Here is a 60,948-nt window from a genome sequence, read left to right as displayed (position 1 = left end):
CGACACGTCTCGGCCACTGGAAAACATATAAGTACCATTTTGTATACCACTTTGCCTGGGTTTTCTGCAGACAACAGAGAAAAACGTCTGTATCACCTCTAAGAAGCGCCCCCCCCCCTCTCTCTCTCTCTCTCTCTCTCTCTGTGTCACACAAATGTGCATGGGCAAAGTGCATGTTACACAGTTAAGATAAAGGTGAGATTAAGTTGAACTTGGACAATGGACTTAAAGATAAACTGGAGGTGGCATCTTTACAATTAACTGATCTATGTTTGATAAAATCAATAGAAGTAGCTTGGTGATATCAATCTGTCAGGAAAAAGGAAAGAATGCATGTAGTTTTTGATTGATTGTGAGCTGTTCAATTAATGAGTATAAACATGTGAAAACTGATTTTCAGTCCCATACATGGGCCATGAAAATAGAGCCATCATGAGAGTCTTAAAAGTGCAAAATGAATTTGCATTTATAACATTAAGATGCATTTTCAAAACTCAAATTGTGTCCTCTTCACCCACCAAAGGGCAAAAGGAATGATTTGGTCATCAACTGATCAAGAAGTACAAGATATTTACTTTGTGATTTTTCCCCCTTTGTATTCAATATTACTTGGATAAGGCATTGCATGATAAAATGCATTTGAGCCATTATGGCTTTTATCAAACATATGGCCCTCTTGAAGCAACCAAGATGCTGGATGTTGTGTTAAATTTCTAACTGCTCCCACTCTCTCTCTCTGGAATATTCTCATATCCTCCTCCCTACCTCTTTAAATAAGGGCCAGCATCACCAAGGGAGTTGGGTATTTAAGTCTTGTTCAATGATCTGCTCACCTCTTTGCTGTCGAGCCACTAGTGAGATGAAAACAATGTCCTGTGCCGTATTCGCTCCATCTGGCATTGCCCAGATATCATTGCTTTTCTGTGCGCTCTTGTTGACTGTTGCTCGTTTCCATCCTGATGGCTCCAACGGGACTCACACCCACAGGCTGCTGATCGGCTTCCAAGCTCCCTGGAACGTGTCCTTCCCCTTCAGTGCCCTGCGGTTGGGATCAGCCATACAGATAGCTGTGGAGAAAATCAACAGCAATCCCTCCTTCCTGGGAAACTACAGTCTGGATTTTGTCTATACGGATTCAGACTGCGATCCCAAGGCTTCTCTGGGTGGGTTCATCCACCAGGTCTGGAAGGAGAATGTGTCTGCACTCTTTGGTCCAGTCTGCCCTGAAGAAGCTGAGGTTAGGCCACTGTATTGATGACGTTGATGTGATGTACTGTAATGTGATATACTGTTAAACTGTGATTTCTTAAAAGAGTATTTGTGACATCTGTTGAGATGGCACTGAAGCTCTGACCTTTGCATTCTTCGCTGTGGCTGTTTTTTGTGATGTTAGCAATTTGAGAATTTAAGTTAATTCTACAGTCACTCATTGTAAGTCACTTTGGATGAAAGTGAAAGGCAAAGCTAAACTCCTAAAATATTAAACTGTAAAGTAAAATTCAGTTTCAATGTCGGTGCTGCCTGTGACAAACTATATTGCAAGTGAAATGTTTGTAGTAGTCTTGTGTTGAGGTTATTGCTTGGTTTGCAGGTCACTGGTCTCATTGCCTCCACTTGGAACATCCCCATGTTTGGCTTTGTAGGTCAGTCCTCCAAAATGGACAACAGCGCAATTTATGATTCTTATATCAAAGTTGTGCCCCCTCTTAAAAGAAGTGCAGAGGTCCTCGTCAAGACCCTTGAATTTTTTGGATGGAGTCATGTAGCCATGATTGGGGGAGGACTCGACACCAATACTTGGGACAAAGTTGACGCGCTGTGGAAAACCGTCGAGGATCTGCTCCGAGCCAAACTCACATTGATTGCGACTGTCAAGTTTGACACCACCAATCATGCACTTATTCGTCAAAACGTGAAGTACATCTCAACGGTTGCCAGAGGTAGGACAAGTCTCTGCAGTGTAGAAATCTTACAGAAATTTGTTGTCCAACATCTAATATCTCTTGTATCTAACATAGGATGGGAGAAAAACATTTGTAACATGAACAACCATCTTTTGTCTCTAGTTTAATTTTCCTCCAATGCTTTTTCACTGTACTGTCTGTTTACATACCACTCGGCTGTCCCCTCCATAGTGATTGTGATGCTGGCTAACACAGAGGACTCCATGGCTCTGTTAATGGAAGCTGAGCAACAGGGTTTGATAAATGGAGACTATGTTTTCTTCCTTGTGCGGCATTTTGAGGTCAGTGGCAATGTGGTGAGTAAGAATTTTGCAACCAACACCACAGATGACAAAATAAATTTACTTTAGCAGCCCCAGTGACTCATGGCATCATGTCATCATTTCACCTATAATAAGGCGCAGTGCACAAACAATTTCATAATGGTTTGAGTAAATCAGATATCAATACAACCATAGCTGGATTTATGTCAAGTTTTGATGTTGAAACTAAGCAGCTGTGAAGAAACCTGATTGTATTTTAAAGCAGAGAAAGCCGTCACCTATTCTCAACTTCCTTTATTTTCATTCAACTTCATGAGTGTGCTTGTTGTTGTCCTTCCTCTGTCGTTGTTCATAAATGGCAAGAGCATTATTCCAAGTAGTCCTTCTTAAATTTGAATCCAAACTGAAGTTTATGACTTCAATCTCTATTCCTGAGCAGGACAACCTGTGGAAATACACCTTTAACGACAAGATTAACCAGGCCGCCATACGTGCCTTTGACATGACCTTTGTCATTGGCCAGAAGTCTTATGAGGGCTACGAGTACTATGACTTCTTTGAGCAGGTTTTGGAGAGGCTGAAGAGAAGCCCCTTTTATAGCAACCTGACATCTGAAAGAGAGGTGACCACCCGCAAAGGGAACATGAAACCACAAATTAAAAGAACAAACTAGCCAAGATTTTTCATGCAAAAGTTCAAATTAAAATATTCTCAATCAAATTTGTGGTAAAAGAGGCTTTACCTAATAAAGTATTACTTTGTTTGTGCTGTTTCAGGTTAGTCCTTACGCTGCCTATCTGCATGATGCAGTGCTTCTCTACGCAATGGGACTGAAGGAGGTCCTCAAAGATGGAAAAGACCCTCGTGATGGACAGCAGCTGCTACTGAGATTGAAAAATAAAAACAACATTCGATTTTATGGTAAATTCAACTGTTAGATTGCCATCACAGCACTGTGAGGCCCAGCCACTAATGCCCAAATATGCAAACCGCTCACACCATCTGAATCAAGGTTGGATTTTCAGAGACAATCGTTGTGAAAATGTAAGTAGCAATTGCTTGTCATTGCAGGTGCCTCCGGACTAGTCCATTATGATGAGGAGGGGGAGAGGAATTTGGATTATTCGATTTATGACCTACAGAATACTGAAGACTCTACTAAGCTTGTGCCTATCCTCAATTTCGACAGTCAAACAAAAACCATCCGGTAAAAACTATACTATCCGTTATATTTTAGTAATATTTTCAATTTTTTCAGTAATATTTCCAGTCATTTAACTAGTTATACCATCAAAAATAATCACGTAAGAAGGCAGACACTGTCATGAAATCTCTGTACCTGAACAACACTATCTCGGCAAGTCTTTTATCACTGAATGTTGATTAACTGTATGCTGATGAAACTCGAATCTCTCACACACACACACACACACAAAATCCATTTCAGGCCAACTTCCAAGTTTGCATCTGTGGTCTGGCCCCAAGGAAGACCTCCATCAGATAATCCAGAATGTGGTTTCAACAATGAACTCTGTGAATGGCTAACCAATGGTGAGTAAAGTGTCAGTAGAAACAAATTCACTCATAAATATGAGCTGGCATGCTCTCTTTTCAGTTAGTGAGGACGTAAGTGGATGCAACTGAAAATTAAATGTGTTTTTCACTTATGAACACAGTGAAAAGGAATTTCTCCAAAATATATTCTGCAGAGCGGTTCTCAGAATGGTGCTACAGTGCAATAGCTACATTTCTTGATAAGGACAAGAGTTTATGTGTCCAGGAAAACAAATGCTTTAAACGTCAGATTTCTTTTGGGCCTGATTATTGGTTACGTTTCTGACACAAGAGTCAGGTAGACAACCTTCCTAATCAACGCATTGTCTCGATTTGACACAGACATCGCCCTGGTGCTCTTGCTTGTGAGCTCCCCTCTAGTTGGTGTGCTGGCGCTTTTGAGCATCGCGTTTCTCATGCTGCAGAAACTTCGACTCCAGACCCGACTTGAAGACTCTTGTTGGTGGCTCATCAACTACAATGACATTGCTATCATCAAAGAGCCCAAAGTAGGTGTCCTCGGTTTGGAGGTCCAAGAGAGATGTTCCTTTCTATTGGTTCTGTTTTAGTAGAAGTGACCTCGAGCACACTCCCATTTGTTGACATGAGTTCAGTTCATGAGTACCTAGAGACAAGGGGTTTCTCTGTGTGTGTGTGTGTTTGTTTGCATGTTGCTTCCTGCATCTCCAGGGAGTGCAGACAGTATCTCTAAGCACCACGGCCACCAAGAGCGGAAGTGGCTGCTCCCAATCCATTAACTCCTCCAACAGCTACGGCCTGAAGGACAAGATGGGCAAGGAGCACATCTACTCCACAATAGGTCTTTACCAGGTACCTGATTTTAATAATACTTTAAAATACAGCTCACTGTTTGATGTTTAGTCCATTCCTCAATAGACGCTTGTTACAAGAATGTGATCGAAACCTAACAATAGCATCTCCAATTGAGACCTGTGAGTGCAGTTAACTGTGAATTGCTTGCATTAAGCCCATCTATTATTTTTGAATGAGATATAAAATAATGATTTTATGCATGCTCAATAATCCAGGTAAGGAAATCACACAAAGTTGAATCAGTTCATCTGGACACAACATTTAGTGGGAGAAACATTTCATCATTCATCCAAGTAACATACTGATCAGTACTTAAGGTTTGACTCTCGTCATCCACTAGAACACAAACTAGGAGTCATCAGGGCGCTGTACCACTGACAACGTCCCCACCGACAGCGGCCAGGGGGAGAAATCCCATATTAAACAGGCCCAGGTTAAGTGTGGTTATCCTGAGTGTTTGTGAAAACAAGGAAGACGCCCAAACAGTGCACCAGCCGATTGAAGAGAAGAAAAGGACAACAGCTACCTAAGTGTAAACCAGTGGTGATTCCGTATGTGGCAGGAATTTCAGAAAAGTTGAGACACATATTTTCCAAACACCGCATCTCATTTGCGTTCAAACCCCAAAACACGCTGCGCCGGGAATTGATCCACCCCAAGGGTCGGGTCCCCCAGCACAAACAGAGCAATATAGTGTATGCTGTTACGTGCCGGAAGGATTGCCGTGACTTGTACATCCGGGAAACCAAACAGACACTGGTGAAGAGAATAGCACAACACAGAAGAGCTAACACAGCAGGCCAGGACTCTGCAGTCTACACCCATCTATAGGCCAGTGGCCACTCTTTCATCTTGTGCACATCCTCATCGCTGGTTTGAACGGGGAGTCAAAGAGGCCATCTATGTGAAGAGGGAACGACCATCCCTGAACCAATGGGGGCTAAGAGTACATCTGTTGCCATCTTACAATGCTGTGAATGCAACTATTCCCCAAATCCTCTGTGAATAGTGCACATGGCCATTGTAACTCATGCAATTTGCATATGAAACCAATCGTTGGTTTTGGTCACTATGCAACTGTGCTTTTTAAGGTTGGGGGATACCTGCAGTCAGTTGAGACTGAAGAAGTCACTTGGATGAGTGATGAAACGTTTCTCCCACTAAACATTGTGTCCAGATGAACTGATTCAATTATCTGTGATCAAATATTGACTTTCAACTGTGCTCCAAGTTACTCTACATTCACAATTTATACTATCCAATACCCACCTGGCTGTGTTTTTTGTAATGTTGTATTCTGAACAGGGAAATCAAGTGGCTATCCAATACTTAGAGAACCAGGTCATCCGTGATATTCGAAAACCCTCCATCCTTGCAGAATTCAAAATGGTAAAGTTTCCCATGTTTCTTTTATGCTAACCATAATTCATCTTTTGTTGTTAAATTTGTTTTCTGTCATACAAACAAAATTAAAATGTAACCACAGCAAATGCTTAAAATAGCAGTCATATATGATGTTGATGTGCAGCCAATTAAAAAACATTGTTTTGTGAATAGCTAACTTGGGCATGTGATAGATTTCAATCATGTGTTCCAGGGCTCCACGCAAAAAAAAAAAGAAAGAAAGAAAGAAAGAAAGAAAAAGAGAATGAATATCTAGGAGCCATAAACCCAAAATATTTAGGAGCCAAATCAAATTTTCAGGAGCCAAAATATAGTGATGTTATATGCTACATGGTAAAGGGCTGCCTCACACTGCATTTTCTTTCCCTTCTGTACTGTCTACCTTTGTTTGCTCTACCGTCCACCAGCATTTCCCAAACCTCTCCTAGAGGACCACTTATCCTGCATGTTTTAGATCTCTCCCTGCTCCAACAGCTGATTTAAATGATCAGTTTGTTATTATGCAGCTTCAGGAGTTCATAATGAGTTGATCATTTGAATCAGCTGTGTTGGAGCAGAGAGAGCTCTCAAACATGCAGGACAAGTGGTCTACACAACGTGTTCTTTACATACACAATATGTGCAATGTTTAATATACTGCAATCATATAACCATAAATACATACTAAATGTCCGGTCTTCTTTTATTTATTTATTTATTCACTTATGTACAGAGAGGTGAAGAAGAGAGTGCAGGCAGGGTGGAGTGGGTGGTGAAGAGTGTCAGGAGTAATTTGCGACAGAAGGGTACCAGCAAGAGTTAAAGAGAAGTTTTACAAGATGGTTGTGAGACCAGCTATGTTGTATGGTTTGGAGACAGTGGCACTGACGAAAAGACAGGAGGCGGAGCTGGAGGTAGCAGAGTTGAAGATGCTATGATTTTCATTGGGAGTGACGAACAATTATATTAGAGGGACCGCTCAGGTTGGACAGTTTGGAGACAAAGCAAGAGAGGCAAGATTGAGATGGCTTGGACATGTGTGGAGGAGAGATGCTGGGTATATTGGGAGAAGGATGCTGAATATGGAGCTGCCAGGGAAGAGAAAAAGATGAAGGCCAAAGAGGAGGGTCATGGATGTGGTGAGGGAGGACATGCATGTGGCTGGTGTAACAGAGGAAGATGCACAGGACAGGAAGAAATGGAAACGGCTGTTCCACTGTGGCAACCCCTAACCAGAGCAGCTGAAAGTAGTAGTAGTAGTAGCACTGGCGTAACATATTTATTATGAGCCCTGGTGCAAGCAACCCTCATAGACCCCCCCCCCACCCCGTCTCTCTCTCACTCGCTCACACACACACACCACCACCACCATAGGTGGGTTTAGTAAGTAATTTTAGTAATTTAATTGTATAGCACCTTTCACAGATATACAATCACAAAGTGCTTTACAGCATAAAATATAACAAATAAAATAGAAATATCAAAGTGACAGCCAAAGTTTACACAGATTAGTTATTGTAAAGGTCAGTACGTCAAAGATTGGCTACATTTCAGAACCACGGAGAGCGGACGCACCACGGACAGAGTTCGGAAACCTAAACAGACGGTCTCTAAATCAAATCAGTCGACAAGGCAATGAAACAAGTCAACAAAGCAACTAGGCTGTAATATAGCTAATAGCCTTGTCATTCCACAGTAACAGGGGAGCACACATCCGACTCAAAACCTGCTAGATTGCATGGTTTGGCACGCACGCAGCACACATTGCAGCTTTCCTTTTTTCCTTGCTCTCCTTCCTCTTTTTACATCCACTTTTATGTGTGTAACTCATGCTTGCTTGCTTGATTTTATTTTTCTAACGTTACTTAGGTAGGCTAAATAAGTAAATGATATTGCGCGCGCTAAACAAGCTATCATCACATGCTCAAAACAGACACGTAACATTGGACTCGAACAATGCATGCAGAAATATTGACGGGCCCCCCCTAGCGACGGGCCCTGGTGCCACTGCACCGGCTGCATCACCTATATTTACACCAATGAGTAGTAGTATTCAGCTATATACAATTAGTTGTTTCCTGCTTATTCAGGCTCAGAGTCCATATCTCCCACCACCATGTCAGTGTCACTTGCCCAGCCAGTGTAGTCAGGTCTGCGCCTTCTTTTGCTTGTAGACAATCAATGCTTCACACTGGGCTCTTTGTGAATGGTATTTCTTCTACTTCAATCATGTAGGCTGCGCTGAATTTTATTTTCAATTCCTTCACTCTTTTTCTGCGGCTTTATCACTAGCACGTTGCGCTCCTTTCACTATTGGGGTGACACGAGGGGCAGACCGAGCAATGACAATCCCTGGCGTTCTTATGTTTTTTACTGTCACCATGCTTCCTCACGGTTTCTTTTTTTAAAATGACTCGAACTGGTAAATGAACACTGTTTTACCAGCAATCTCTTGTCCTACTTGAGCACAAAATGTTCAGTGTATTTCCCTTGTCACAACGTAACCAGGCGAACTCTTGTAGCAAACTGATTTAAACTGTCTTGTAGCGATGGGAGCCGCAGGAACGGGAGAGGAAGACTCCACTCGCTGCGCTTAGTCATCATCATCTGTAAAGGACCACACGCTGATTGAATCAGGCTGGGATGACTCAAATGTCACTTGAGAACTTTCACCGGAGTGCAGAGAAATTTATGTATTGGAAATCGTGCAGGACTTCACGCGATAGGTCAGGTAGTAGCGCAAGAGGATATGAGAGTTCAGTACACAAACAAAACGTATGACCGTTTCTTTCTTTCTTCTTTTTTTTTTGCTTGTGGGTAATTTTGGCCACTGGCAGAAAAAAATGGTCGCAAAATTAAAAAGTTAGTCGCATTGGCGACCATTTTAGTCGCCATCTGGAATCCTGTGTTCATTTCAGTGCACCAAGATGACGTTTACTGATTTACGGTTTAACCTAGACAGCATTGTTACCAGCACAACATAATTGTTTTTGGTTTTTTAAATTCTCCTCAATGAACACATTAATCGCAATACGTTTGTATTTGACTTGTTGCATTTGTCTGATTTATAGCAACTTGACTAGAAATTGCAAAACTTGTCATAATGGCCAATAAAAATTAATTTCGTGCCACCAGTGGCTGAAATCTGCTGATTTGAGTGGTTACCGGAAAGTCAAATCACATTATAAGTCTTCGCTTGGTGCCCAGAACGAAGAACCATTTCAATGTCATACGAAAAAAGAATGTCATTCATTAAAACTTTCAGTGAAAGTTGTGCTGTGTGCCTAACCCTCTAAAATTGTTGAGTGCAGATGAAAGAGATGAAGCATGAAAACTTGGTGCAGTTCTTTGGGGTGTGCACTGAGCCACCAAACATCTGTCTGATCACACAGTACTGCAAGAAAGGGAGTCTGAAGGTTAGTGTTTCAGACAGCACCACACTTCTTCCCTTATGTTTTCCTTATTCTTCAAAGGCCAATGTAAAACACCAGCTTTGATAGTTGCTCCACTCCCAGGAATTTGTTTTTTGTGGAAAATCCTGTAATACTTGTGAAAAATAGATACATGGTGGTTTTGTGTTTTGATCTGACTTCACGATGTTAATTCTTTTTTGGTGTTTTGATTGCAGGATATTCAGAGGGCTTCAGATATTGAGCTGGATTGGCTGTTTAAACTATCCTTTGCATATGACATTGTCAATGTGAGTCAGATATTTCATGAAAGGTGGACAAACAATTCATCTATGGATTTATTACTCATCCTGATTCCAATGACTATTTAATAGTTTGGATATTGTCATGGTTTAAATGCAGCCATTCACTTGCAGGGGATGGAGTTTATTCACAAGAGTAACATGAAGTCCCATGGAAACCTGAAGCCCAGCACATGTCTTGTGGACAGCAGACTACAGATAAAACTGTCTGGCTTTGGACTGTGGGAATTCAAACATGGGACCAAAAACAGACTCATCCTGCTGGAAAACCCCGAATATGAAGGTCAGTGGGTGGAGCTGCTAGTTATGGACAGTCTTTTCATCTAAAGAAGTCATGCTGCTTTGCATGTTGATTTTATCTTGTGTCCAAGATATTCAAATATACAATACTTAACATAGCATTATGTAAGACCCACGCAATTTCAGGTAACATGAACCTTGAGTGAATTCTAAATGGTAAGAATTTGCTCTATTAATTCACCTGTTCCTCACGTTATCATATCAATGTGAAAACTGTAGATTTTAAAAGAATTCCAGGATTTCATTAAGATGGCACTTTAAATGACTTTGTTATAGAACTGTACTGGACTGCCCCAGAGCTTCTCAGACAAGTCAGTCTCCCATTCAATGGCACATCCAAGGGGGATATCTACAGCTTTGCCATCATCATGCGGGAACTCATGTACAGTTCTGAGGGTGGCCCTTACAATGACTTTAACCTGGAGCCAAAAGGTCAGCATGGTACCTTTATATAGTCTGAGTCATTCAGTGTTTCCTCTACATTAATTCAGAGAGTGAACTACCAAAACAGAATGGGATGGTATTATTTCATTCAACTCTCTCCAAGATGCATAAAGGAAAATATTTAATAAGATTCATCTAACAACACCTAAGTACTGTGTTTATGAATCGTAAAATATTGTTTAGTATAGACCGTATTGTTTAGCACCTCCTGCTTCTCACCATGTACGTACCATGTACCTTAAGTCCACGATGGAGCCATTAGCTTTCCACTTCTATCCGTCATGTCTCAGTCTGTTCTATTTTTATTTTATTTTGTCTTCAGAGATTATCAAGCAGCTGCGCACACCTCTCCTGGGCGAACCCATCCGGCCGATGCTGTCTGACCAGCTATGTGACGAGAGCATCAATGTGCTGCTGAGGGCCTGCTGGAGCGAGAACCCTGACCACAGACCTCCTTTTGGATCCATACGAAGACAGCTGAGAGAGATCAGCCCAGACAGGTCAGGCTCTTTTTCAGTGTGGTCTTTGTGCTTTAGTAAATACAAAGCAGAGAGCTAAGATAAAAAAAAGAGAGAAAATGACATCAAAAACAATGAAGGTCATGAGCCAGACTCCAGCCTGAGTAACTACATGGCAAGCCTTCCCAGACTGGTGACAATGTGAAGAAGATACCTCATGGTTTTTAAATGGAGTTTGATGTTAGCAAGCAGACTTCATATTAAAATTAAGCAAAAATGAAAATGATAGATGGTGGTAGCTGTACTTGATAACTAACAACCAATAGTGATGGATTAATTGCCTCTGATATTCAGCTCCAGTTGTGTTGTGGAACATTTACATTTCTAGATTTGGAAATATATCCAAACATATACCCAAGAGGTATCCACTCTATAAGTGGCAGAAAAAAAAGATCATAATCATCATCTGAGCTATTACCAGGTGGTTGCAGAGCTAAATATACACTAATATTTCAACCTATGTACCAGATATTTTCTGTGGATTTTCAAAGGTGATATGTCCCGTGCTTATACAGCTTTAGTTTTATACAATAATAATATCCCCAAAACAGCTTATTGTTCCTCTTACATCTTCAAAATTTGAAAAATGAAATCAAAGTGGAAAAGATAATAAAACTTTACTGTACTTAGTACTTGCTGTAGACTTAAGTACAGCACAAGTATGTCACCATACACTCATTTACATTCTTTAAACATATATGTAAGCAAGCCTGTTACAATAAATAACAAAAGCTACTGTAATTGCAACATAAAAGCATTTGCTCAGAACAAATCTCTTAATCAGGCTTTAAACCAGAGTAACCCATTCTACTTCTCTTTATTAGCTGTTAATCTGTCACTCTAATCAATTTTGTTTTCATTCGCATGATTTTGTTTTACTATTTGTAATTTTTTGTTTTTTTCACTGTCTTCTTTTTCAGTTACTTTATCTGTGCACTTTCATTTAATGCACATTGCACTTTAATGAATGAAATGTGCTATGCAAATAAAGTTTGATTGACTGAGATGATCTGTTTCTGTTCTAGTCATTCTAACTTACTGGACAATATGGTAGAGAAATTAGAGAAATATGCAAATCACCTGGAGGAAGTGGTTGGGGAGAGAACCAACCAGCTCATTGTGGAGAAGACCCGAGCAGACAAACTTCTCTCCAGTATGTTACCCAAGTAAGAAATGCATTACAATGAATCTATTTTCAAGGTCTTCTTAGGCTTATGTTGTATGCACTATGAATAGTCGGCCTTCAATATGTGATGTTAGACCACAATATACACTGAATGGACAAAAGTATTGGGACAGACCTCTTAATCATTGAATTCAGGTGTTTCATTCAGACCCATTGCCACCGGTGTATAAAATTAAGCAGCTAGCCATGCAGTCTGCATTTGCAAATGTTTGTGAAAGAATGGGTCATTCTGAAGAGCTCAGTGAATTCAAGCGTGGTACTGTCATAGGATGCCACCTTTGCAATAAGTCAGTTTGTGAAATTTCTTCCCTGCTAGATATTCCATGGTCAACTGTAAGTAGTATTATTGAAAAGTGGAAGCGTTTAGGAACAAGAACAACTCAGCCACAAAGTGGCAGACTACGTGAAGTCACACAGCAGGGTCAATGAGTACTGAGGCGCAGTATGCGTAAAAGTCGCCAACGCTCTTGTTGACTCAATAACTGCAGAGCTCCAAACTTCCTCTGGCATTAACATCAGCACAAAAACTGTGCGCCAGGAGCTTCATGGAATGGGTTTCCATGGCCGAGCAGCTGCATGCAAGCCTTACATCACCAAGCACAATGCCAAGCGTTGGATGGAGTGGTGTAAAGCACGCTGCCACTGGACTCTGGAGCAGTGGAAACGTGTTCTGTGGAGTGACGAATCACGCTTCTCTGTCTGGCAGTCTGATGGACGAATCTGGGTTTGGCGGATGCCAGGAGAACATTACCTGCCTAACTGACTGCATTGTGCCAACTGTAAAGTTTGGTGGAGGAGGGATAATGGTATGGGGTTGTTTTTCAGGGGTTAGGCTCGGCCCCTTAGTTCCAGTGAAGGGAAATCTTAATGCTTCAGCATACCAAGACATTTTGGACAATTCTATGCTTCCAACTTTGTGGGAACAGTTTGGGGAGGGCCCTTTTCTGTTCCAGCACGACTGTGCCCCAGTGCACAAAGCAAGGTCCATTAAGACATGGTTGGGTGAGTTTGGTGTGGAAGAACTTGACTGGCCCGCACACAGCGCTGACCTCACCCCCATCAAACACCTTTGGGATGAACTAGAACGGAGATTGCGAGCCAGGTCTTCTTGTCCAAATTCAGTGCCTGGCCTCACAAATGCTCTTCTGGATGAATGGGCAAAAATTCCCTCAGGCACTCTCCAAAATCTTGTGGAAAGCCTTCCCAGAAGAGTGGAAGCTGTTATAGCTGAAAAAGGGTAGGACCAACTCCATATTAATGCCTATGGATTTAGAATGGGATGATATAAAAGCTCCTGTAGGTGTAACGGCCAGGTGTCCCGATACTTTTGTACATAAAGTGTACTTTCAAACAACTCGATGTGTCACTAGCTGGATGGCCTTTCGTGAAATTCATTTGTAAGCAGATACACCTTAATGCTGTGATACCTGACACCTGACAGCACTGTTCCTCTATTGGCCGTAGGTACATTGCAGATCAGCTGATGGCAGGGAAGTCGGTGGAGCCACAAGGCTATGATGTGGTGACCATCTTCTTCTCTGACATCGTGGGCTTCACCTCCATGTGCTCCATCAGCTCTGCAATGGAGGTGGTGAATCTCCTCAACGACCTCTACAGCCTTTTTGACGACATCATCAAGCTATACGATGTCTACAAAGTACGTTACACGTGGCACAGTGTTTTAAAATGAAAACAATCACAAAAAACTCTATTGGCTCACAGGTAGGGAAAAAGACTTAAACCTAGAAGAAAATGAAAAACTATACTTCTTGTTCTTCTTAACATGTACAAGCAGTTCAAATTCAGGCACAACTGTGAGTTTTGAATTTAAAATGCCTTTATATGAAGGACAACAATGATACCAATACATTTCGGCATTGTCACCTTCATCATGGTGTTATAACCTGATGCATTCCACGTTAAAGGCATTTTATATATACACACACACACACACACACACACACACACACACACACACACACACACGGATCAGCCAAAACATTAAAACCGCCTGCCTAATATTGTGTAGATCCCCCTCCTGCTGCCAAAACAGCTCTGACCATCGAGGCATGGACTCCACAAGACCTCTGAAGGTGTCCTCTGGTATCTGGCATCAAGATGTTAGCAGCAGATCGTTTAAGTCCTGTAAGTTGGGAGATGGTGCCTCCATGGATTGGACTTGTTTTTCCAGCACAGCCCACAGATGCTCAATCGGATTGAGATCTGGGGAATTTCGAGGCCAAGGCAACACTTTGAGAACTCTTTGTCATGTTCCTAAAACCATTCCCAAACAATTTTTACAGTGCAGGACACATTATCCTGCTGAAAGAGGCCACTGCCATCAGGGAATACTATTAACATTAAGGGGTGTACCTGGTCTGCAACTATGTTTAGGTAGGTGGCATGTGTCAAAGTAACATCCACAAGGGGCGCCCCGGTGGCTCACCTGGTAAAGCACATACCACATAAGGCTGAGTCCTTACTGCAGCGGCCTAGGTTCGAATATGGCTCGGGTCCTTTGCTGCATGTCATCCTCTCTCTCGCCCTTGCCTTTCCTGTCTATCTCGACTATCGCTATCTAATAAAAGCGGAAATTGCCGAAAAAAAATCTTAAAAAAAAAAAAAAACATCCACATGAATGCCAGGACCCAAGGTTTCCCAGCAGAACATTGCCCAGAGCATCACACTGCCTCCACTGGCTTGCCTTATTCCCATAGTGCATCCTGGTGCCTTCTCTTCCCAGGGTAAACGATGTACATGCACCTGGCCGTGTTAAACAAAACGTGATTTATCAGACCAAACCACTTCTTCCATTGCTCAGTGGTCCAGTTCTGATGCTTACATGCCCATGGTAGCCGCTTTCAGCGGTGGACAGGGGTCATCATGGTCAGTCTGACTGGTCTGCGACTACGCAGCCCCATAAGCAGTAAGCTGTGATACACTGTGTGTTCTGACACCTGTCTATCATAGCCAGCATTAACTTTTTCAGCAATTTGAACTACAGCAGTTCTTCTGTGGGATCAGACCAGACAGGTTAGCCTTCGCTTATCATGTGCGCCGGTGAGCCTTGGGCACCCATGACCCTGTCGCCGGTTCACCGGTTGACCTTCGTTGAACCACTTTTGGTAGATACTGACCACTGCATACCGGTAACAAGACCTGGCGTTTTGGAGATGGCTTTGACCGAGTTGTCGAGCCATCACAATTTGGCTCTTGTCAAAGTCGGTCAGATCCTTAGGATTGCTCATTTTTTTGCTTACAAAACATCAACTTCACGAAATGACAGTTCACTTGTTGCCTAATATGCCACTGTAAGGAGATAATCAATGTTATTCACTTACCTGTCAGTGGTTTTAATGTTTTGGCTGATTGTGTGTGTGTGTGTATTTATATATATATGTGTGTGTGTGTGTGTGTGTGTGTGTGTGTGTGTGTGTGTGTGTCTGTGTGTGTGTGTGTCTGTGTGTATTTAACACACATGTATATATATATACGTATAGAAACACACACAAAGTAAAGCAGTTGTACCAGGAGTCAGATTGTTGCTTATTAGAAAGGAGGATGATGTGCTACCAATGTGAAAACCTGTGATATTCTCTGTTATAGTCTACTTGTGAATTTGGTTATGCATTTTGGCACAAAAGGGTGATAATGACCAAAATCTTAAACTGCAAATATGATCAATCTTTTTTTTTTATTATTTGAATTTTGCCCTCATGGCCTTTTGTACAGATTGTTACTTTACACATTCTTGTTTTTTGAAATTCAAATGGCTTTATTGGCATGACCTAACACTGTACATATTGCCAAATATGATAGCTGATACCATATGATAATATGATACCTGATAGCTTGACATTTCTTGTCAAGCTATCAGGTTATTTCCCATGTTTCCTTGTCTAATGCATAGCAAAAGAAGACTGACGCTATTATATCAAAAGGCAGTAAAAATATGATCCTATTGATCTATGAATTTTATCAGGTGGAAACAATTGGAGATGCATATATGGTGGCCAGTGGTGTACCTATCAGCAATGGCAATTTGCATGCTGTGGAGACCGCCATGATGGCTCTCCATTTCCTGTGTGCTATCAAGGTGTTTAAAATCCGCCACATGCCAAACGAAAGTCTAGCTCTTCGCATTGGGATCCACTCAGGTGAGCATCAGAAACTGCTCAATGTTGACACACTCTGAATAAATATGACCTGATGCACCTATAACACTAAAGCAGCCGTTTTATACCGTTTTCCCCCAACACTTAACTCATATTTCAAATAAATGAGTTATGGGGTTCAAGCCGACATTGTAATTTTATGAGTAAGTGTACTATTCACAGAGGATTTGGGAATGGTTGCAGTCACAGCATTGTAAGATGGCAACAGATGTACTCTTAGGCCCTCCCCTTGGTTCAGGGATGGTCGTTCTCTCTTCACATTGATGATCTCTTTGACTCCCCATTCAAACCAGCATTCCTCCCTATCAAGGATGTGCACATCCTCATCCTTGAAAGAGTGGCCACTGGCCTGTAGATGGATGTAGACTGCAGAGTCCTGGCCTGACGCATTGGCTCTCCTCTGTTGTGCCATCCTCTTGGCCAGCATCCGTTTGGTTTCCCCAATGTACAAGTCACAGCAATCCCCCTGGCACTTAATAGCAGACACTATATTGCGCTGTTGGTGCTGGGGGACCCGATCCTTGGGGTGAACCAATTTCTGGCGCAGCGTGTTTTTGATTTTGAAAGCAACTGAGATGCAATGTTTGAAAAATATGCATCTCAACTGTTGCGACACTCCCGCCACATATGGAATCAGCACTAGTTTATGCCTAGGCAGCTGTTGTCCTTCTCCTCTCTTCAATCAGCTGGTGCATGGATTGTATGTCTTCCTGGCTAGGTTCAAGTCTGATAGGACATAGGTGTCAACAGGCAGTGCACAAAGGCAATACATAGGATGCATAAAAGCAATTTTTTTTTTATTAATAACATCAGGTGTGGAGGTGTTCAAGATAAAGCTGGGTCTTTAGCTTCTTCTTAAAGATGGAGAGAGACTCAGTTGATCGAATGGAGTTTGGTAACTTGTTCCACCACTGGGGAACTACAGAAGAGAAGAGTCTAGCTAGTGACTTAGGGCCCCATTGTGGTGGAAATGCCAGGCGTCTTTCATTGGCAGAGCGTAATGAACGGGACTGAGTGTACACCTGAATGAGGGAGTTCAGGTAGGCAGAAGCCGTTTTAGTTTCTGTTTTGTAAGTAAGCATTATACTACTGCTACTACTTTCGGCTGCTCCCATTAGGGTTCGCCACAGCGGATCATCTGTTTGTAAGCAAACATTCAGGTTTTGAATTTTATGCGGGCAGCAACTGGGAGCTATTGGAGGGATATGAACAGTGGAGTGACATGTGCTGTTTTGGGTTAGTTGAAGACCAGCTGTGCCTCTGCATTCTGGATCATTTGCAGATTTGAAAGTGCATGCAGGGAGACTTGCCAGTTAGGAGTTGCAGTAGTCAATGTGTGATATTACAAGAGCCTGTACCAGGAGTTGTGCTGCATGCTCAGACAGGTAGGGTCTAATTTTCCTGATGTTGTACGGGGCAAATCGGCATGACCGAGCAATCGAGGCCATGTGACCCTTAAAGGTTAGTTGGTCATCAATCATGACACCCAGGTTTTCAGACTTTGTGGGCATGAGTTGGGTTGATCCGAGCTGGATATTGATCTGTTGTTGTCAGGATGGACTGGGCTGAGATGGCAAGGAGCTCAGTCTTAGATAGGTTACGCTGAAGGTGGTGTTCTTTCATCCATGCAGAAATATCAGCAAGGCATGACAATATCTATGCTGAGACTGTGAGGTCATCTGGAGGGAATGATAGGAAGAGCTGGCTATCGTCAGCATTGCAATGGTATGAGGAACCATGGGAGCGGATGATTGCACCAAGTGAAGTGGTGTATGCTGAGAAGAGAAGGGGACTGAGCACTGACCCTTGAGGTACCCCTGTGGATAAGCTGTGCGGTTTGGACACTTCTCCCCTCCAAGATACTCTAAAAGATCTCCCCAAGAGGTAGGACATGAACCCGCGGAGGGCAGATCCTGAGATACCAAGCTCAGTGAGTGTCGAGAGGAGGATTTGGTGGTTAACTGTGTCAAAGGCTGCTGACAGTTCTAGCAGCAATAAAGCTCAGGACTGGCCAGCAGCTCTAGCCAAACGTAGTGATTCTGTTACTGACAGGAGTGCAGTCTCAGTAGAGTGACCCCGTTTAAAGCCAGACTGATTCGGATCATACAGATTGTTCTCCGAAAGGAATTCAGAGACTTGGTTAAAGACTGTGCACTCAAGTATTTTTGATAGAAAGGGTAGGAGTAAAACTGGTCTGTGTTTTTCAACCTGGGCTGGGTTGAGTGTAGGTTTTTTTGAGCAGCAGGGTGACCCGAGCTTGCTTAAATGCAGTGGGGAACACATCCATTCTAAGCAAGGAGTTGATGATGTGTGTTTGACTGCGGGTTAAGTGTGGGGGAAATGGTCTGTAGGAGGTTGGATGGTATCGGGTCCAGCGGACAGATAGTGGGATGAGAATCCAGCAGAAGCTTGGAGACTTTGTCAAACTGAGTCAAGAACACAGTCAAAAGTACAAGGAATATATTGATTCATTCATTCATTATCCAAACCGCTTATCCTTACTCAGGGTCGCGGGGATACTGGAGCCTATCAGAATTACTAAAAACATTATGCCACATTATAACGTGCACAAAAGGGAATCTAATCACAAAACTAAGCCGTAAGACAAAATGCATGTTTTTGCGGTCTAAATCAGTATTAAACACACAAAAACCAAAAAAATTTGAAAAAAAAGCTTTCGAGGTTAAAGATACAATCCGTAATTGATGCACACAGTGGTTGTCTGTCCCAGTTCTGCCACTGTTTTGGTCAAACTTTTTAAATGTTTGCTTTATTACTTCGAGAAAGTCAGCTAATGCCACATCACTTTCAATTCCTTTTCAGGGTTTCAGAAACAAATACACAATATTGACCCAATGTTGAGATATGTCGGGTTTCTTGTCAGTAGAGTGCTCATGTTGTAGTTCTCCACATAGCCGTGGCAGTGGATGCCATTACATATTGTACCTTTAAGAATATGAAGGCCTATGGCTACAGTTTGAGGTGATTGTGTTTTTTTTTTTTTAAAGCAAACACACACATACCCTCCGCCCACCACCGTCACGGTTGTCCCCACCATCCCTTTTTAAAAAAAATTACAGTGATGTTAAGAGGCCTTGAGGATCCAGATTCAACTCTGGACTAACCATGACAATGTAAAACACTTGACATTTGAGATATTTTAACGTATGACACATACAAGGTGTCTCTGTTTGAAGGTCCAGTGGTTGCTGGAGTGGTGGGTACCACAATGCCTCGCTACTGCCTCTTTGGGGACACGGTGAATATGGCCTCTCGTATGGAAAGCAACAGCTTACGTGAGTTAAATGAAAAAAAACAATTTAATTCAGGTGTCTGCGTCATATAACATCAGTACTAATCATTCATTTGATAATCAAATGATAATCAAATCAACAGCATACCTGGGCGTCTGGGTAGCATAGCGGTGTATTCCGTTGCCTACCAACACAGGGATTGCCGGTTCGAATCCCAGTGTTACCTCCGGCTTGGTTAGGCGTCCCTACAGAGACAATTGGCCGTGTCTGCGGGTGGGAAGCCGGAAGTGGGTATGTGTCCTGGTCACTGCACTAGCACCTCCTCTGGTCAGTCGGGGTGCCTGTTCGGGGGAGGGGGAACTGGGGGGAATAGCATGATCCTCCCACGCGCTACGTCCCCCTGGCAAAATGCCTCACTGTCAGGTGAAAATAAGTGGCTGGCGACTCCACATGTATCAGAGGAGGCATGTGGTAATCTGCAGCCCTCCCCAGATCGGCAGAGGGGGTGGAGCAGCGACTGGGATGGCTCAGAAAAGTGGAGTAACTGACCAGATACAATTGGGGCGGAAAAAAAGGGGGGGGGGATCAACAGCAGACCTAACAACAGCAACATGTCGAGGTTTTCCCTTATCTATTTCTAATTCTCTCGTGTATTGCTGATATAATGGTTTCAATCTGTATATTTTCCACAGCACTGAAGATACATGTATCCCAGAGTACTGCTGACATTCTGAATGAGACTCAATCCTTTGTGCTAGAGGAAAGAGGGGATATTGAAATTAAGGTGACTAATTTGTTTATGTTTTCCAGCAAGTACATATCCGCATTATATTTTTTTGACCAACGTTTGGCATGTCTGTGTCCATTACAGGGTAAAGGGAGTCAGAAGACCTATTGGCTGTTGAGCAAACATGGTTTTAACCCTCCTGTTGATGTCGGCGGCCCTCCACCGGCTCAAGCGTTCAAACCCCATACAGAGGTACAACATGCCTTACTGGTATTGTGTATTGTTTTAATATTTGCAGGTTTTGCTGCCGTGGCCATGTTGGTGACTCGTTAAGTACGATCAATCATAAGGTGTTTATCGATGTCTAAACACAAGTCTTAAACTATGTAAAGCTCAATGCACTGTATGTAGTAATGTAAGTATTGATGGCAGCCAGTGGCATGTTTCCGACCTGTATTTAATCAACATGTGACATCTTCACTCAAGGTCAGAGCAATAATGGCCAAGGACCCAGATAGAAAGGCCCACAAAACTGTGACCCGTCTTCTAAAAACAGAGCCAACGATGACGGCAGTGAACACTTGAAGAACCGCTGGACACTCTGACCTTTTCTGGATGTCTTCCAACTGTCAAAACTGAGAATGTCAGGGAAAGATGGCTAAACACTTTTTGTCGACTTTATGTAGTTGCAAATGGAAGAATTGCAGAAAAACTCCCGGCAGGAAAAAGAGGGTCAATGGTGGACACCGGCTTCATGAAATGGCACTGGAGCCTAAAGCCAAGAGTATGTCGCCTGCTTTTTGCAGTGTTGTAACCTCCTCATAACAAAACGTATTGAAAGAAGAAAATGACAAGAAGATCAAAGGTGCTCCAGAACACTCATTTGTAATGTGTGTCAACTTTATGCCAACGACCACCCAGTCAAACCTTTCCTTTTTAAAGTTGAAATCCCAGATTTTTTCCCATTGATAGTTATTTTATGAATCTAGACCATGGAGTCAGATTACATGATACTAGCTGGCATCATTACCATGGTTGGAGACACTCTCCATATACCACATAACACTGGTGCAGCGGTAAACATGTTCCTACTCAAACAGGAAGAGGACTGAAAAGTGATGACTATGTGGCGATGCTTCTGATGAACAGGTCATCTACCAACTCCACAATCAATATTAAAGTAGTACAGTGTTTCCTTATAGTTTGATGAAGTTTGAAATGCATTAGATTGTGTTGGCTTAGGTCTGAGGATGCTACTTCTACAAGGGTGGGAACTGTTTACTGCTGAGCTGACAGCACACCAGCCACAATGGCCGCTACACCTTGTTTGTAGTTCTCACTGCCAGAGGGAAGGATGGCTAGGCAAAATCACAGATTTCAACTTTAAAGCAGACTCACTGGACAGATTACAAAGAACAACACCTGTTTGTTTGACGAAGTTGTGTGTAGTATTTCTTTTTTGATCATCTCTTGACAAACTTAAACATGAAGGGTCAACACCAATCTCTGCCCCTTATCAATAAATCAGATTAATCTGCCAATACGGAGAGGTGAATTAAGTAAACGATGACAACCTCTGATTTTCGATTATTAGATGGCAATGGTTTGTGATCAAAGACAGTGATGCTGTATACAGTCACACTATTTCCTTAATATGGCAATGCCCTCTACAATTAATCTAGCTATATTATCTTATTGATGTACTGTCTGTACATCTAACTAAATCGTTCTTTGCATGTTTTAAAATCACACCAGTTAACGATATTTGGAATCTCTCTTTCCATAATGTTTGAGTCTCTTGTGGTCTTATTGAGTCATGAATTGGTGCAAGCAGGTATTTATTTAACACTGCTGTTCACTTTGTCAGAACATGAACAATATTTAAGTTACTATGCATTATTCATTATAACGATCACTTGAAACACTTTTCTATTTTTATTAAATCATAGTTGGAGAACTTTGAAGTTATATATAGCACTGACAAGATTATCCACAGAAAATAGGAGCACCAAAACCTCAATATATGTACTAATTACAACTGATATTTGTTATTTGTCAAATAAATGACACAGTTTGGTGTTTAGAAGGATTGTGTTCATACGCTCCCTGAGTCCTGGCCGACACTCCCCTGTATGTGTGTGTGTGTGTGTGTGTGTGTGATTTACATATAGAATGAATGATGTATTAATGACTGGATAAAAATGTGTTTCTTGACTACCGTGATGGTCCAAAACCAAGACAAGTGTTTATCAGGACCACCAGCAGGAGACCTAGAGACGTGCCTGTGGTAGAGAGAGGCAGCAAATAGGGAGTAAATACGAGACATCTGGAGACAATAATATTTTTAAGATAATTGCAGTTGAGTTTTCGGACTGTGACCTGGGCAACAACCATGTCTGATGAGAGTAAATTGAAACAATGCAATTATAAAATGTTGATCCAAAACTAAGAGACCATCCACTACTTCTAAAAGACATTTTACCTGCTATGTGTCCGTCATCTGAGGGCCCATTAGCTTTTTTTGGGGGGGGGGGTGGATCTTTGAGACAAAAGGTTTCTGAGGTTTCTTCCTATTGTTTCTCCCTGTTAAAAGGTTTTTTTTAGGGAGTTGTTCCTTATCCGATGCAAGGGTCTAAGGACAGGATGTTGTGTTGCTGTAAAGCCGCTTGAGGCAAATTTGTGATATTGGGTTATACAAATAAAATTGACTTGACTTGACAAATAACATACAAACTATTGTGAATGTGAAACAGTCCCTGAATAAGCCTTTAAGGAACATCTGATCATGTGGGTTTTAAATTCATGGCATTAGTCAGACAACATAACTTAGTCAAAAATAACATTTTGGGTACTATTTTGGGTAGAATTAACCAAAAACAAGACCAAGTTGAATTCAAAACATCTCTGCATAACCCACTACCCCTTTAACAGCGTATTTCTCAGTGAATAAGGTTTTTATTTAGCTGTACAATACCTTTAATTGGAAACTCGGCGGTGAGGATGCCCCCACTTGATTCTACCTCAAATGAGAGACTCCTGGCCGAGCAGGGGCTCTTAAAAAAAAAAATCAGCCCTGTCGATGACAGTTATGTGCCTTCAGAGACCATGAATACTGTCTGAATGTCAGTTAATATAAAGATACATGAGACAATTCTACAGAAAAGTTAATATCGTCCTTTACATGCAGTGCAAGATTCCTGGAATGAATCATTTCAAAATTTAAATAAAACATTTTGAAAGCTAAACACACCGCTCGCTTTCTTTTGCCCTTGAAAGACAGAAGGTTTCTCTCCAGTGGTGAGATGGTATATCATAGGTAGTACACATATCATATCATCATATCATTTAAGCTCACTGTCGTCCTACTTTCCGGCTGACAGATGAGCCTTTCTCCATCGCAAACCAGGACCTCACAGTGGAGCCAGACAGTCTACACCTTTTCCAGCCACTGGAAACGGAAGGAGTTGAACTTGAACATGGAGCGGCCGTCTTTGGCGTTCTCAAAAATGGTCAGTGTTGTCAGATGAGCAGCTGTGAGTGGAAAAATTGCATTTCAGTACTCCATATCTCCAATATGTTCTCTAAAGTACATTTTAAAAAGTACATCCTTTCATGTCAGGCCACCTGTTCATGATGAGACTCCATCTCTCCCTGTCTGTTGAATAAGGGGTAGGAGTGGCCCAGCAGTTGTTTATTACAACTTTAAATCTGTGGATGTAGATGATAAGGCTGGGTCAGGGACCTAGGGGCAATTTCCAATTTGAATAATTGACAGCATAATTTTTTGTGAAATGGGTTGCTTTTCTGTTTTGTTGTTTTGTCTGCTAGCATTATGGTTTATGTACGTAGTACTGAGTCCTTTTGCCTCAATGCCGATGAAGACCTCAGAGCCAATCTCAGATGTGTCAGTCACATAAGGGGCATCCTTTGCATACAGGAACTTAGAATTCTACAAAATATAATGCTCATTTTAACATTTCATCTAACCTTACCCACTAACTTTTTTTTTTCAATTTGCAAACACACACCAAACCTTCCTTTACTTAAGTCCATTTGTCCAGACAGCTATTCTTGCCTGGGTAGTGCATTACAAATAAAGTTGGCATCTGCAGATAACACTGATTTATTCAATGTAAACTCAAAAGGTGACAATGGGCATCCACTGCTGAATTTTTACACCCACTAGCTACTCACCGTGAACACATACATAGACAACTGCGATCTAAAAGTGCCTGCACTCCCGTTACTGACAAAAACTGTGGCCGCTCTGGAAATGGCAAAGGGTTTAGTAAAAAACACTGCAAGTCATTGGGTTAGAATGCACAGGTTCTCTAGATCAGTGGTTCTTTTTGGGGTCCTGGACCCCCTGCGTATTTTTGATCTACCCTGAGGACCCCTCCACCTGATCTTGGGGGAGGGGGGTTGCAATTTGATACAAACAGTAGAAACTGCATTTTAAATTGCATTATAGCATTTATTCACTCTTTGGGGCAAAAATAAGAGCTTTCAGTTGTAACTTAGATATAGTTAACAAAACAGAATTCTTATGCAGTAACTTTCAGATATATGTAACAATAGAATTTTTATGCAGTAACTTTTAACAATGCAAACGGGAGCGAGATCTCTTATTAAAATACAATAAATTACACTTGTGAAACAGATGTAATTAGAGAAAAAAGTCCCGTTACCCTTATAGTTTAGGTAGATAAAGGTCTCAGTCACATTTGAGTAAAATAATCCTATTTCTATAAATGTCATAGGATCTTTTTTTTAAGATATTTTATTTTCACGGACCCCTTGCAATTACACCACGGACCACTAGGGGTCCGCGGACCCCCGGTTGAGAAACACTGCTCTAGATGATGGTTATGGTCACGTTTTGTCCTGAGCTGATGCTTACCTCTGGCTGAAGACAGCATTATTGACTAGGTAGGTGGCTCGGTAAGTGCAGCTGAAGGTATAGTTGACTGGCTGGTTTCTGACTGTTAGCGACGTACCATTGGACACAATGTAATTGTGGAAAATGTACTTGGGATCTTTGCTAGGTATGTACTGTGGAAAACGGCGAGTTAAGATGTTAATTTGAAGCGACTCTATTGAGGTATTTTCAGCTCTGTTCCACTTAAAATTGACTAAAACAGGCCTTTGCCTCACTTACATCTCATGTACAGTACTAAAGATTTCAACATAAAGAATGGTTGAAGGTGTCTGAAGGTGTCAGTACCTGCTTGGAGTCTCACCTCAGCCTGAGTCCCACAGTAAGAGTGGTTTTTCGGGGTCAGGTCGGGATAGTAAAACGATAGTAACCTGGGGTGTTTGCGCCAGTGTAGCAGACCCCACCCAAAGATAGCTGGCCAATCTCCCAGCCATATGGACACTCTGGGATGTTAGCAATGATGGTATTGGGGAAACATGACACCATCACATAATCTGAGAAAAAAAAAATAGAAATAGTGGACACAGAGACTTCACCATACATTATCAATGATTTCAAGAAAACAATTAAAAATCAATCATTGCTTAAGACTGACAAGTGTGTAGGACATTCAACGCTAGTACTGTGGGACTGCAGGACTCTTGAGTAGAGCAATGCAACTTTAATTTTGTAATTTTTCAAACACTTTGAAAATGATCATACATACATAACTACTTACCTGCTTTTTGGGGAGCGCATGCCCATTCGACAGGCAGCAGCGTTAGAACAACACCAACAGAGGCCATTATATAATTCTGCAGAGAGATTTTAAAAATGCCCCTCAGTGCTAAAAGTGTCTTCAAGGAGCATCGATATAGCCATAAACCAATAATCCAGCATGACTTACCTGGGTCAAAACCAAAGACTAGTTTGGTGTCAGAAGATCTTCATGGCTCTTCGACAGATCGCCAGTGCTAGCGACTCTACAACTAATATCTTGACAACTTGAAGGGGCATTTATACTTTCAAAGGTGAGCGCAATCAACCTTCCCCCTCTCCACTTGTCTCTCTTGGCATTGGGGCCTTGAGAACTCCATTGTAGGACTACTCACAAAAGTTCCCTATGTTGGTCAGATATTGACTTTCAAATGACCAGTGTCTCATGGGATGAGCACAGTGTACTCAGCATGTTTGACAGTCCTCTGCTGGAAATGTCCAAATATGAGATTTTCATCAGTGATCCAATTAAGACCAGAATGCAGACACAAAATGATTTAAGAGGTGACTTACATAAACATTGTGGAAGAAAGGAGATTTTCTCCCCTGCATGGTCAAAATTGAGTATGCAAACATGCATGCTGTTTAACACAAGTGCCAACAGTGATATTCAGCCATGCAAAACCCAAACACGGTTCATACTGTTAGTCCCCCCCACAATTTTCCCCCATTGGGATAATTCCTGAACCGGAAATGATATGGTCATTTAAACTGACTCAGTATTCATCAATATTTCATAGCATATTTCCTCAGTGTTTTGTCATTCCTTAGCGATTTAATTGAAATCCTCTATACACTAATTGAAACTGAGGTAACAATCAACCCTTCTCATTCTCATCTTCCTCCTGGTCTGTCCCTCAAGGTAGCAGGAACAGAACACCATTTAAGCAGCTAAACAGTGCAGACAGACATGCATGGATACCTCTAAGATGTGACGGTAGCTCAGATAAGCGAGGGCATTCACTCGTAAGTAGTGTTCCTCAGTAGAGATGATAGGACCCTTTGCTTTGCAGCATTCACCAATATAAGGTTTCACACAGCTAAAGTCTTGGACTATTAGGAAGAGATCATCTTTGTCTCCTGCCTGGCTACCTTTTCTGATGTGTGTAACACCCAAGTGTCCTCACTGACCCTTTTCAACAATGTTTTAAAGACGTATGTGGCCACACCATGTAGCCTTCAGTCTTAGGGACTTGTTATTGATACTAGCCACCTGCCAAGCCAAATACAGGCATATATTAGCTATGACTTCGAGGTTATTCTATTCAATTAGGAGGAAAGGCAGTTCATTCTACCATAAAAGTATGTTTGTTGTCAGTGTAACCTGCACGACAGGGGAATGGGCCTATGCTTGCGCAGGGACAGTTTACAGTCTAATGTCTAAGTTCAGTGGAGATTGGTGTAGGTTTTTTTCTAGACCGGATTCTAGTACTCACCCCAAAGACAACACACACACTCGTGGGTATAGTTTACAATAAAAAACCAATTTATTTCAACAGTTCAAAGTAAAGTTATTTCAATATCAATACTAAATTAGATGTGTTATATATATATATATATATATATATTTTACTCTATTATACTTTTTAAAAGTTCTTCCTAATATTCTATTTATTGTCTATATCTATCTATATTCTATTTTATACCCTTCTAATATATTACTCATGCAGCCATATTCTACACTAACAAATTAAAGAAAATAATCCAAAATAAAGTATGAGTGCACTCAAAGAAAATAATAAAGAAAAGAAAAGGGGGAATGATTCAGTCTTCCAATCTGTGCAAGGTGCAATGTCCAGATCCTACCACAATCACAGGGGCAAGTTAATGTAGAGGCGATGATGATGAATCCAAATCCAGGGCGATGATGGGGGCAATCCAAAGGGGGTATCCAAGGGTTCCAAAAGGGTGTAGCAAGGGGGGTTGTTCGGGGTACTAAAAAACCAGTCAGGATTCCAGCAGCGTACAAAACACAAGAGAAAAGAGTCTTCCTTCTTCCTTCAACGGGAGATCATCTGTCAAGGAAGCTTCGTGGGAGGGATCTTTTTTGTCGTAGTTCAAATGTCCTGTAGCTCAAATATCCGTAGTTCAAATATCAATAATTCAGGTATCCACAGTCAAAGTTGTCCGTATTTCTAAATATCCGTATTTCTCTTCTCTATTGTCGACGGTTGTTTGCATGGTTTAAACTCTGTAGCTTGTGTGCCTCCTAGAGGCTACTCGTGGAACTTACATACGTCACAGGGTACATGTAATCATGTGGGTTACATTCTCCCCCTCTAAACCGCATCAGTCTCTGCATGCGTCTAAACACTGTATGGTCTTGCAGAGGGCACTCTAGAAGAATCAGGGACATTTCTGCCCAAACTTTCGAAAAATGAGGCCATGGCTAGGACTAAAGGTCTTCCTAGTTCACCATAACAGAGTCTCTCAGGGGGATGTCTTTCTCTGATAGATCTTCTGATCGGTTCGCTCTCAGACGGGTTTCCGTCAGACAGGTCAGCCTGGCCTGTCACACCAGTGGGCGGTGCACTCTCGGGTTCAAGTGGGTTGTTTTCAGGTGAACGTCCTTCAATAGGTCCAAATTGAGGTACAACAGTAATGGATGATGCGGGGTCTCCCTCAGGTAAGTGTCTTCGAACAGGTTGAGAGAATTCATCTGTGACTACTTCTGTCTCACGCCCAATTGGTTTCTTTTCAAGTAACTGATTGTGAACAGACTCAGGGGTATGGGGTACTTCACTAAGGAGTGGACTATCAGATTGGGAGAACTCCGACGGACTTGGATTCAACCCGACTGGGTTCAACAGTTCCGTGGCACGTGCTAGAGGGGTGGCCTGTGTGGTTGTCCTAATGCTTTGGGGAAACCTTGTGGAGATCTGTGGATAGCAATCCTCATCCTCGTCACTGCTGGGCATATCTGAGTCAACAATATTGTCGTGCCTGGTCTGCTGCGAGACTGTTTCCCTGCGTCTCAGCCTCCTTGTTGGTAAGTTTGTGTCAGGTTCTGAGACTTTATCTGTAACAGGTAGAAAGCCGCAGGGCAGAAGAAGGTCTCTGTGAAGGGTACGGTGTGGACCTTCACCCTGTTCTTGCTTGACGACATACACTGGGCCATCTCCCATCCTCTTCACCACAGTATGGACTTCCTTTTCCCATCTGTCCGCAAGTTTATGTTTTCCTCTTAAATTGACATTCTTCACCAGGACTCTATCTCCGGTAACAAGTTCTGCGGCTCTGATCTTTTTATCAAACCTGGCTTTATTCTTCTCTCCCATCTTCTTAGAGCTTTCAGAAGCAAGTGCATAGCTGTCTTGGAGGCGCTGTCGAAGATGTTTAACATACTCTGAATGCGACTTGAATCCAATTTGGTCTGGTGTAAGGCCTAGAACCAGATCAATGGGTAGTCTTGGCTGTCTACCAAACAACAATTCATATGGAGAGTAGCCTGTGGTGTCATTTTTCGTGCAATTGTATGCATGGACTAGCGGTTTGACAAAGTCCCTCCAATGATATTTATCCTTGTCTTCTAGTGTCCCGAGCATGCTGAGAAGGGTCCTGTTAAATCTCTCGACAGGGTTTCCACGTGGATGGTATGGCGTGGTTCTGATCTTTTCGGTTCCAATCAGACAACACAACTCCTTGATGGTGTGGGATTCCAAATCTCTCCCCTGGTCACTGAGAAGGCGACTTGGAAAACCATACTGTACAATGAAGTTTTCCCACAGTGTTTTGGCAACCGTATTCGCCTTTTGGTCTTTCGTGGGGATGGCAACGGCAAACTTGGTGAAGTGATCCGTGATGACGAGGATGTTTCTAGTGTCCTTACTATCAGGCTCAATACAGAGGTAATCCATACACACCAGTTCAAGGGGATAACTGGTCTGTATATTCTCCATATGAGCAGCATGCTGGGAATTGGCTTTCCGCCTCACGCATCTTTCACAAGTCCTACACTTCTGTTCAACAGACTGAAACATCTTTGGCCAGAAAAATCTGGAACGAACAAGATGAAGGACACGCTGAGCGCCAAGATGACCGACTTCATCATGAAGGCCTTGCAATGCTCTTTCTCTGTGGCTACTAGGCAGCACCAACTGATAGATCTGATTCCCACGATCAAGACATTTCCTGAACAGTACTCCATCTATAAGCTCTAGTCTATTCCATTCTCTAAGGAGCAGCTTGACTTCTGACAGTTCAGAGGACATCTCTTGAAAAGTGGGTTTTCGGTTTCCTTGAATGAAACTGATCACACGTCTGATAGATGGATCCTGTCTTTGAGACTGATACCAGTCATTGTGAGTCATTCCAGGGAGGGTGCCTTGTCCAGAGAACACAAAGTCATCAGGGATGGCAGAAGCATCTAAAGCTAAGGATTCAGCAAGAATGGGGAGTTCTGGCTGCAAATAGTCAGCCAAAGTGGTCACAGAGTGGCGTTGACATAAAGCAGACAGCATGTCACCAGAAACAGTTTTGCTTTCTCCATCCAAAACCCTTTGCTTCAGCTCTTCTATCCTCGCTTTCTCCTGCTTGAACTCCTCATCTTCTTCTGACGGACTCTGGGGTCTTCTGGACAACCCATCGGCATCTTGATTGCTGATCCCAGCCCTATACTTTATAGTGAATCTGTAGGTTGACAGAGCGGCTAACCAGCGATGTCCTGCTGCATCAAGCTTTGCTGTGGTCAACACATAAGTTAGGGGGTTATTGTCTGTTAAAACCTGAAATTCTGTTCCATAGAGGTAATCATGGAATTTCTCACAGATGGCCCATTTCAAGGCGAGGTACTCTTGCTTGTGGGCAGGATAGTTTTGTTCACTTCTGGATAGTCCTCTGCTGGCATAAGCTACAACCCTCAGCTTCCCATCGTGTTCCTGATAGAGCGCAGCACCGAGACCATCGCGGCTGGCATCAGTATGCAGGACGTAAGGAAGATTGGGATTGGCGAAGGCAAGAACAGGGGCCGAAGTCAGTTTATCTATGAGAGTTCTAAAAGCAACGTCACACTCTTCAGTCCACTCATTTCCAAAAGGTAAGGTGGGATTGATGGAAGTCTTGACCCTGTCCTTCTTGTAAATCTTCCCTCTTTTCCTTGGAGCAACATAGCCAGCAGTTAGAGCATTCAATGGCTTTGCTATTTTAGAGTACCCTTCCACAAAACGTCGGTAATATCCAGCAAATCCTAGGAAGCATTTGAGCTCTTTTCTGTTGGTGGGTTGAGGCCATTCTCTCAAAGCAGAGACTTTGCTTGGATCTGTGTGGACTCCATTGGCATCTACAACATGGCCAAGGTATTTAACAGAAGTCTGGAAAAAATGGCATTTTTCAGGGGACAACTTTAGGCCATAGTCTTTGAGCCGGTTCAACACTTTCATCAATCTGGCCTCGTGCTCTTCTAGTGTGTCAGAGAAGACAATCAGGTCATCCAGAAATACTAGTACTTCATTGAGATGCAGGTCTCCAACACATTTCTCCATCAGTCTCTGAAAGGTGCTTGGTGCATTTGTCACACCTTGGGGCATACGATTAAACTCATAGAAGCCTAGAGGGCAGACAAAAGCGGTCTTGTGCTTATCTTCCTCTGCAACTTCTACTTGATAGTAGCCTGACTTCAGATCCATGACAAAAAACCATTTGGCTCCACTAAGAGCAGAGAAGGTGTCTTCGATGTTGGGGAGAGCATAGGCATCTTTGATCGTTCTCATGTTCAGCTTCCTGAAATCTATGCAGAGTCTTATTGCACCATTCTTCTTCTTGACAACTACAATGGGGGAAGCAAATGGAGACTCTGACTCGCGAATAATTCCAGCGTCTAGCAGCTCTCTTAGGTGTTGTTTGACAGCTTCTCTGTCAGAGGGATGAATGGGTCTGGGTCGCTCTCTAAAAGGGGCCTCATCCTGGAGTCGGATGCGATGTTTTACTGCAGTCGTATGACCATGAGACAAGTCATCAACAGCAAACACCTCTGGCATGCTGTTCAGCTGGTGTGTGATCCGTTTTTTCCACTCTTCTGGAATGGGGGAATCTTCCAAATCAAAGTTGGTGGTGTTACTCTGAGACTGAGGGATGTCAGGCACAGTCATATTTTGGGATTCAGACGGCATCACATACTGTGCTACCATCATTTCAGCTATCACCTGCCTTGGATGCAGTGTGACACTACGATCAGTCACATTTCTGAGAATGACAGGAATCTTGTTTAAAGATCGAAGTGGAGTTTCTATCAAGGAATTTTCAACGAACACTCCACCAGGTAAGGAAACGGTTTCAGGGGATTCGACCACGAAAAGGGAACGTGGGAAATGTTTCTTCACTCTGACATCTCCAAAGACAGACACTTTTCTTCCTGGTGGAATGGTGACAGGATGGCGTCCATGCAACTTAACATGATTGGCTGAAATCTCTTCCTGATGACTTAGGGCAACATGCTGGAACAGCAAGATACAGTCACTATTGATATTGGGCCTTTGTAAGAATTCTCTTCCATGCTTTTCTATGCCACCTTCATATAATCTGTCAAGGACATTGGTTCCAATCAATAGGGGAATCTGAGTGTTAAAATGGCAATTTGGCACAATGAGAACTAATGAAGAGACCTGTTCAGCTACGCCAGTGATGCTGCTGGGGAAGGAGATGAGGGCTTGGATATAACCCTGGTAAGGAACATGTTGGCCACCTGCACCTTCTATCTGGAAAAGAGTCTGAATGGGCTGGATGGGGAGGAACGATAAGTGGTTCAAGTAGAATGTCTCTGAAATGGTTGTTACTTGGGAACCGGTGTCAAGGATTGATTCACATTCTATTCCTTCAATGGAGACAGATGCAGTGCAGCGTGGCCCTACAAGTTCACAGGGAAGGGATAGGCTATTTTGGTATCTTTGTCTGTATCTATTTTTTCTTGTCTGGGTTCTATTCATAATATCATTAATGGGTTTGGGACTGTTATGCTGGTACTTAGCTCCTGAACGTCCCGAAACAGAAGCTGCTACAAGTTTAAAGGCATGGAGGTGAGGGTATGCGTATTCCTGTGAGCTTCACGTTTTTGTCTCAGCTTGGTGTTCTTTTGATGGACAAGAGCGGGGTTGGGGGCACTCACACAGTGGGCAGCAATGTGACCATCTCCACCACATTTAAAGCAGAACCATGGCTTGGGAAAACGACGCGTGTAAATTCGAGGTGTGGAGGCATTCATGACCATGCAGCTGGTTTCAATCTGAGTTCTGTTTGGCTGTGGTTCTTCCTTGATGGACAGGGTTGCAATTTGTTTCTTTAACTCAGCTACCTCATCGCGGAGTTTCTGTGTGTCTTCATTTTTGTTTTCGGCTGGGGCTTCGATTCCATAAACAGTGTGGGCATGCACTGAAGCTTTTGAGCTCCCTAGATGTTTCTTCATCCTATCTAGTTTAGCTGAACGACGGCCTTCTTCTGTCCTAAGCTGATGAAGCAATTCAGGAAATGAGGGTGGGCTATTTTTTTTTTTGTTCAAGCTGAAGACCTAAAATCAACGAGTGGTCCCAGCATCCTCTGCAGAACTGTCTTATTAAGTGTTTTTCTGAATCTACAAGTGAAGCTCCCCCTCTAGAGATGACTTTAGTGAGGAGGGTCTGAAGTCTGAATAAATAATCAGATGGCTTCTCTCCAGAATTCTGGTTTGCACTCAAGAATGCAGCAAAAAGCTCTTCTCCATCTTCTACGACTCCAAAGGCTGATTCGATGTGGTTTACGTACGCAACAGGGTTTGCATTGACACCAAGCGGTTTCACCATGTCAGAAGCTGGACCAACCAAACTCTCTAGAACCTTTCTGATTTTTTGTGAATCGGTGACATAGGTGTCACTTAGAAGCAGCTCAACTTGAGTTCTCCAAGCTTCATAATCTACTTCCCCATTTGGCTTTGGAAGCCTACCTGAGAAGGTTCGAATTTTACTTGGGCTACTGTATGGTTGTGTTGACTCATTCTTAATAACATGTTCTACTACTACGTTCTGGATGCTCGGGGATTAATGTCTTCTTCAAGGCTCATTGAATTACGCATGGATGAGTGTGTGGTTGAAGCACGGTGAATGTCAGATATAGATGGCCGTCTGTTACATTCTTGGATCATGCTAGGCGTGTGCTCAACATCAATGCTAGGCTTAGTGTCTTGCATAGGGCTGTGTTCCGGTAAAGACGTGTTGTCAGTTTTCTGTGATGCTGTAGACCGAATGCGCCTCAGTTCATTTTTTAAGATGGAGGCATAGCCTGACATGGCACTACCACCAATAGCGCTGAGTTCTTCGAGATATTGCTGGGCTAAGTCTTTGCCTATTTCCTCTTGACATATTTGTCTAATTGTTCTGACATTCCATAGAGTAGTTGGATCAACAGGGCTAGGTATAAGGCCAAGGGTATCTGGGGTTATCCTGGTGATTGACTTTTCACACTCAAATTCTATTATTACCCTACCATTAGGTTGGTTGGGCTCATCCACAACTCTGATGCAGGATGAGATCTTCCCATGTTGTTCGAAGAAGCTTATTATCGTTTCGGCAGAGCTCATTTCATTGACACCTTCAACTAATAAGCAGTTTTGTCCATGGACTTTATACTGATTGCAAAGATCCATATTGACTGTGTTATTTTCAAAATAAAAATATATATAATCAAGTATTTTATAGAGAGGTGTGGTCAGTGGGGTAGTATATGGCCTGAAACGCTAATTAACCAATCTCCTGGCTGGCTCGCCAACTTTCTGTAACCTGCACGACAGGGGAATGGGCCTATGCTTGCGCAGGGACAGTTTACAGTCTAATGTCTAAGTTCAGTGGAGATTGGTGTAGGTTTTTTTCTAGACCGGATTCTAGTACTCACCCCAAAGACAACACACACACTCGTGGGTATAGTTTACAATAAAAAACCAATTTATTTCAACAGTTCAAAGTAAAGTTATTTCAATATCAATACTAAATTAGATGTGTTATATATATATATATATATTTTACTCTATTATACTTTTTAAAAGTTCTTCCTAATATTCTATTTATTGTCTATATCTATCTATATTCTATTTTATACCCTTCTAATATATTACTTATGCAGCCATATTCTACACTAACAAATTAAAGAAAATAATCCAAAATAAAGTATGAGTGCACTCAAAGAAAATAATAAAGAAAAGAAAAGGGGGAATGATTCAGTCTTCCAATCTGTGCAAGGTGCAATGTCCAGATCCTACCACAATCACAGGGGCAAGTTAATGTAGAGGCGATGATGATGAATCCAAATCCAGGGCGATGATGGGGGCAATCCAAAGGGGGTATCCAAGGGTTCCAAAAGGGTGTAGCAAGGGGGGTTGTTCGGGGTACTAAAAAACCAGTCAGGATTCCAGCAGCGTACAAAACACAAGAGAAAAGAGTCTTCCTTCTTCCTTCAACGGGAGATCATCTGTCAAGGAAGCTTCATGGGAGGGATCTTTTTTGTCGTAGTTCAAATGTCCTGTAGCTCAAATATCCGTAGTTCAAATATCAATAATTCAGGTATCCATAGTCAAAGTTGTCCGTATTTCTAAATATCCGTATTTCTCTTCTCTACTGTCGACGGTTGTTTGCATGGTTTAAACTCTGTAGCTTGTGTGCCTACTAGAGGCTACTCGTGGAACTTACATACGTCACAGGGTACATGTAATAATGTGGGTTACATCAGGAAATCAAAATGGCTGGTTAACTTGAGAATCTATTTACATGATGGCTGGTTGTCAAAAGAAGTCAGTGCCATATACTCCGGGATAGGGTGCAGCAGCATCCTCATCTCCAAAATTATTTCAGTTCTTGAACAAACTCAAAATAAACACAGTCAGATATAACAAAAAATATATGAGACCAAAATGTTCTTACAGAGGAAGTTTGACACTCAAACTCACAGAATCAAACCGCGGCTTAATGATGTAACAGACTGCTGTAAGAGGATAGCGCCAGGGTTAGACATTAACGTCCTCCATACGACGACTCAGGTCACCACAATGCAGCTGAAGGGGCAAATAACTGCTTTTCATTAGCATCCGAATGGCTCACCGGAGGAATTTTTAAGGAAGGACCCAAGGAAGATACTGATCTAAGAATGGAAAAGGGACAGGTAGCATTACCGAGTCCAGCATCACTGACAATGGGGAGCTGCAAGCTTTCGTCATGTTATGTAACTGTGGCCTGCAATCTAAGAAACATGCTCAGTGTATTTCCAGTGAGGGTGACAGAATGTGTGTGTGTGTGTGTGTGTGTGTGTGTGTGTGTGTGTGTGTGTGTGTGTGTGTGTGCTTGCACATGCAAGCTTAATTCAATTGTCACTGTAGGAGCCATGTATGTGTTCCTAATGTATGTTTGTATTTGGTTTTTGAGCTTTACACCGTATTATCTTGTCACCATTGGTGGGCAGCTCACTGGGTATGGATTTGGATGCCAGATGTTTAAATTAACAACAAATGGACATGGATGTCAGGCACGCACCAGCAAATGGAATTTCATCAACTTTAACAAAAGCTCCACAGGTTATACTCATAACTTCACCCAAAGTAAACCATGTAAATACTGAATTAACATCAGTAGATGCCGATACATCACCCATACTGCTTTGCACGGACACCGAGTAACTGAAAAATTCTGCACCTCAAAAATGTCCCTTTTCCCCTATGAAATGTGACTAATATTGGAACATGCCTCTTTGGGAAGTCACTACAGATGCGCTGTCTGTCTGAATCTCTATCTGTGTTTCTTTCTTTTCTGGGATGTCTATATTCTGTAGACTACCAATTTTCCAAAGTCCATTTAAGAATCCACCTGCATGGACCAGGATCTGATTGCCAGTTAAGACACCTTTATCTGTTTATATGGAACACTTTCTACTTTTTACACAACTAGATAATCGGAAAGTATTCCAGCAAAAGAAGGCTACCTACTTTAATGGAAAATAATACAGTTGGTAAAGTTGGGTTTACTGAGTGACGTAATATAAAATATCGGCTCTTTATTCGAATCCATTGAGACCCATATGTGCCCGATAGTATTTTGTTCCCATTCCATGAAGGCTCTTCTTTCTACCACAAGGGGGCAGCAAAAGCTTTTTCTAATCTGTAACGTCTGTTTTTCATGAATTATGCATTATTTGTTAAGTTTAGTTTAATTTAGTTAGGCCCTGTGATGGCCTGGCGGCCTGTCCAGGGTGTCTCCCCGCCTGCCGCCCAATGACTGCTGGGATAGGCTCCAGCATCCACGCGACCCTGAGAGCAGGATAAGCGGTTTGGATAATGGATGGATGGAAGTTTAGTTTTAGCAGCTTTAGTGTTGACTGATAGTGGAAAATGGAATGAAAAAATATCAGACTTGTCTACAGCCTCAACGACCTCACCTCTTTATCATGTGAGATGAGGAGGGGCACACATTTAGGAAGATCGATAATCAACAAATATGATGCATGAAGTAAACCATATAAGACACAAAACATTGTTGGGTCTAGCTAAATAGTGCTTTTGTCAAATAAACCAACTTTCCAAAAGCCTGGCTCTGAGTTTTGTTATTTACATGTCACAATAAAGCCTATTTGGGAATACATATATTTTATTATATACAGCCACAGACAACTTATTTACATAATAAATATTTTGATAGGATGGCTGGCATCAGGATTGAGGTGGTTGGCAGGTCCAAGTTGTGACTTCAGTTTGGTGCACAAAATCTTTCCTACAAAGGTGAACAAAGCATGGTTACCACATGAAAATCAAGACATTTATAATCAAATGTTTGAGAAATGGACTGATAGTATTGTTAGGCTTATCTCATGACAAAAAAAAAGTCAGAGATCTATCTTCTGTCAAAAAATTAGAAAAATTATTTACAATTAACAATTTATATTTGTATATGTTTATTTCAGCGTTTCAGCATCTCTGATATATTCTCTGCACCATCGCACTTTATCACTTCTTATTTCGCCTGTACAAGTCAATCCTTGTGTATATATCTGAAGATTGTTGTGTTGTAGTGTTGTTATTCTATGATAAGTACACTGAGAGAGCCCCGAAACCGGAGTCAAATTCCATGTACGTGCAAACCTACATGGCCAATAAACATGATTCTCATGTTAAGTGATACCAACAAACACAATGGTCTTAGGGAGGATGTCTTTCATTTAAAAATGGCAGTCGAATTTGGGATGCATGATTTCAACAACACAATGTCATCTTACTTGACTGCTTTTAGTTTGGTTGGTTTATAGAGTAATAGTTAAGGAAGTGCATTTCTCTTTAAAGAGGTTCTGTATATTTTACATGTTTACCAGCAGCAGCAGCGTTATGGATGTTGTACTTACTCTCTCCGCTGTGGAGCACTGCCTTCACGACACAGCAGTCCCTCATCACATGGGCATATCTGGTTGATACTGAAGGCCAGGCCACCATCAGGTACATAGCAGCTCTCACCAAGTATCAGGCGGCGCTTGCACACGTGCTCGCCATGATGGCGGGCACAACACATGGATGTCCCACAGTCCCTATCCACTTTACATCTGGCACCTGAAATCAGCCATTAGTCCTCAGTTCAGAGTTCCAATCCAGTAAAATCAACAGTTAAATAGCTCTTGTAGAGGTAAAACATGTTTTATGCTGGTTAAGTTTATCTCACTAAGACAAAATCTTTTTTCCCCCTCCTGGTAACCTTTGAGACTAAGACTATAGCATGGATTAAGTTTAGTTCCTTTCTAATCAGATTTGAGTTGAGTCTTTGACAATTAATGTGAAGATCTTGATTTAACTAATTTAGTCTTAATTAGAGGATACGACTTAGTTCGGTTTAACATGAGTCTCAAAAGACGTCTGCGGAGTGATGTTACAGGACAGCAGAGATGCTCTCTTACCCTCTTGGCCATTGGGGATGCTGCGGTGGCACTTCCCAAACATGCAGCTGAGTCCACGAACACACTGGGCGTCCCTCCGGCAGTAGTGGCCCTCACCTCGGAGCGGCACACACAGTCCAAAGTGGCGATCACAGGAGAAACCTCGCCCGCAGGCCCTGTCATGGCCACACTGTCCCTGAAGAAAAGAGTTTTTTTTATTTATTGCATTACTGACATGACCAACAATCGTTTAGGTCACAAGATACATCCGAGCACTACAAACCCCTTTAAGAAATGTCACAGAAAAGGCCATGACTTTCATTTTAAAAGTCCACACTTACAGGCTACATAACAGCTTATATGGTAATATTTAGTGTACAGCAATGACAATATAAAGATTTCTGTGACACTGACTCATTAGAGGCACCAACTTTCCCTGACACTAAAAAGCTTTCTGGTTAAGATAACTTTTCAATGACGGAAATGCCGGTCTGAAAATAAAATAGGTAAAAACAGAACTCGTTCCCTTTTCAGTTCCAAGAAGATTGTTTCTAATGATCATATAGGATTTTTTTAAGGTGACTTCTGTTTTATTTGACAGAAGTGACCATCTATGCTACGTTAGAGTCGGGTCTTACCGCGGGTCCTTTGGCCACAGGAGTACTGTCCCCAAGAGCCATCGGTCCTTCATTGGGTGGACTATGAGGCATGTTGAGCATCCAGGCCCAGATGCGCGCTTCAGAGCAGGAGATCCACAGACAGAGAAACCAAAGACTGCTCAACATCTCTACACAACACGGCATGAACATACACAGACAGAGCGAAGAGAGAGATACTAAGGACGAACGTGAAAGAGTGACAACTCGAGAAAAACAAAAAACAAAAAAGAGGTTTGTCGCTTCAGACTTGAGCACAAAACTAAAAAAATGTAGCTTTCAAGATCCCATCAAAGCTAGGCATGGAGTGTACTGAGGTAACAGTGGTTGGCTCCCCTTCCCCTATGACTTTTATAGGTCGCCAGGGCTTGACTCCCCCCTACCAGGCTGTTTGTCCAAGCATCAGGGTAGGAGGAGACAATTAGTTGTTAATGGATTAACTAAATTGCCCAAGTCACCTCCTGCTGTTAGAAAATAGTAGCAAAATGACCAGCCATGTAACAGGTGAAAGGAGAGAGGCAAGATGGGATGAGGGGGCAGGGAGGGGGGGTTAATGGACTTGATGGGTCGACAACGTCAAAAAATGGGGTGTCTGTGAGACAGGCACCTCTGCGGTTTATCTCCTCCACACAAACAAGGCCGGGGACAAAGCAAACCAAAACACGACATGTTTGCCTGTCACTGAGTGACAGGACCGCCTGAGCAATTGGGGCCAGCGCTGTGAATTCTGGCCCCTTGTTTAGATGACCCCCACCCACCCTTCTGCACCCCTAAATACCCTGTTATCCTCCCTGCCCTATGCAACCTCGGACCCCACACTGGGAGCAATTTGCAGCAGTGCACTCTGCAGATGACCTCCGTGATCTCATTAAGCATAATTATCAACAGCACTTGGCTCTTGGGGAGGAACAGAGGTTGGAAGGGCAGCCGGTCCCTCCGTAGACACAAATGGCTTCATTTATTGACATCTCCTGTTGTTTATGGATCCAAATTGTTCCTTTCCACTTCCCCACACTTATTATTTTTTTCATGTTATGCTGCAAATCATACTAATTCAAGAGTCCTCTACTGAAAACGAGGAGATTAAGGAGACTTACGAATGTTTTAGAATAGGGCGGAGCGACATTGAAATAAAATAAACACTGCAATATTTGTGTAGTCTGCGATACGCATAATATTGCAATAAAACATTGTTACATAATTTCACCGGATATATAAAGCTTTTGACGTTCAAAGCGCCATTTGCAATGAATTTATCACTCTGGCAATAAAGAGGGTGATTTTAGAGGGGACAATAAGGCAGTCGTCCAACATTAAATCAGACTGAATTACATTTGTCATATAGGCTAGAATATTTTTCTTCAAGACTGTTCATAAAAAAAAAGTGAACCTGGCTAGATTTTGTTTTAGCAAGCGAAAAGAGTTTTATCCTAACACAAATGACGGGCCCAATTTGTCTCATGGTGCATCCTTTGCAATGCGACCTTCGCACATGTGTTTATTGCAATGTTGATTCTGAAAGGTCACGTTATTCAGCCCTACTTTGAAATAAATGCTACACATCAAAATTTGAAAAGACCAGGCTATAAATTTGACAGACAATGCCCACAGGCAAAACTACTGAAACAATCTGAAAGTATGGGTCGCCAATGAGCACAGAAGCTTTTTTCTGTGGGTAGTCGTACTTTGTGACCAAAGTCACAAAGGCCTGCATGATTTATCAGCAAAAAGTTAAAATCAAACTAAAACAAACCAAAGCTTTTCTCTCTCTCTCAAGGAATTAGCATGAAGTGAAACAGCATTTTGACTTTGGGTTTATGGTGGGCTCACACACACACACACACACACACATACACACATACACACACACACATGTTGTGTGTCCATCTCATCTGCCTCCACTGCTGGGCTAACACTATGCATTATCTTTTGGTTATGGCATTGCACTCATCAAGTAAATTTATTCATCACTCCATCTATCCATTATCAAAAACTGCTTATCCTGCTCTCAAGGTCACAGGGATGCTGCAGCCTATCCCAGCAGTCATTGGGCGGCAGGCAGGGAAACACCCTGGACAGGCCGCCAGTCCATCACAAGGCCCACACACACACACACACACACACACACACGCACACACACACACACACACGCACACACACACACACACACACACACACACGCACACACGCACACACGCACACACGCACACACGCACACACACACACACACACACACACACACACACACACACACGTTCACAACTAGGGACAATTTAGTGTGGCCGATTCACCTGACCTACATGTCTTTGGACTGTGGGAGGAAACGGGAGCACCCGGAGGAAACCCACGCAGACACGGGGAGAACATGCAAAGTCCACACAGAGGACGACCCGAGACGACCCCCAAGGTTGGACTACCCCGGAGCTCGAACCCAGGACCTTCTTGCTGTGAGGCGACTGCGCCAACCAGTGCCACCATGCCACCGAGTAAATTTAGTCCAAGTAAATGGCTGGCAAGAAATTTTACTGTGATACTTTACTTTAACTATCAAACTTAATGGTTTACAGAAGTAGAAAAAATAACTTTCCACCAATCATTTCTATTCTTTATTGAGCTGTGTGTCAAGGGAAAACTTTATAACTTGACATTTTCTCAAAAACAACTAGAAATGTTCACACAGCTCCCCAAAATCTCTTCGTAAAGAATTAAGCACTACAAAGAAATAAGAACACAACCGGAGACTCGACTTTTTTCATCTTTACAACCCTCTTCCTGTCTTCCTGGCCAACCTTCATATTCTGCAGATTGCTGCGTTCTCCTCAACACCCAAAGTAGGTGTGATTTATGGCAAAGCTTTACAGCTGCACTACCTGAAATTAGTTTCTGCTTGGCCCAGTTGAATTTGCATTCTTGTCCCGTTCTCATGCTGCAGTTAAATCACCACATTAGCACCCCTGTCTTTTACCCCGTGTGCCTCTTGCTCACTTGTTCCCTCTAAAAGGTGAAACGACGCAACTGAGCTGTCTTAATCTGGTCTCCTCGGGGGTAGCGGTGAGCTGACCCTGTTTGGCTATTCAGATGTAAATGGATAATTTCTGCAAATCCTCCCCCTGTAGATACAGAAGGGCTGCTAATATTGCTTATTCTTCAGCTTCTGCCCCCACTCTTTGGCTTACTATGTTTTATAAGGGTAGGACCACAACCCCCCCAAGCTAGCATTGTACTCAGTACTCCCACCTCACTCGGGGGTCAATTACAAGTTCTTATCAGTGATCACACTGGAGATATTGTACTGCTGATAAACGAGGGGGTTGCTGGGTGGAGTAGAGAATTGCAGGATTTCTCGTGTCCGAATTCGTTTACTTAGCCCTCCTATGAATCCTGTGCCAGAGACTGCAGAGAGAAATATATTTCTACAGTGTGTATGGATTAGGGGGGCCTATTAAGTTTACTATCACTACCATTAAAATTCACAGGTCGTATTTTCACCGAGACTAAAATGCCTTGGCAGTTTACTGATGTCATCACAGATCAGTCGCATAGGTATCACAGGGTCCGCATCCATCCCCATCTCAGGTAATTAAGTCCTTATCAAAACAAACTGACACAGACTAACGACATAATTAGTGCTCTGTTATGTGCCACAATGGCAGCAACTCTTAAACGTAACTGTAAATGTAGTGTATAAGTAGGTACAACAGGTTTAGCTGTTGTGTCATAAATGCAGCCGACTGAGCAGTGATTTGGTGTTAAAGATTTGTGCATATAATGAGTTGTTGAGGGTGAGTAGGAATGTGAATGACACGGTGAAAAAAAAATAATCAAGTAAATGCCTTTGTTCCATCAAATTTAGTCGATCAGTTAGTTTTGGCTCAAGACAGTCATCTCGATTTCCAACTCCTTGGATTTCCCATGACTCGGTCAGGTCAAACTGAGTTTTGCATTTTGACGTATCGTTTTCTGTTTTCCGTTTTGTCCTTTGTCTGTTGGAATATAAAATTAGGAGCCTCACTCCAAATACTCGGCCAGCCAAATCACTAATATCTCCCTCTCCTTATCTCGGTCCCTAAGGAGGTGATAATGGCTGCCTTTATTCGGAGATATATCTGGGGTTGGTCTTATCAGCTTTGGCCATTTTGCACACGGACAGCAGGCTCCAACAACAGAATTACAACTCAAACTACGACTGCCACTCCCCTCCCCTGTCACGCTGCAAACAAAAGCACACTATCCATACCTCTCATTTACCGACAAGCCTTCTTACCACAACACTGTCTCCCTCTGGTTCTCTTCATGCTAATGCAGATAACTCTCTCCAAACATTCCTTAACATATTCTCCCAGCGTTAACGACTCCGCTAATGACATCCATAATGAATGTGCTTGCCGTCACAATCAACAGTGCTGCGGGTCCCACAATTAAGGACTAACAAATACAACGGGCAGGGAGATTTGTCTATTGTAATGGACCTTACCCCCAGAGGGATTTCTGAATGGCAGGGGACATGTGGATTCAGGCCTCCCAGTGCCAAACCCGTTGGTATATTCAGAGAAAGGCTGTACAATTTGCAACGAGTGATAGGGAGGGAGTGTGTCTCAAAAGTAATAGAGAAGAGTTAGGTAAATACATCATTAAAGTATTCTGTGGTAATGAAAACATTCAGGACGGTTGTGTCTTAAGTCTCTTTTCCACTGATGATGCCCAGACCAGGCTGACTTTGGATCAGTTCATGTGACAGCAGAAATGTGATGATGGCTTATTTTACAAATGTTATTGATCACCCTTTTGCTGTTTTGTGTACAGGAGGCTGCTGCTGCCAAGTATATTAACAAGGCTAGGGGGTCCTAAACTTTAAGTAAAGAGATCCACAAGGGTCTGTTAGTGTGTGTTTGTGTGTGTTAGTGTGTGTCTGTGTGTCTGCATGCATTCGTGCAAACCTGATTTCCCTGTTATTCATTTTATGAGTAGTTAACGTTATGAGACAATATATAAAAATGCCTGTTCACATCAGGGTTTCCATTTATTTCCAGCCATGCAGGTCTTTATTAAATCAAAACCATGAACACAAATCTACATTCAGATAAGGGTCCTTGCAGCCAGCTAAACTGGGCTTCCTTGTGGGTTTTGTGGGCTTTCAACATTTTCAAGATGTTGTATCTTTTGTTTATAAGATTTGGTTGTGTAACAGCTGGTGATTAAGAGAGTAGAAATCTTCACATTTCTGTCTGAATATTATCAATGTGAACCAGAATAGACTACTATGAGACATTGCATTGCCCAGTGGGTTATTTTTTCCCTGTTCTTCCCATGATTCACCATGATTGTATACAGCAGGAAATACCTATAGTAAAGATAGTATATTAATCAATAAGTAAATGCAAAAGCACAGTGTATGGAGATTTGTTACATTACACTTGTTAGTTAGCCATTACACTAACACATGCTAGCATATGCATCAGTTTCTTTTGTCTAGAGAAAATTGGGCTGCAGTGACCTGGCAGTCTACAGTGCGGCTGTCATGTCTAGCCATTTACAGCCTTAAGTTACTTAAGTTTGCATTGTCTCAAATGAAAGGTATGTTAATTGTTGTTAGGACAGATGTTTGTTGTCAGATATAGCTAATGAAACACATGTTCTTTGTCAGGTGGAGTTAGTGAGACAGATGTTCGTTGTCAGTTTGTTTATTATGGCCTGCAAGTGAGACTGTCTGTAGCTGAATGTTGCCATAGCAGAAGGACACATGGCATAAAATCCACTGTTTATAAGAATTGAGCTTTTTATTCCTTATTTGGACATGGGTTGCTCACAATTCAGGCAAAAAAAAATCTTTTTTTTCTCTCAAACAGGTGAAGAAGCCTGCAAAGGGGCTTTAGCAATTTAACATATCTCCAACATTGTTTTTTTGCCATAAGTTTTCTAAGATGCCAGCATCTTGAAAAAGGTTGAAGTAAGGCCAATTACTTTTGACTCTTGAACATTCTAGAAACAAGTTCACTTATAATGGAAACAAAAGAAATTCTTTCACTACAGCATTTATTTTCTATAAAAAAAAAAAGCTAAAAGTAGCAGAATTGACATGATTGATGCCAACTCAACCAACATGCAATCATTCTCTTGCATATTTCTTTATTTCACAAAATACTGTTATTCCTTCTTTTCCTCACCTGTATCTCAATCCTAAAACACACACACACACACACACACACACACACACACACACACAGCTGGGCATACACAAACGCACACAAACATGCAAACAACTACAAACACATAATCAATAATAATCACAATAATGACAATAATTTAATTAATAAAGCACTTTTTAAAACATAGTTACAAAGTGCTTCACAGATAGGATAAAATACAGACACGTAAAAACAAGTATACCTGCATACATACATCATGATACATAGACATAAATGAAAGCACACAACCAAAATAAACAAAACTAAAAGCAAACAGAGTATTTATAAAAAGGCTAACCTATAGAAATGAGTTTTCAGCAGCCACTAAAAACGATCCACAGATTCATGTTGGAATGGGGATGGCTATTCCAAAGTTTAGGGGCCACAACCGCAAAATCATGGTCACCTCCGGATTTAAAATAAGAATGGAGAACAGATAAAAGGCCTTGATCAGAAGATCTGAGTGACCTACAGTTCGAATAGAGGCTTAACAACTCTACTATATAAGCAGGGGCCAGGCCATGCAAGACCTTGTACAGTACAATTTTAAAATTAATTCTGTGTTTTACTGGAAGCTAATGAAGGGAGGAAAGAATCGGGGTGATGTGAGACCAATGACTAGTTTTTGTTAACAGCCTGGCCACTGCATTTTGCACCAATTGAAGGCAAGCAAGAGAGGACTGAGTAATGCAAGTAAAGAGGGATTTACAGCAGTCTAAGTGAGAAAAGATTAAGGTATGCACTTGAAGTTCCAAGTTTTTGGCAGATAGTATAGGTCTGATTTTTGCAATATTTCTCAATTGAAAGAAACAAGACTGAACGAGCTTGGTAATATGAGAGGTTCAAGTTAAAATGTTGGTCAAAAAGAATACCAAGATTCTTAGAGGCAGTCTTGATGTTGCTAGCAAGGGGGGGCCCATACAGTGACTGACCTCCTTAGTAAGACAATCAGGGCCGATCACAAGGACCTCAGATTTATCAGAATTGAGTTGGAGGAAATGTTGAGACATCCAATTTGTAACAGAAGCAAGGCAGTCATGAAGGTTAGTGAGGTTATTAGGCTTAACCGAGAAGTAAAGCTGCGTGTCATCGGCAGAGTAATGGTAAGAGATACCACTAGAGCAGTTAAGCAGATGGTCCAGAGTTAGCATATACAATAAAAACAGAATAGGTCCAAGGATCAACTCCTGTGGGACCCCACATAAGAGAGGAGTGGAGGAAGACACATAATTGTTAATGTGAACATTGAAGTGTCTGTCAGACAAGTAAGAGTTAAACCATTTGAGTGCAGTACCAGAGATACCAACCCAATTCAGTAGTATACTAATTAGAATGGCATAATCAGTGGTATCAAAGGCAGCAGATAAGTCAAGTAAAACTAAAATGTAATATTCACTTTTATCTGCGCACGTAAGAATGCAATTAGTTACTTTAAGCAGTGCCGATTCAGTGCTACGTTTTTGACAGAAACCAGATTGAAATATACCAAAGATATTGTGTCCCTCATCCACTCAGAAGCTGGTGAGAGACAACGTATTCAATAATTTAGAAATGAAGGGGAGTTTGAAAATAGGCCTGTAGTTAGCTAAATCAATGGAATCTAGGGAGGATTTTTTGAGGAGAGAGAAGACACTAGCTGTCTTGAAATAGTCAGGTATGCAACCAGAGGAGAGAGATTGACTGACAAAAGAGAGAAGGTAGGGGGAAATGACTGGCAGAACCTCTAAGAAATTTGGTAGGAATTATATCAGCAGAGCATGATGATGGACACATATGGGAAACTATATCCAAGCGATCTTGCAAGGAAGAAGGGTTGAAGTCAGACAGCAGAACAGTGCAGGTAACTTGATCAGAGTGATAAACTCCAATGTTGAAATTTGATCTGATACCATTGATCTTGTCAACAAAGAAATTCAGAAACTTACCACAGTCATCAGAGGAGGTGGTGGGAAATCCAGGATGAGTAGGATTTCGGAAATTGGAAGATAGCATTAAACAAAACCCAAAGGTTATCCTTAATATTATTATTGATCAGGCCAGATAAATATGCTTCGCTCGCTTCTTTGATGAGTTGATTGAGCATGGTTAATAGCTCCTTCATGTGAAGGTAGTGGACATTGAGGTTTCATTTTTTTCATCTACGCTCAGATTTTCTATAATCTCTTCTGAGGCATTGAATGGAATCGTCTATCCAAGGGTAAGAATTGACAGCTGGGGCTAGTCTGGTCTTATTTTGAGAAACAGTATCAAGCACTAAAGAGCACAATTCATTAAACCAGTGAACAGAGACGCTAAGGAATTGTCTTGGACATATCAGAGAAGAGAGCTGAAAATCTAGCAGCAGAGTGCTCATTAAGTTTAAGTTTCCTTTATTAATCCCATTGGGGAAATTCATTTATTGCAAATTAACCCAACCTAGCTGTGATCTGTGTAGCTAGGAGCAGTGGGCTGCTGCCTTCATGCTGTGCCCAGGGACCAACTCCAGTTGTTTTCCCATTGCCTTGGTCAGGGGCACAGACAGGAGTATAAACCCTAATATGCATGTTTCTTTTGATGGTGGGGGAAACCAAAGATGCAAGACTGTATAGTTTGTTTCGGGCCAAATGTAAAAACAAGATCAAGGGCGTGTCCACCGTTATGTGTGGGGCTTGAAACATGTTGCACTAGGTTCAATGATTTTGCAGTCTTTAGAAACTCTGTGGCTATGGAATTAGAGGGATCATCTCTGTGAATATTAAAATCACCTATAATAATGATCTTGTCAAATTTAAGTATAACAGATGAAAGCAGTTTGGAGAAATCATTCATAACACACAGTAGGATGTCACACTCAATTTTAAAAGTCAATATTTCAAAAATGTGAAAAGATCAAGCAGAAAATGGGGCACAGTTGGGGTGGTTCTTATAAACCACTGCAATGCGCCCACCACGGCCTATGGACCTCGGGGCATTCATAAAGTTATAGTTAGGCAGGCAGAGCTCCACCAGGGAGCAGCACTCCCGATTTGAGCCAAGTCTCAGTAAGACATAAAATATCCAAATTGTTAGAAGTAAAAAAGTCATTAAGAATAAAACATTTGTTTGACAGTATTTGCATGTTGAAAAGGGTAAAACAACTGGAGAAACGGACTTGGGAGGCTGAGGCTTGCAAGTAACAGTAATCAAGTCCTTAAGCCTGGCAGCAGAATGATGATGAATAAAGCTTCTTTTGTCCGTTCCTACTAATCACAGGGATTGAGAAAAAGGGGGTAACATTACCATTAAAATACGTTTGGCATATTGCATTATAGCGTATGTGTTGTGCAGTATTGATAATAACTGGCATGATAGAGAGGCTCTCTGGATTATCACAAGAATTGTTTGGGCTGTAGGGGGAGCTGGTGGTACAAATAGGTGGTGATGAGGTCACTGGGTACGAAAAGGAGCAATCAGGGCGTCAATAAATCAATCAATCAATCAATCAAGTTGCATTTTATATAGCGTTTTTCTAGCTGCAACAGACACTCAACGCGCTTTACATTTCTGGTCAAATGTGAATTTAGTATTGGATGAGGCGATACGGACCGTAAGAGATGTTGTTTGTTAACACTTGTGACCCTTGTGCACTAAGGTGCAGACCGTCTTTTGCGTAAAGTTCAGGGCGATTACAAAAGGGATTAAAGTGGCCATATCATGCTCATTCCAGCTCTACATTTTTATTCTGGGGCTCCTTTGCATGATTCACAGCAATTTTAAAAAATCCTTATTTATCTTATACTGGCCCTTCTGCTGCCCCCCAATTCATCCTCTGTCTAAAACAGTCTGTTTGGGTTATTTTCTCTTTATGCCCCCCCCCAAAAAAGCCCACTTGCTTCTGATTGGCCAATTTCCGGAAATCTGCCGGCATGCAGCATCCAGCACTCACAACAAGCTGGTTTCCGTAAACCAAGTATATAGTAGCATAATTTCTCGTTCTTGATTGGACTTCTCAAATCCATGCATACATGTCCGAGCTCGACTATGATCGGAATATGAAAGTGGACAGCACGAACATCTGCAGCAACAAAGATTACAGCGGGAAATCTCTGGTAAATATTACGCTCATTACCTGCTTATTGTGTGACATAGACTAACGGTGGAGTTAGTCTTTCAATCACAATCCGTATAAACATTTTATTCCATGCCCCTGTAAATCAGTGTACACATGAGAAATGCGCTAAAATGCCGACTGAAGTGGAAAACGTCGGCTGTCAGGAAACGACTGTAACGTAGTTCCCTGCATCGGCGGTTGTTTGTATGCCGGAGAACATGTAATGCCTATAATACGATTCAAGCAGACTCTTTTGCGAGAACGTGTACATACATTTACCAAGAAAACGGGTTCGACAGGCTTTGGGTTTGGGATAGCTTCACTTGAGCATAACTGCTTTCGGTAATATAAAAGTTACAGCTGAATGCTTATTACTTGATAAAATTGAGTTTGGGTGATGGTGACATTTATCCTCAGTGGTTGCGAAAACAACGCCATGATTTTGAGCGGATATGGCTGAAATAAAGGCATATATCTGACTGCTCGGTGCACGGCTGTGTTGTTTTTTGCAAATAACCATTAGCTACCTAAATACGTTTTTTTTTTAATTTTACTTTCCCATCCCATCCCAATTTAATGCCCAATCGATCTCTATTTTTTTTTGGCTCAGTCACTCACCCTCGTACTGCATGCGTTCGCCAACTGCATCTCTCCGGCCGGCAGTCTCGAAGGAGACGCCTCCCCGCTTTCGTGGCAAGGTAGAGGCGAATCCAGGCCGAACCACTGCTTCCCACCCCACACGGAGACGCATTCATGTGACGAACACAAGCCGACTCCGCCCTCTCCCGAAGACAGCGTTGCCAATTGTTGCTGCTTCGTCGGGTCCGGCCACAGTCGGATCTGACGTGACCGAGGCGCGAACCTCGGTCCCCAGTGGACAACTGCATCGACACAAAGCCGACGCTTAGACCGCTACACCACCGCGGACCCCCCTACATAAGTTTAGCTTCATTGTATACGCTCATTGTCTGCACTGAAACTGTATTCACAAATCATTTGGTCCGAAACAATACAAAAAAATTCAGTGATATAATGCTACTTACAGCTTGCGTTTCTGACTCCTCAGTTCAGCCCTTTACAGATGGAACAGCCCTGTCTTTTTGCGCTAGACTAGCCGGAAAAACAGCTTCATGCTGAGCTCTGTTGATGAACGAGTCCTCTGTGATGAAGTGGCGTGAACAAACAAACACGTTGGCATATGGCTGTTGTTGGCCCAAAAAACGAAACTGTATCCAATGTCGTCTGGTGCTTTATTCTTTAGGAAAGGCAAACAAATCGAAAATCCGGCATTGAACTGTGCCCACTTCAGGAAGCAGTCTTCGGTAAAATGACGGGAATACAATAAAAGGGTGGGGTTGTACTGCTGAGCAATAGTGGTAAAAAGGAATTTTAACCACTGACTCTTCATTTTCATCTTCCTTTGGAAGTCCATACAATGGGAATTTGCCTTCACACCGAAGGAAATAGCATCCTCTCAACATTGCGATACACACTTATCAAACTCTTCCTGGCCTCTGCTCAACCTAACTTGTTCAAGTCCTCCTGCCCCTGCTATACCTAACTTTGTTTGAGGATGGGTTAAACTAGCCGCTAGGCGGGCATTATGAAAATGTGTTACATAGTGACATAGATAAGTAACGGAAGAAAATGCTGGACTACAAACAAGGCATTTCAGGCAGTGTTTTCTGTCAGACAGAATAACTCCCTTTGGTGTGGACTTTGGGCTTTGTAACTCTGCAGACGTTTTAAATTCACCTCCCCGCTATATAACACACTAAAGGAAAGGGGGGAGGCCAAATCATGATGGTATGGCCTCTTCAAAGTTGTGGATATAATCCACGTCGTACTTGGCACAAATTGAGGACAACAAAGTGTGAATACTCAGCATCCTGCTGAAGTGCTCGATGCCACGACGAGACACAGGGGTGGGACCAGATATAAAAACCTAACCACCATGGGACGTACAAATAACGATACGAAGATTAACGAAGTCGGCCAACAGCAGTTCAGATTGCCAAAAAGGAATATCATTTGTTCCAGCATAAATAATAAGCCGCTTCACAGTGGGGTGCCTTTTGGCACCCTTTGTGCAATATCCAGAACTCTGCCACCTGGATAACAGTTCATTTTAACCAACCTGGAACTGATGTGTCTAACAATGAAGTTGCCAATAACCAGATTTTGTGGCTCTACTGTGGGTGATGTCACAGGGTTTACCTGGCTATTTGCAGGCAGAGAATAGTGCAGATTACCTGGCTGTTGGTGACCAGGGGATGGAGTGGAAGCCGACCTGTCTATGATGGAGCTGGTCCTCTGCCCCGTTGAGGTGAAGTGAGAGAAGGGGTGGACATGTGCAGCACCAGAACCACAAGCGGAGGCCCCTCCAGCCTTGCCAGAAGGTGGACACTGATGGCCATGATCCGAATAATGCGACTGGATGGTAATCGTCATCGGGACAGTCACAGCAGAGGAGACTTGTGTCACAGCTGTAACAGATCTCACACAACGTCCACTGGATCCAGCAGGAACAAATGCCACTGGACAGTGAGCAGGATCAGGGGACGCTCCAATGGGGACACAGTCTACATCTGGGCAGGATTCACCAGCATCACCTGGGTGGTCCGGCACTTCATCTGTCAGCACTTGCTACGGTAACCATAGCAACTGCCTATTGCTACCCTAGCAATCACCTGCTTTGCCATGACAACCACCTATTTACACCCTAGCCAGCACCTAGCAACTATCAAAACGTAATTTGAAAGTAAAGGCATCTTCATACTTTGGATAAATTGTATTTTTCATATTGCTGAATAAAATATACCAGAAAATCTGTTCAAAGTTCAAATGGCATCTACAGTTAAACTTCATTTAAATAATACTTGACAGCTTTTCAATCCCTCACATTTTCTCCAAAAAATGCTTTTCTAGTTACTATGATGAAAATGTAGTCAGTTTAGATGAAACTAATTGTAAAAAAAAAAAGGCATTTTTGTAGCGTTAGACTGTTTACATTGGAGTGGTCCTAGCAAAGGTCATGATCCTGACCTCTGATGTCATGAGCATGGGGTGTTTACCACGACCTACACATTCCAGTGTTTATGGCTTGTCAGTCCCCATGCGACAGCGGTAAGAAGGCTATCCATTCAACTCATACCCAACTCTACACTAGCCTTTTATGATTATATGAAAGCAGTGGCAGTTGCCCCTCTTTGACACATTTTTGACAGGAGGCAACTGCATGTGATAAAACCTGCAATAAAATCAATAACGGGATTGACTCAGTTTACTGGGATGCGCAAAATACACTGACATCTTTAAATAGAATCTTTAGATAGTACATAAACCCCTCTTTTTCATTTTTCTTTTCCATAAAGGTTTCAGATGTTCAGATTGGTTTTCTGGTAAGGCTTAAATCATGATCTCTATAACCTGTTTCCAATTGGAGGCTGGAGTGTGATTCCTACTATAATGAAAAACAGCCCTGTCTCTTCGCTGCCAGGTAAAAGAGAGGCGCTAGGGAGAAAAAAAAAACAGGGAGAGAGTCAGGGGAGGATTTGGAGCAAGGGTTACATGTGACCAATCTTCACTAATCAGGCCTTGACCCAAAGGCATTTGGAAATGTACACCTCTTACATTTAGATGTTGCTACCAAGTGGCCAAACTCAGAGGAACATGACAATAGTACTCATTTGTGTTAGTGTGTACTTCTTAAAGTGTTTTAGTCTTAAATCTGCAAAACTGCTTACATGACGGGGAAATATTTAAGAAAAATTAAAATATTTTTTAAAACTTTAAGGAATGACCCCATTGTACCCTCTCTTTCTTTCTGGTGCACACATGCTGCAGCTGTTGGGAGTCTAATCTTAATGTACACACGTGACATTACAACTGAGGTTCTCCTCATAGGTACTAAATCTACGTTGGCTAAACCTGATAGTTTTTCTCTACTGACAATTCTATAGTTTCTCCTTCCCCTCAGATTAAGAGTCTGGGTGTAATTTTGGACAGCATATTATCTTTTGAAGCACACATCAACAATGTTACTTGGTCTGCATGCTTCCACCTACACAATATTAATCGTCTTCTCCTGTCGCTTACACATTCATACCCTGATTACATCCCATATTGACTAGCGCAATTCTATCCTCTTTGGTCTTCCTCTCAAGTGTCTTCATAAACTTTAATTGGTCCAAGATTCAGCTGCCCATATCATTACCAGAACTCCTTCCTTAGATCCTATCCCTCCTGTTCTTCAGCAACTCCTCTGGCTCCCTGTTAAATACCATATCGACGTCAAGATTCTGCTTTTCACCTTTAAGGCTCTTAATAACCTAGCTCCTTCTTATCTTTCTGAACTCCCTCATATCCACACACCCTCCCGTACTCTCAGATCCTCTTCTGCCATCCAACTCACTACACCATCAGCCCGCTAGACTACCATGGGGTCTAGAGCCTTCGGTCATTCTGCCCCCCCCTCCCCCCGCCTCTGGAACGCTCTCCCACAAGACATTCGCAATATTAACTCTCTTTCCACCTTCAAATCCCACCTTTTCAAACTGGCATATTCAGTCTGATCCCGAATTTAATGGTGACCCCCAGATTGAGTTTTGCACAGATGATGATTTTATACCTATCTGTCATATTAACTTATTATTGTATACCCCTGCTTTGTCTGATTTTATGATGTCTGATACAGTGCTGCTTGTTTTTAACTGTTTTGTAAGGTGTCCTTGAGTGTTCTGAAAGGCACTAATAAATAAAATGCATTATTAATTATTATTATTATTACTACTGTGGCAGGCATGGGTGCAAGTCCATGAATACTGGGATGGCATCCAGCGCTTTACCTGTGCCCCTGTCCATAAGGTTAGTGGTTGTGTCAGGATGGGCAACCGATATAAAATTTTGCCAAATCAGTATGCGGATTGACAAGACCATACCAGATCAGTTGAGTCCCGGGTTAACAACAGCTGCCATTGGTGCTGTGCCTTCACAGGGTACCGATGGAAACTGTAAAATCCGCTGTGGCGACTCCTGAGAAACAGGGAACAAGCCGAAAGAAGAAGATTGTTATTATTATTACTAATAGATCTCTTGAGCATAATGTTGTATAATGTTCATTAGCATTAGCAACATTGTTCATTTTCATATAATCAACCTAGGCAAGAACAAGTGCTTTATTAATCTGTTTTATTTTATCATATGATTGTTCTCTTAGCTATAATCCACTTTTTTTTTAAATCTCAACAACTGCTATTGCTTCCAAGCAAAGATTTCAAAGCATCAGAAACCAGTTCAAATTACAGATTATTGAAGCTGTCATATTGAAGAACCCCTCACGGCTGTAAGTTTGGTACAGTCTGTAGATGGGAGAGGAACCCACAGGTTTGCCCTGGTTTACTTTGCAGGTTATTTGAAACGATCAACAAACACCAATCCCTGTCCTATTGGGAAAATAAAACAGCTTTGTTCTGATGTCACTGTGTGAGTTCCTGTGTGTATAAATATAAAAAAGATAGTTTCCAAAACAAACAAACAAACAAACATTACATAATTTTTATGAGAAATCGCAGGACCTTCTGCTCACCGGATGGCAAATGTGTTTTGTGTTATGTCCACACCACAACCAGCGTATCAACTCGATCCTGTTGTTCTCTGAACGCATCCTCAAACAATCAGATCATATTTATCAGTTCAGAAAACCTTTTTAATTGTGACTGTTTTCGCCCTAACCAATGACTTTAGTTGTCTTGAACTGTCTGCCCCTGAACCACCTTGCATCCCATCAAATTCCTCACTCCCTGTAAACCGTGTGAGATTGAGAAAAGTTTGTGACAAAAAGATGAGGAAACAGTGGATCTCAGGGTAAAGGAGAGGTTTGTTACTGCAGCTGCCCTTTGATAGCAGGCTGACATCAGTGGCAAGACAATGAGAAAAAGCCATCAGTGTTCACATACAGGCCTCATCAATAGTGCTATGTATTGAAGGTCAGGAGGGTTTTGTACTCTCTGGACTCCTAAAAAGCAACACACCATAGGAAGTCTTATCCTGAAGTAGATCTGTTGTGATTGGTGGACTGGAAGATTTCTTGAATCACAATAATGCTTCTCAAATACAAATGTCATCAGGATCGCACATGTCTAATACAATATAATGACAATGAATTGGGACTTCCTGAAAGACAGGACACATTCAAAGTGTGGGCCGAGTCACAATACGGGAGTTAGTATTGGAAAAAATACACTCGAGCAAAGGTCCTTGTCAATACAAAATTACTCATCCAAGTAAATAAAGTAAAAGCAACAGAGCAATTCACTAACAAATACCTCAACTCAAATTACTTTGAACAAAAATTGGTGGGATGATTACCATTATATTAGCAGTTATTTACCAATACATTTATCAATTTAAACCTCAATAGTTTTTATCACTTTTACAATAAACACCTTTCTATGACTTCCCCCATATATGACACAACTCAGACAGAGTTTCTTCAGATGTAGGCTGTCGGGATCTTTTGCTGAGGTATGTGAAGGCATGCATTATCTGAGATCCCACGAAAATTTGGTGTTTCTAATTTTAGGAATTTTGGAGAGCCACAAACAAAGCAGCTTTTCTAGTTAGGGTTGGGATGAGAAAAACAACATAAGAAGGCAATTTGGGTTGTGGTTCGGAAATTAAATCATTTTTGGCTATTGAAAAGCAACATTCTTACCCCGAGACCTTGAAGAAGATGGTTTCACTGTCACCAACAGGGGTTCTATAAAATATGTCTGACAAGCCTGACTGTCCAAGATCCTTTGTGCTATCAGACTTTGTTATGAATTTTCCCCAATGAATTGTCATTGTTATTTCATAAAACCAGAGGACACAAACTGATCCTTCACAGTCATGATGACATCTTCTTCTTCTTTCGGCTGCTTCCATTAGGGGTCGCCACAGCGGATCATCCGTTTCCATCACTTTCTGTCCTCTGCATCTTCCTCTGTCATGCCAACCACATTCATGTCCTCCTTCACCACATCCATAAACCTCTTTTGCCTTCCTCTTTTCCCCTTGCCTGGCAGCTTCATGTTCAGCATCCTTCACGCAATATACCTAGCGTCTCTCCTCCGCACATCCAAACCATCTCAATCTTGTCTCTCTTGCTTTGTCTCCAAACCGTCCAACCTGAGCTGTCCCTCTAATATACTCGTTCCTAATCCTGTCACCCACCTCCGATGCTTCTGCCCTTACTCCCCTTCCACCTGGTCTCTTGCACACACAGTATATCTACCTTCCTTTTCTCCATCATATCAGCCAGCTCTCTCCTTTTACCAGTCATAGTGCCAACGTTCAAAGTTCCGACTCTCACCTCCACACTCCTACCCTTCTTCCCTTCCCGCTACCTTTGGATATGCCTTCCCCCTCTCTTTCTCTTTCGCCCAACAATAGCATAGTTTCCACCAGCACGCTGCTGGCCAACAGTACCAGTGGCGGTCACTGGTAACCTGGGCCTTGACTGATCATGGTATGGAAATCTGATTTATGATCCGCATATTTGATTTGCCAAAGGTTTTATGCCGGATGCCTTCCCTAACACAACCCTAACACAACTAAGTGACATCTTCAGACTGAAGATGTCACTTAGTTGAGTGATAAAACATATCTGTCAATAAACATTGTATCCAGAGGAACTGATTCAACCTTCTTTGATTTTCTTACCTCGGTTATTGAGCATGAATCAAGACACTTCCTCTATGTAGTGGTGTGAACAAAGGGGAATAAAAGGTTGGGGTTGTACTGCAGATGACGAGCAGCAAAAAGGAATTTTAACCACTGATTCTTCATTTTGTCTTCCTTTGGAAGTCCACACAAAGGGAATTTGCCTTCGCACCAAAGGAAATAGCATCTTCTCCACATTACGATACCAAACTCTTGCCGACGTCCACTCTACCAAGCTTTGTTTGAGTTCTCCCGCCTCCACTATACCTAACGTTGTTTGATGGTGGGCCAAACTAGCCACTAGGCATGCATTATGAAAATGTGCTACATAGTGACGACGATAAGCAACAGAAGAAAATACTTGACTACAAACAAGGCATTTCAGGAAGTGTTTTCTGTCAGAGAGAATAACTCCCTTTGGTGTAGACTTTGGGCTTTGTAACTCTGCAGACGTTTTACATGCACCTCCCAGCTATATGACACACTAAAATACACTAAAAGACAGGGGAAAATCCAAAAAGCATGATATGGCCTCTTTAACAAACCATAGAGTAAAACTTGCTGTTTCACACATGAAAATAAAAGCATTAATTATCAATTCATATGTGTTGTGGAGTAATTTCTGGCTCCCTGAGTTTGCTTCCCTGTTTTAAATGTCTGAAGCACTCCTATTGTCCACATTAGTCATGAGGGTTTAAAAACATCTTGGTTTGCCTGTTTGGTGCATATCTGCAAAAAAAAAAAAAAAAAAAGTGTCCACACAGAGGTGGTTACAACCAGAGCTAGAGGTTTTTCTAACCTGGACAGTCTGTGGGAGCATAATATTTTATCATCTGCAACTGTGCAACATTTCGTACGGACTTGCTCTCCTTCTTTCTAGCAGCATGCCAAGAAAGCACAGCATGATGCCCCCACTCGTCTACATGGAGGGAAGGATGACGTGTGTGGTAGCAGACCCCTGGAGGAAATAACGAGGCACGAACAATGACCCGCAGAACAGTGGAGCTCACAGCCGGGGGTGCAGCACATCTCACAGCAGTCTTCCTCACTGAGTATGAAAAAAAATTGCGTGTATGTTTTGCAAATTTTCACAGCATGTGCTTTAAGTCCCCGAATCCTGGCAGATGTAATTTGTAATTTGATTAGAGACTCTTTTGTTCAGCCCATGCCATGAGGAGGATCTCTAATCAGAAACATGACAGCACCAAGTCACAAATATTTTCAACTGAACACTGCAAAGTTAGCCCCTGAATCTCAACAGCTTCCATCTGTATCTAGACACCATGAAACAGCTTTCATAAACAACAGAAAGTTTTTTTACAGAATATAATTTGAAATCATTCAATGATAAAAGATACTGTTTTAGTTTAGCTTTTCTCATTATGTTTATCTTAAACGGTGAATATCAATCAATGTATGAATGCATATTCACTTATGGACAGGAACTGATCAAAGCCAGAAATCCCAGAATGAAGACTGAAGTCAAGTCAAATTGTATTTGTATGGCTGGCCCTAAACCACAATTCAGTCCCAAAGGGTTTTACAGCTATATTGCACTCTGTACAATGTACGACACTCCCTATCATTAGACCCTCAATTCAGACGAGGAAAAAAACTCCACAGATAAAAAACATTGTCAGGGGAAAAAAAAAACAGAAAAAAAGGGAGAAACCTCAGTAAGGAAATCAGAGGAGGGATTCCTCTTCCAGAACGGACAGATATGCAATAGTGGACAGAGTAGACAAGCAGTAACAAATTTACAACTACCACTCAATGAGGCACTAAAAGATCACACAAGTTTTAGTGGAACAATGTGGAATATAAACAGTTATTACGTAAATAATAGAGAAATATGTTAAATTTAATGACAGACTAAAGTCCCTGATGTCATCAGAATGCAAACTTAAGAGCTGATCCAAATTACAAGGATGGTGGACTGGGTTTTTATAAGCCAATGAACTATAAAATTGTAAACCTTAGTGCACCACCCACCCCCTCACTCACACACACACACACACACACACACAGACACGCCATCTGTCAACGCCAGGGAAATGACTGAGGATACTCAGTTACAATACAATACTGCTACCAAAGATGGGCAAAGACTCTCCATCAAGATGCATTGTATCTTGTTACAAAGTACTCTTCAAATAAATGTATCAAAATAAAATACAGAATAATGGCACCAGAAAATAAGATTAAATATATGTATTTTGTATTTTCAAAATAATGGAAAATACGTTTGTAACATTGGGCATTCTGGATTTGTACAAAATGGCAGAACATTCGGGTTTTTATAATGTACACAGGGCTGTAGTGAGAGTCTGAATCCTACAGGGAGGAAGAACAGGAAGTAGAATGCTACTGTATATGCTGTACATGTTCTACCCAGGCATAAACACACGTGCACACATATCAACACATGCACATGAGAATACTCACACCATTTTCACAAAGTATATCTGCAAAATGCCAGAGAGATTTCACTTTACTATTCAACCTTTCTTCTTGGGCTTGAAATGAAGAAGTGAAAAGAAATAACAAGATGTGTCTGAATACTTGGATTAAATGTTTCACAAGAGCTTTTTTGCAAACTGCCTGCTTCATTTTTAATTAATCTTCTGTCATTTAACAATCAAGCATACGCAGAAGGGCTGTCCCGAATTTTTTATTTTTTATTTTTGCTTTGAATATTTGAGGTTTTGCTATGGGGGGGGGGGGGGTGGCGAGGTGACCGACTGTGCAATAATCAAATGAATTAAGTTAGACTATAAAAAATAAATTGCCCATATGTTTGCTGTTATTAATTATGTCTTTATCACGTTATTTACAAACAATTGATTACATACATATTTTTACTGCGCATGCGTGTGTGTGTGTGTGTGTGTGTGTGTGTGTGTGTGCTCCTTATCCTTGTGTGCAATTATGATGTGAAAACCAGTGGAAGAATATGAAAGTGGAAGACCATAATAATAATAATAATAATAATAATGGATTATATTTATATCTGGACAATAGGTATGTGCCTTAAAATATTGAAAACAACACTGACATAGCTTTTTAAAACAATTAAATGTTGAAATGCAGCTTTTTTATCAAATATTGCAAGCGCTTTTTAAAAAACGAGCACTTTTTAACATTGAAGCACTGAACGAACTTTTTGAAACTTTGAAACAGTTTTTAAAATACTGACACTGAATTTTACAGACGTATTAGTTAAAATTTGCAAATCCCCCTCATCGGATTCCTCTTTGTCCTCATCTCTAAAAACTAATGGGCTTCATTTTTGGCTTGACCGCAATAGCGAGGGCAGCCCTATGCACGCGGTTGTCCGTGAGTGAGTGACGGAGTTTCACCATTGGTCGGGCGGCCGAGTTGGAGTTTTCCCATTGGCTGCGCAAACAGTTTTATGTCACTGAACCAGTGTCAAAACAATTGCTTTTTATACATAGTCACGCAAAAACAGC

At 41.9% G+C, this 60,948-nt stretch overlaps 2 protein-coding genes and 1 pseudogene across 2 annotated transcripts; 1 reads left to right on the top strand and 2 right to left on the bottom strand.

Annotated features, from left to right (window-relative positions):
• Positions 1–868: 868 nt before the first annotated feature.
• LOC130127141 (guanylate cyclase 2G-like) lies at positions 869–20,936 on the top strand. Its single transcript, XM_056296713.1, has 22 exons — positions 869–1,237; positions 1,592–1,940; positions 2,136–2,260; positions 2,667–2,849; positions 3,004–3,148; positions 3,299–3,434; positions 3,675–3,778; positions 4,124–4,290; positions 4,472–4,612; positions 5,921–6,004; positions 9,310–9,414; positions 9,627–9,698; positions 9,825–9,993; positions 10,287–10,442; positions 10,777–10,954; positions 11,998–12,138; positions 13,623–13,815; positions 16,141–16,315; positions 19,531–19,629; positions 20,280–20,371; positions 20,459–20,566; positions 20,801–20,936. Exons 1-22 carry the CDS (start codon positions 869–871, stop codon positions 20,897–20,899), a joined length of 3,390 nt encoding a protein of 1,129 aa, XP_056152688.1. The 3' UTR covers positions 20,900–20,936.
• A 1,592-nt stretch (positions 20,937–22,528) lies between these two features.
• LOC130127140 (beta-tectorin-like) lies at positions 22,529–26,035 on the bottom strand (annotated as a pseudogene).
• Positions 26,036–38,338: 12,303 nt separating this feature from the next.
• LOC130127266 (dickkopf-related protein 3-like) lies at positions 38,339–39,649 on the bottom strand. Its single transcript, XM_056296848.1, has 3 exons — positions 39,503–39,649; positions 38,886–39,060; positions 38,339–38,544 (listed from the first exon to the last, which is right to left on the bottom strand). Exons 1-3 carry the CDS (start codon positions 39,647–39,649, stop codon positions 38,339–38,341), a joined length of 528 nt encoding a protein of 175 aa, XP_056152823.1.
• Positions 39,650–60,948: the final 21,299 nt, after the last annotated feature.

The sequence above is a fragment of the Lampris incognitus genome, chromosome 17 (assembly GCF_029633865.1).
Source record: "Lampris incognitus isolate fLamInc1 chromosome 17, fLamInc1.hap2, whole genome shotgun sequence".
In the NCBI taxonomy this organism is placed as follows: domain Eukaryota; kingdom Metazoa; phylum Chordata; class Actinopteri; order Lampriformes; family Lampridae; genus Lampris; species Lampris incognitus.
The sequence above is the reverse complement of the archived record's forward strand: the minus strand, read 5'-3'. Positions and strand labels throughout refer to the sequence as shown.

Coding starts and splice junctions, on each gene's coding strand:
- LOC130127141 (XM_056296713.1), top strand. CDS start 869: ATGTCCTGTGCCGTATTCGCTCCATCTGGCATTGCCCAGATATCATTG. Junction 1,941..2,135: donor CATCTCAACGGTTGCCAGAG/GTAGGACAAGTC, acceptor TCCCCTCCATAG/TGATTGTGATGCTGGCTAAC. Junction 19,630..20,279: donor TATGGAAAGCAACAGCTTAC/GTGAGTTAAATG, acceptor TATTTTCCACAG/CACTGAAGATACATGTATCC.
- LOC130127266 (XM_056296848.1), bottom strand. CDS start 39,649: ATGTTGAGCAGTCTTTGGTTTCTCTGTCTGTGGATCTCCTGCTCTGAA. Junction 39,061..39,502: donor CTGTGGCCAAAGGACCCGCG/GTAAGACCCGAC, acceptor TCTTTTCTTCAG/GGACAGTGTGGCCATGACAG. Junction 38,545..38,885: donor CATCCCCAATGGCCAAGAGG/GTAAGAGAGCAT, acceptor GGCTGATTTCAG/GTGCCAGATGTAAAGTGGAT.